Source organism: Nicotiana sylvestris, chromosome 1 (assembly GCF_000393655.2).
Source record: "Nicotiana sylvestris chromosome 1, ASM39365v2, whole genome shotgun sequence".
Lineage (NCBI taxonomy): Eukaryota > Viridiplantae > Streptophyta > Magnoliopsida > Solanales > Solanaceae > Nicotiana > Nicotiana sylvestris.
Window position 1 is genome coordinate 517,309 of NC_091057.1, and position 72,030 is coordinate 589,338.

Below are 72,030 nucleotides of genomic sequence, written 5' to 3' on the forward strand. Positions count from 1 at the left end.
TAATTCATCAAATATGGCACCATAACCCTCCTATACTCCAAGCAATAAAAGATTTTACATCTTTAATCCAAACCTGGAACTACCAATCTTTTGGGAATATTTTTCAAAAGAAAAACAATCTTCATGCTAGACTGGTAGGAATACAAAAATCAGCCACTATCTCACTAGTAATTTCCTATAAAATTTAGAAATGGATTTAATTGCCCAGTATAATTAAATACTCACTCTAAAAGAGGAGTTTTGAAAATTAAAATCCCGTGTTAATTGGATTAACCACGGGGATGCAAATACGATATTTTTCCCCTTGTCTACTTTAAAACGAAGGGCCGTAATAGAATAACTGCTTTAAAAAATTCTACCGATAACTGGATTACGGACATTGCATCACTACAACATATAGCTATAAATTACGACCAATATCTTTATACCACCACTCACATAACTTCTTACAAAAATTATCCTACCAATAATTATAATGCTCTCTCATCAATTGAAGCCAATATGCTATCAAACCCACCGAATGATCATGAAATATATCAAGCAGTGCACTCCTTCCAACATCTTAAATCATCCGGGCCAGATGGACTTCATCCCCTATTTTAACAAAAATTCTGGCATCAAATAAAATAATCCTTAATCACCTTCTCTAAAACTATTTTCCAACAAGGTTATATCCCTGTAGAGTTAAACACAACTTACATCTGCTTGATCCCAAAAGTCAAGAGTCCATCATCTATGACTCAATTTAGACTGATTAGTTTATGTAACACTCTGTACAAAATCATCACAAAAATAATCAGTAATCGTATCAAACCTTTTCTTCAAAAATTGATCAACTCTACTCAATTTGCTTTCCAAAAAACAAAACGGCAGCAGATAATGCTATCATTGTTCAAGAATTACTCATTCATTTTAGAAACTCTAAATCAAAATGCCCCAACATGCTTCTAAAAATAGACCTAGAAAAAGTATTTGATAGAATAGAATGGAGATTCATAAGAAGATCTTTGATATTCTTTAATTTTCCTCCACAATTAATATCTCTCATTATGTCATGTGTGTCCACAACATCCATCTCTATACTTTTCAATGGATCACCAACAAATTTATTCACCCCATCTCGTGGTATTAGGCAAGGTGATCCACTCTCCCCTTATTTCTTTATTTTATGTATAAAAATGATGTCTAGACAAATAAACATTGTTGTTGACTACAATCTTTGGAAGCCCATTTCATTGAATGCCAATGGACCTCACATTTCCCATCTATTTTTTGCACACGATATTATATTGGCGTCCAAAATAACTACAACTAGTTGTCATAAAATTATATACATTCTCAACCAATTTACTGAACATTCGAGGCAAAAAATAAATTATGAAAAATCAAAAATCTTCTTCTCTAAATATTGCCCTGTAGCTGATAAAATTTTTATCTTGTCATGCTTTAACATGATAGAAGGGACTTCATTTGGTAAATATCTGGAGTTCCCTATTTTCAACTCTAAGCCAACCAAAAGTGATGTGATTCTTCGAGTTAACAAAGAACCAACCGACCAGGATCAAGATCTTGAAATGAAAACGTGATTTGTGGGTCGATTTCAAGAAATAACGTATCTCAAGTTTTAAGACTCGGAATCTGATGATTCAAAAATGAGGTGAAAGATGACGATCTGAACTATAAGAAAGATTATTTACTCATTCAAAACAAGTAAATATCGATGATGTACTGGTTCAAGGAAAGTTATGATCCTATGATAACAAAAAAATGAATTCAGATCAATGAACATGTTCTTGAATGATCAAGAACTATAAGATTCCTAAAGTCACCATGAATTACAAAGATAAAGACTATCACCACCCTTCCTTGAACCAAAAACAAGGATAAAGAAGACAAAATAGAGAAAAACACTCTATTGCAAATTAGGGTAAAGCTCAAAAACGTGAATTCTACTCTACAAAGGCATGAGAACCCTTTATTGTGATGACCCGACCAGTCGTCTCATGAATTACTGCTCTGTTATCCCCATTTCTGCTTCTTTATGCTTCGTTATCCGTGTTTTATGTGGTCGAGTTGATTGGTTTGCATTTGGTGTGATTTTGGTAAGAAATGAGACATTAGTATCTTTTAAAAAGGCTTAAGTTGGAAAAAAAGGTCAACTGGATGTTGACTTATGAGTTAGAGGACTCGGATGTGAGTTCCGATGGTTCGGTTAGCTTTGAGAGGTGATTTGTGACTTAGGAGTGTGATCGGAAGTGGTTTTGGAGGTCCGGTGTAGAATTAGGCTTGAATTAGCGAAGTTAGTATTTTGGGGATTTTCGGTTGATAGGTGAGATTTTGATCCGGGGTCGGAATGGAATTCTGAGGGTTGCTGTAGCTTCGTTATGTCATTTTGGATGTATGCGCAAAATTTCAGGTCATTCGGACGTGGTTTGGTTGGGTTTTTGATCGAAAACGTATTTCGGAAGTTTTTAGAAAACTTAGGCTTGAATTCGATGTGAATTGATGGAATTGGCGTTGTTTGAGGTGTTTTCATGATTGGAACAAGTTTGAATGAGGTATTGGGTTGTGTTGGTGCCTTTGGTTGAGGTCCCGAGGATCTCGGGGTGATTTCGGATGGCTAACGGGAAGTTTTGGAACTTGGGAGATAGCAGATTTTTTGCTGCTGCTGCTGCTGCTGGTGTTTTCGCACCTGCGGTTTGGGAACCGCAGGTGCGGTATCGCAGATGCGTGATTTGGGTCGCAGAAGCGGAAAGGCCGGGGAATGCCTGGAACTGCAGATATGGAAGGGGGATTGCACCTGCAGAGCCGCAGAAGCAATGAGAGGACCACAGATGCGGTGATGGCCCTGTAAGTGAAATTCCGCAAATGCGGTACCGCAGAAGCGGCTATTGGACCGCAGATGCGGTTATGTCTAGGTAGTGAGTTTATTAAACATTTCATCCGCGATTTTCATCCATTTTTCCACCATAGATGAGTATTTTGAGAGTTCTTTGAGGGAAATTGAAGAGGGATACGAGGAGAAGTGATTGGAGGGAAGATTTATGAGCGTAAAATGTGATTCTATTGTGAAATTAACCTAGAAATTCATGGAAATTTAGCTAAAAATGGAAGAACTAGGGCTTGGGATTTTGAGATTTTTAAATTGGGATTTGAAGGGCCATTTAAGGTCGGATTTGAGAACTCTTGACATGTATGGACTCGTGGAAGGATAAGGAACCCGATGATGTGAAAATTTCTGAGTTTCGAGAAGTGGGCTCGGGGCTCGGGTTTTGCTAATTTCTGGATTTTTGATATTTTTCGATTGTTTTCGCTTGAGCTTTGTTTCATTAGCATATTCTGACGTATTCATTCTAATTTTGAATAGATTCGAGGGGCAAAGGCGTAGCGAGCTAGAGTTTTTGCCGGTTCAAGGGGAGTAATGAATGTAAATGATGTCGTGAGGGTTTGAAACCCCGGATTTGCACATCGTAGTGCTATATTGAGGTGAGATACGCACTTGATGATGAGCATGGGGTCGTTTACTATTGGGGATTGTGACTTGGTCCGTCCCGAGTGATGCTTTTACCGCGTATTTGATTAAAGATTATTTGTTATCATCATTATTTGGACCGATTGCCATATTTGGGCTTCGTGCCAACTATTTAAACCCTCTAGGGAGTTTTATCACTATTTCCTCACTGTTTTGATTTACCACTTGAACTCAGTCGTACCGTTTTCCATGGTTCTACAACTCAGACACTTTTATTCAGTTTTGAAACTAAAATGATATATTAATTGATGTTTTGGGTTGAGAACTACTGTTTTACTAATGCCCGAGGGGCTTATATGATTTCTGGACTGAGTACGGCCAAGGGACAGATGTGAGGATACTATGGGATCGGGCTGCGCGCCGCAGCAGTGTTATACTGATATTGATATGAGGTCGAGGGCCCAAATTTGATACCACTAGATGGCTTGATATTGCGCTTGGGTTGTAAGGGGCCCCTTCCAGAGTCTGCACACCCCTAGTGAGGGTACCGTTCTATGTGTTGAATTTCTTTATATGTCTGTCACTTAACTGCTTATTTGTTGTAGCATTACCATATTTCATTTCCATTGGTTTATTGCTTTCATATTACTTGTTTAAACTGCCGCATTATAGATTACTTTGTGTTTTTTGTGATTTCTTATTCTCAGTGATTATTTATGCTTATTACTCACTGGGTCGGAGTACTCACATTACTCCCTGCACCTTGCGTGCAGATCCAGTTGTTCAATAGGCTGAGTGAGGAGTTTCAGTCGATCAATTCATATCCAGGAGCATCGAGGTAGCTGCACGGCGTCCGCAGCCTGGATCTCTCCCTTCTATCCTCTCGTTTTATCCGCATTTCCTAGACTGATTATGTATTAGGCTGTTAAACTTGTACTAGAGGCTCGAGACTTGTGACACCAGATCTGTATGGGCTATGTAGTAGTATTATCATCTGAATTTCTGCATATTTAACTCGTTGTCTTAAATTCTTATTAGGATAATTTAGCAATTTAACTGTGTTAGCTGATAATGATTTTTTTATAAGAAAACGGATTGAGGTTATTAGTTGGTCAGGCTTGCCTAGCAGGGTGTTGGGTGCCATCACGACCGGGGTTGGGGTCGTGACAAGTTGGTATCAGAGCCTAGGTTACATAGGTCTCGCAAGTCAAGAGCCGGTTTAGTAGAGTCTCGTGGATCGGTACGGAGACGTCTGTATTTATCCTCGAGAGGCTGCAGAACCATTAGGAAAAACTTCATATTCTTGAAATCCTGCTCGTACGAACTTGTTGGTCCAGGTACTAAAACTTCTGTTATTCCATTCTCTCACAGATGGTGAGGACGCGAGCTACCGGACGAGGTGGACGAACACTAGTGCCACCAGCTGAAACCACCAGAGGCCGTGGGCGCGGTCGTGGTCGTGGCAGAGGCAGAGCAGCGAGGGCAGCACCTGCAGATCCATCAGCTGCCCTAGCTCCAGATCAGGCTCCAGCTACGGATGCTCTAGCAGCACCAGTTTAGACGCCAGCTGTACCCATCGTGATTCCGGGTCTTCAGGAGGCCTTGGCACAGATCTTATCAGTTTGCACTAGCCTGGCTTAGGCAGTTTCAGCCACTACCGTAGCAGCTACTTCACAGGCCGGGGGAGGCAATCAGACCCCCACTGCTCGCACACCTGAGCAGGTAGTGCAGGGACTACAGACGCCGGGGGCACCTCCAGTTCAACCGGTTGCGCCAGTTCAGGAGTTCGTAGTACCAGCCATGCCGAATGATGAGCAGCGTCATTTTGAGAGGTTTGGTAGGCTCCAGCCTCCGTCGTTCAGTGGTGCTGAGGGCGAGGATGCTCAGGGTTTTCTTGACAAGTGTTAGCGGATGCTCCGTACAACAGGGATTCTTGAGTCTAGTGGTGTGGCATTTACCACCTTTTAGTTCTCGGGGGCTGCCTTTACTTGGTGGGAGGATTTTGAAAGGCGTAGGCCTGTCGGTGCAGCACCCTTTTCTTGGCAGCAGTTCTCCACTCTCTTCTTGGAGAAGTATATACCGTAGTCCCGCCGAGAGGAGCTGGTAGGTAGTTGGAGTGGTTGACGCAAGGGGGTATGAACGTGACCTAGTATGAGATGAGGTTTTCTGAGTTGGCTCGTCATGCCATTTGGATGATTCCATCAAATCGTGAGAGGATCAGGAGATTTGTGGATGGCCTTAACTACCATCTCCGAATTCTGATGACTAGAGAGAGAGTATTGGGTGCTACGTTCGAGGAGGCAGTTGATATCGCTCGTGATATTGAGACGGTTCACTTTCGGGAGCGAGAGGAAAGGGAGGCCAAGAAGCCTCGAGGATCGGGCAGTTATAGCGGTGCTCCTTCGAGGGGCCAGTTCCAACATGGTAGAGGTCGTTCTTTCAGGCCTGCTCAGTCGTCCCATCCAAAGTATCGTGGGGCATCTTCAGGTCGTGGTCATCATGGGTCTCAGCAAGGCCAACCTTCATTCAGCGCCCTCCCAGCTTAGAGTTCATCTCGTGCCCCATCAGCTCAGAGTTCTTCTGTGCTGAGTGCATCTGCTAGTCACTTCGGTACGAGGGGTTCCCTTCAGTCCCCATCTCCAGCACCGGGTAGTTGTTATGAGTGCGGAGAGTTTGGACATATGAGGAGGCAGTGCCCTCGACTTCATTATGGTCAATTTTAGCAGAGGGGTCAGCCCTCGACTTCTTCTCCAGTTACTTCACCACCCGCCCAGCCAGCTAGGGGTGGAGGTCAGGAAGCCAGGGGTCGCCCCAGAGGGGAAGGTCGATCAGGCGGTGGCCAGGCTCGTTTCTATGCTATTCCAGGCAGAGCAGATGCTATTGCTTCAGATGCTGTCATTACAGGTATTGTTTCAGTCTGCCACAGAGATTCCTCTATATTATTTGATCCCGGTTCCACCTATTCTTATGTGTCCTCATATTTTACTCATTATTTGGGCACACCCCGGGAGTTTCTTGCTTTACCTGTTCATGTGTCTACCCCGATGAGCGATACTATTGTTATGGACCGTGTGTACCGGTCATGTGTCATGACTATTGGGGGTCTGGAGACCCGAGTTGATCTATTGCTATTGAGCATGGTAGACTTTGATGTTATTTTGGGTATAGATTGGTTATATCCATGTCATGCTATTCTAGATTGTCATGCTAAGACCGTCACTTTGGCTATGTCGGGTGTACCGCGGATCGAGTGGCGTGGCATGACTGATTATGTTCCTAGTAGAGTGATCTCTTTATTGAAGGCCCAGTTTATGATTGGGAAGGGTTGTCTGTCATATCTAGCGTTTGTGAGGGATGTTGGTGTTGAGACTCCTAGCATTGATTCTGTTCCAGTCGTGAGGGATTTTCCCGATGTTTTTCCTGCAGACCTGTCAGGCATGCCACCGGATAGGGATATTGATTTTGGTATTGACCTGGTGCCAAGCACTCAGCCCATTTCTATTCTGTCGTATCGTATGACACCAGCAGAGTTGAAAGAATTGAAGGAACAACTTCAGGAACTCCTAGATAAGGGGTTCATTCGGCCTAGTGTGTCACATTGGGGTGCGCCGGTTCTGTTTGTGAAGAAGAAGGATGGCACAATGAGAATGTGCATTAATTACAGGCAATTGAATAAGGTAACAATTAAGAACAAGTATCCTTTGACTCGCATTGATGATTTATTTGACCAGCTTCAGGGAGTGAGGGTGTTCTCTAAGATTGATCTCTGTTTTGGCCATCACTAGTTGAAGATCAGGGATTCAGATATTCTTAAGACTGCTTTCAGGACTAGATATGGTCACTATGAGTTTCTTGTCATGTCTTTCGGGTTGACCAACGCCCCAGCAGCATTCATGAATTTGATGAACAATGTATTTCGACCTTATTTGGATTCGTTCGTTATTGTATTCGTTGATGATATTCTGGTGTACTCGCATAGTCAGGAGGAGCATGCGGAGCATTTGCGATTTGTATTGCAGAGACTGAGGGAGGAGAAACTTTATGCAAAGTTCTCCAAGTGTGAGTTTTGGCTCGTTTCAGTGGCTTTCTTGGGACACGTGGTGTCTAGCGAGGGTATTCAGGTTGATCCAAAGAAGATAGAGGCGGTTCAGAGTTGGCCTAGACCGTCCTTAGCCACAGAGATTCGTAGCTTTCTTGGGTTGGCAGGCTATTATCGCTGGTTTGTTCAGGGATTCTCATCCATTGCATCGCCCTTGACCAAGTTGACTCAGAAGGGTGCTCCATTTGTATGGTCGGGCAAGTGTGAGGAGAGCTTTCGGAAGCTCAAGACAGCATTGACCACAGCTCCAGTATTGGTTTTGCCATCAGCTTCAGGTTCATATACCATATATTGTAATGCTTCGAGAGTTGGTATTGGTTGTGTATTGATGCAGGAAGGTAGAGTTATTGCTTATGCTTCTCGTCAGTTGAAGCCCCATGAGAAGAACTACAATGTTCATGATTTGGAGTTGGCTGCCATAGTTCATGTATTGAATATTTGGAGGCATTACTTGTATGGCATATCTTGTGAGGTATTCACCGATCATCGCAGTCTTCAGCATTTGTTCAAGCAAAAGGATCTTAATTTGAGGCAGCAGAGATGGCTAGAGTTGCTTAAGGATTATGATATTACTATTCTGTATCATCCAGGAAAGGCCAATGTAGTGGCCGATGCTTTGAGCCGAAAGGCAGTGAGTATGGGGAGTTTGGCATACATTCCAGTTGGAGAGACCCCTTGCAGTTGATGTTCAGTCCTTGGCCAATCGGTTTGTGAGACTAGATATTTCGGAGCCCAGTCGGGTATTAGCTTGTGTGGTTTCTCGATTTTCCTTATATGATCACATCAGAGAGCGCCAGTATGATGATCCACATTTGCTTGTCCTTAAGGACAAGGTTTAGCATGATGATGCCAGAGATGTTACCATCGGTGATGATGGTGTATTGAGGATGCAGGGCCGGACCTGTATGTCCAATGTGGATGGGCTTAGAGAGTTGATTCTGGAGGAGGCCCGGAGCTCGCGGTATTCCATTCATCCGGGTGCCACAAAGATGTATCAGGATTTGAGGCAGCACTATTGGTGGAGAAGAATGAAGAAAGATATGGGATTTGTAGCTCGGTGTCTCAATTGTCAGCAAGTGAAATATGAGCATCAGAGATCGGGTGGCTTGCTTCAGCAGATTTTTATTCCCGAGTGGAAGTGGGAGAGGGTCACTATGGACTTTGTGGTTATACTTCCTCGGACTTTGAAGAAGTTCGATGTTATTTGGGTGATTAAGGATCGGCTGACCAAGTCCGCGCACTTCATTCCTGTGTGTACTACCTATTCTTCAGAGCGGTTGACAGGGATTTATATCTAGGAGGTTGTTCGGTTGCATGGTGTTCCGATTTCCATCATCTCAGATAGAGGTACTCAGTCTACTTTGTAGTTTTGGAGAGCCGTGCAGAGAGAGTTGGGTACTCATGTGGAGTTAAGCACAACATTTCATCCTCAGACGGACGGACAGTCCGAGCGTACTATTCAGATATTGGAGGACATGTTGCGTTCTTGTGTTATTGATTTTGGAGGTTCATGGGATGAGTTTTTACCGCTTGCAGAGTTTGCCTACAACAACAGCTACCAATCGAGTATTCAGATGGCTCCGTATGAGGCTTTGTATGGGAGGCGATGTAGATCTCCAGTTGGTTGGTTCGAGCCCGGCGAGGCTAGGCTATTGGGGACAGATTTGGTTCAGGATGCCTTAGAGAAGGTGAAGGTGATTCAGGAGAGACTTCGTACAGCACAATTGCGTCAGAAGAGTTATGCAGACCGAAAGGTTCGGGATATGTTCTATATGGTGGGTGAGAAGGTTTTGGTAAAGGTTTCGCCCATGAAGGGTGTTATGAGATTTGGAAAGAAAGGGAAGTTGAGTCCGCGGTTCATTGGGCCTTTTGAGGTACTTCGGAGGATTGGGGAGGTGGCTTATGAGCTTGCGTTGCCACCCAGCTTGTCTAGCGTGCATCCGGTATTTCATGTTTCTATGCTCTAGAAGTATATTGGAGATCCGTCTCATGTTTTGGAATTCAGCACGGTTCAGTTGGATGATGATTTGACCTCTGATGTGGAGCCAGTAGCTATTTTAGGTCGCCAGGTTCGGAAGTTGAGGTCAAAAAGTATAGCTTCAGTGAAAGTGCAGTGGAGAGGTCAGCCCGTGGAGGAGGTACCAGGGAGACCGAGCGGGAGATGCAGAGCAGATATCCTCACCTATTTAAGGCTTCAGGTACGTTTCTTGACTTGTTCGAGGACGAACGTTTATTTAAGTTGGGTAGGATGTGACGACCCGGCCAGTTGTCTCATGAAGTACCGCTCTATTTTCCCCATTTCTGCTTCTTTATGCTTCGTTATTCGTGTTTTATGTGGTCGAGTTGATTGGTTTGCGTTTGGTGTGGTTTTTGGTAAGAAATGAGACACTTAGTCTCTTTTAAAAGGCTTAAGTTGAAAAAAAAATCAATCGGATGTTGACTTATGAGTTAGATGACTCAGATGTGAGTTCCGATGGTTCGGTTAGCTTCGAGAGGTGATTTGTGACTTAGGAGTGTGATCGGAAGTGGTTTTAGAGGTCCGGTGTAGAATTAGGCTTGAATTAGCGAAGTTATTATTTTGGTGATTTCCGGTTGATAGGTGAGATTTTGATCCGGGGGTTGGAATGGAATTTCGAGGGTTGCTGTAGCTTCGTTATGTCATTTGGGATGCGTGTGCAAAATTTCAGGTCATTCGGACGTGGTTTGGTTGGGCTTTTGATCGAAAAGTATTTTGGAAGTTTTTAGAAAACTTAGGCCTGAATTCGATGTGAATTGATGGAATTGGCATTGTTTGAGGTGTTTTGATGATTGAAACAAGTTTGAATGAGGTATTAGGTTGTGTTGGTGCCTTTGGTTGAGGTCCCGGGAGCCTCGGGGTAATTTCGGATGGCTAATGGGAAATTTTGGAACTTGGGAGATAGCAGATTTTCTGCTGCTGCTAGTGTTTTCGCACCTGTGGTTTGGGGACCGCAGGTGCGGTATCGCAGATGCGTGATTTCGATCGCAGAAGCGGAAAGGTTGGGGAATGCCTGGAACCACAGATGCGGAAGGGGGACTGCACCTGCGGAGCCGCAGAAGCGGCGAGAGGAACGCAGATGCTGTGATGGCCCTGTAATTGAAATTCCGCAGATGCGGAAAAATGACCGCAGATGCGGTTAAGTCTGGGCAGTGAGTTTATTAAACATTTCATCCGCGATTTTGAGCCATTTTTCCACCGTAAATGAGTATTTTGAGAGCTCTTTGAGGGAAATTGAAGAGGGATTCGAGGAGAAGTGATTGGAGGTAAGATTTATGAGCGTAAAACGTGATTCTATTGTGAAATTAACCTAGAAATTCATGGAAATTTAGCTAAAAATGGAAGAACTAGGGCTTGGGATTTTGAGATTTTTAAATTGGGTTTTGAAGGGCCATTTAAGGTCGGATTTGAGAACTCTTGACATGTATGGACTCGTGGAAGGATAAGAACCCGATAATGTGAAAGTTTCTGAGTTTCGAGAAGTGGGCCCGGGGCTCGGGTTTTGCTGATTTTGGAATTTTTGATATTTTTTGATTGTTTTCACTTGGGCTTTGTTTCCTTAGCATATTGTGACGTATGCGTTCTGATTTTGAATATATTTGACGCGCGTGGAGGCCGATTCGAGGGGCAAAGGCATAGCGAGCTAGAGTTTTGCCGGTTCGAGGGGAGTAATAAATGTAAATGATGTCCTGAGGGTTTGAAACCCCGGATTTGCACATCGTAATGCTATATTGAGGTGAGACACGCGCTTGATGATGAGCGTGAGGATATTTACTATTGGGGATTGTGATTTGTTCCGTCCTGAGTGATGCTTTTACCGCGTATTTGATTAAAGCTTATTTGTTATCATCATTATTTGGACTGATTGTCATATTTGGGCTTCGTGCCAACTATTTGAACCCTCCGGGGAGTTTTATCACTATTTCCTCACTGTTTTGATTTACTACTTGAACTCAGTCGTACCGTTTTCCACGGTTCTACAACTCAGCCACTTTTACTCAGTTTTGAAACTAAAATGATATATTAATTGATGTTTTGGGCTGAGAACTACTGTTTTACTAATGCCCGAGAGGTTTATATGATTTCTGGACCGAGTACGGCCAAGGGCCAGATGTGAGGATACTATGGGATCGGGTTGCGCGCCGCAGCAGTGTTATACTGATATTGATATGAGGCCGAGGGCCCAGATTTGATACCACTAGATGGCTTGATATTGCGCTTGAGCCGTAAGGGGGCCCTCCCGGAGTCTGCACACCCCTAGTGAGCACCGTCAGCGAAATATATGGATCAGGCTGCACGCCGCAGCGGGTACTATAGGGTACCGTTCTATGTGTTGATTTTCTTTATATGTCTGTCACTTAACTGCTTATTTGTTGTAGCATTACCATATTTCGTTTCCATTGGTTTATTGCTTTCATATTACTTGTTTAAACTGCCGCATTATAGATTACTCTGTGTTTTCCGTGATTTCTTATTCTCAATCATTATTTATGCTTATTACTCACTGGGTTAGAGTACTCACATTACTCCCTGCACCTTGTATGCAGATCCAATTGTTCCAGAGGCTGAGTGACTAGTTTCAGTCGATCAGTTCATATCCGGGAGCATCGAGGTAGCTACACGGCGTACGCAGCCCGGATCTCTCCCTTTTATCCTCTCATTTTATCCGCATTTCCTAGACTGATTATGTACTAGGCTGTTAAATTTGTACTAAAGGCTCGAGACTTGTGACACCAGATCTGTATGGGCTATGTAGTAGTATTATCATCTGAATTTCCGCATATTTAACTCGTTGTCTTAAACTCTTATTAGGGTAATTTAGCAATTTAACTGTGTTAGCTGATAATGATTTTTTTTAATAAGAAAACGGATTGAGGTTGTTAGTTGGTCAGGCTTGCCTAACAGTGTGTTGGGCACCATCACGACCGGAGTTGGGGTCGTGACATTTATATAGGCCTAGGGTCTCTTCTTTGATGACTACAATTCCTATTCTAATAAGGAAATAAAATAACTAAAGACAAGAAAAGTAAAATCCATATTCTACAAGGAAAAGAAACTAGAATCCTACTAAAAAGGAAAATCCTTATTCTAAAAGGAATAAAATAAATCTTATTTTTAAGAAAGAAAGAATCTTGGCTTCTTGAAATTAATCTTTAGCTTCATGGACTTCTTGCGCTTCTTGAAATTAAGTCCATCTATTTGGACTTGAGCTCTAAAACATGATCTTGGCTAAATTTTAATGAAATTTAACATAGATTCTTCTTTTACATTATTCTCCCCTTGTTGAGAAAGACTCGTCCTCGAATGAGGATTAATGCAATTTGTTGCCTCGTTTGGAAGGATAAAGTCAACAATCAAATCAATATTATGTTGATAATCTCTACTAGGTGAAACGTTAATCTCATATGTGGGATGCTCCAATGGATCATCATCAAACTTCGGAAGTAAATCTTCAACTTGCAGATCTACTTCATGCTCCTCCTTCTTGATTGGACCAACGTTCAAAGGCTTTTCTCCATTGATTGGACCAATTATTTGTAATTTGGTCAGAAAAGAATCATCATTGAGCTTAAGATTTTTAGCAATTTCTTCTGGATTCAATGGTACTAAAATAATCTTACGTTTATCCTTTATAAAAGAATAGGTATTAAGGTATTCATCATATTTAGAACACCTATCACACACCCATGGTCTTCCAATTAATAAGTGACAAGCATCCATCTTCACTATGTCACACCAAATCTGATATTTATAGATCTTACCAATATAAAAAGATACTAGGCATTGACGAGTTACCTCTAAAACATCGATGCGGTAAGGATATGGAAGAAATTTGATTGACAAACCAAGTTTAATAATCATCTCCTCAGAAACAATATTTATGTGACTCCCACGATCAATAATCAACGAATAAACTTTTCTATGGGAGGTACATCCAGTGTGGAAAAGAGATTCATGTTGTCTTGTTTCTTCTATCTTCTTGAACCAAGAATCTTCCTCTTGGTTGAATCTTAGACATTATGATTTCTCAACCTTTTGACATGTGAGTTATAGCTCTGATACCAAATTGATGTAATAAATTCATCAACCTAGGACTAAGATCTCTTCTTTGATGACTACAATTACTATTCCAATAAGGAAATAAAATAACTAAAAGACAAGGAAAGTAAAATCCATATTCTACAAGGAAAAAAAACTAGAATCCTACTAAAAAGGAAAATCCTTATTCTAAAAGGAATAAAATAAGTCTCATTTTAAGAAGGAAAGAATCTTGGCTTCTTGAAATCAATCTTGAGCTTCATGGACTTCTTGCACTTCTTGAAATTAAGTCCATCTATTTGGAGTTGAGCTCTAAAACATGATCTTAGCCAAATTTAATGAAATTTAACATAGATTCTTCTTTTACATTAAAAAGGGATTATCAATTCATCTTAGATAATTCAAAAATAGGTTTGTGGGTTGGAAAACAAACCATCTTACAATGAATGGTCGTACTACTTTGATCAAAGCTACTCTAAATACCATTCCCAATCATGTAATGCAAATTATATCCCTACCTACTCATATCAATAATAGACTAGAAAGCTATTAGACTTTTTTCTTATGGGGATCTACCTCACAAAAAAGAAAGTTCCACCTCTTAAATTGGAAAACAGTTACTTCCTCTAAAGAAAATTGTGGATTGAGTATCCAAAAACTTAGGCAAAAAAACGATGTCTTACTAGCAAGTACGACTTGGAGGTTGTTTCATCAAACATACCCACCTTAGACATCCTTATTACTCTCTAAATATCTTATTAACACTAGAACAATACCTACAAGGACCTCCACCCTATGGAAACATATGATACATGGTTGGCAAATATACCAAATAGGATTAAAATGGCGTGTCACGCGGGGTACTCATGTCAATTTTTGGACTGATAATTGGCTTGCTCCGAACAAGAATATTTGAAGCCTTATTTATGGCCCTTTAAATAATAAGGAACACACTCTCACAGTAGCCAATGTACTCTAAATTAACAGTGGTCCTAGTCAACTACTATCCTTCTAATTACCTCAACAGATAATCCACTTAATTAATAACACTTACATCACGAATTATAACACTAATCTAGATCATATATTATGAGGGTTAACACAAACGGGTCAAGTCACTGTCAACTCCTGTTATAAAGAGCTCACTAAATCACCTAACAATATAATCATCGTGGTTGGATTTGGCAATTACAAACGATTCCAAAAATTAAGCACTTCCTTTGGCTCACTAGTCATAATAGACTCCATGCAAAAGATTACTTACATAAATTAGGAATTATCCAATTTAATATTTGTCCACACTGTCCCATGGAAGAAGAGACTATTGCACACATCTTATTAAAATGTGTGCATGCAGCACATTGTTGGCAAAATCTAAAACTCCAATATCTTATTTCAATCAGTCACCACACACGACATTCCTAACCACAACTGGCTTAGATATCTTATTAATCAAAAGGGTAATTTTCACACACTCAACTTTTCTCTAAAACATCTGATCCCTTTTGCATTATGACATTTGTGGAATACTCGAAACAAAAACTATTTTGAACACATTGGGACCCTCCCATCACCCAACTTAATCCTTCAACAAACAGCGGAACATCTTTTTTTAACTAACACCCATGCTCATAAACACCTTAAAATACCTATGTATGTAAAGTGGAAACCGCCCAACAATCGTATCATCACCTTAAATACGGATGAGGCCTTTCATATAATCACTTCATAAGCAAGCTTTGGGGGGCTATTTCGAAATCACAAAGGCGATTGGATAATGGGCTATGCGGGAAACTATCAAGCATCCAATGTAATAGATATAGAATTAATGGCATTACTATGTGGTTTACAATTAGCAGTCCACCACAACCTAACACCCTTGGAAATCCAGATGGATGCCCAACATGCAATATCTATGTTAAATAAACACACTGTACACTACTCATTCTTGTTAACTGATTGCAGGTTCCTGATCCGCCAGCTGAGTAATCCAACAGTAACCCACATATATAGGAAGCAAAATATGGTAGCAGATAGACTTGCACTTTTTGGACTACAATTATCGAGCAGTAACATCACTTTTTTGGCAGATCCTCCACCGTTCATCAGCAACCTCCTCATGCAAGACCAACAGGGCCATGTAACACAAAGAATGAGATATATATCACATGTTGCATTATATGAACAATTACCCACTTTTTGTAATATGTGGGACATGCCATCTACGAGCAATGTCCCAAACAGAATCTCCTCATACCATTCACCCACTAGTATTAGTAGTACCAATAGTCATAGTGTAACTAAACACAATAGTGCGAGTAGTTTTAGTTTTACAACTTCTTGTAATATTGCCCATGAGCCGCAGCTCCCTGTAATACCTTTTTTATTATAATATAAATTAGTCTTTAAAACCCCAAAAAAAAAATGTATGTGATGGTGGATCATGGGTGTCTCCTACTAATATTGTTAGAAAATATCTTTTAGCATAATGTCCCATAAAAGTAGTAATTTGATTAGGGAGTTTATTATTTTAATCAATATTAAATATATCTTTTTAAAACTGCTATTCTATACTCTACTTGTCGGAAGCATCGATATTCTTATAATTAATAATATGATGCTGAGTCTCATAAGATTTGTGCATTTTTGTAGGTAGTACTTACATTTGAAAATAATGTAGAAGTATTACTGTTTGCTGTGTGTTTCTTTTATCTTATGTTTGATAAATTATCCTTTTTTTTTTAAATTTATTTTCTGTTTGATAAATTATTCTTATGATTAATAAAGAAGTAAAATTAAACAAGAAAATGCTTTGCAAGTTGGAGCTGAAAAGTAAAAGCCAAAAAATAGAAGTAAGAGAAATCGTTGCTTTGGACATACTAACATCGGGGAAACCGTCGAAAATCGCAACCGTCCCACCTCGCATTAGATTTTCAAAAAACAATTTCAACCTGCCTCGCACCCGCAACCACCCTGCATAAGGTCAAACCCACCCTGCTCTGTATAAGATCAAACACTCCCCCCTCCCCCATTACCATCCCTACTTATAATGACCTATAAATTTTAAGGTGAAAACAGAATATTTAATTTTTGCAAATTCATATTATTTGCACTGTATTAATGTAGAATATTCTACATTTAGATTAGAGACTTGTATTATTACTAATAAAATTAGCCACAAAATACTTTACCTAGTACTATATTCATTTAAAAAAATACCTAAAGCAGAAGATGAAATTTAGTTTGTGTTTTGGTAAATGATTGGATACAGAGACAATTAATGTAAAAATTGCACGGGGTGCCCTATTTGGTCGCCCCCATTTAAGATGTATCTATTTTTTAAAAAAAATTTAATTTGTACTCACTTGTTAAACAATTTCAGCCTTTTTCTCCTCCTCCTTCTCCTCCAACGTTTTTTTTTTCTTCTTCTTCCTCAAATTCTTCGAAGAGAGGCCAACTTCTTCTCAAGTTCCTCAACATCCGCAGAGTCAGAACTGCATTAAAACGGGAAGAATTGTTAAGTATTCTAAGTAGTTCATAATTCAACTCGTATTGCCACAAAATTAAACAGAAAGAACATAACAAAACATTTGACAAAGAGAAGATAAAAAATCCATCTGTATTAACTTCATGTTCCAAAAGAAAAAATTATTTTCTGATTGTTCTGACCACGCCAAAAACATATTATAGAAGGAAGAACTAAAAAGAACGTTTAGAACTTCAAGTGATAGAAAGATGCAAGTTCCTTTCTTAATCGGAAAGTACACAAGCAAATATAGAACAAAACTTCAGCTAAACCATGCTGAAGTTCAGCAATTACAAACAAAAACTTCAGCAAATAGAGAACAAAAGTTCAGCTACTAGAATGCTTAAGTTCAGCAATTTACAAACAAAAACTTTAGCCAACGCTAAGTTTACATAAAAAACTTCAGCTAAAACGTGCTAAAGTTCAGCAATTACAAACAAAAACTTCAGCAAATAGAGAACAAAATTTCAGCTACTAGAATGCTTAAGTTCAGCAATTTACAAACAAAAACTTTAGCCAACGCTAAGTTTACGTAAAAAACTTCAGCTAAAACGTGCTGAAGTTCAGCAATTACAAACAAAAACTTCAGCAAATAGAGAACAAAATTTCAGCTACTAGAATGCTTAAGTTCAGCAATTTACAAACAAAAACTTTAGCCAACGCTAAGTTTACGTAAAAAACTTCAGCTAAAACGTGCTGAAGTTCAGCAATTACAAACAAAAATTTCAGCAAATAGAGAACAAAATTTCAGCTACTAGAATGCTTAAGTTCAGTAATTTACAAACAAAAACTTTAGCCAACGCTAAGTTTACGTAAAAAACTTCAGCTAAAACGTGCTGAAGTTCAGCAATTACAAACAAAAACTTCAGCAAATAGAGAACAAAATTTCAGCTACTAGAATGCTTAAGTTCAGCAATTTACAAACAAAAACTTTAGCCAACGCTAAGTTTACGTAAAAAACTTCAGCTAAAACGTGCTGAAGTTCAGCAATTACAAACAAAAACTTCAGCAAATAGAGAACAAAATTTCAGCTACTAGAATGCTTAAGTTCAGCAATTTACAAACAAAAACTTTAGCCAACGCTAAGTTTACGTAAAAAACTTCAGCTAAAACGTGCTGAAGTTCAGCAATTACAAACAAAAACTTCAGCAAATAGAGAACAAAATTTCAGCTACTAGAATGCTTAAGTTCAGCAATTTACAAACAAAAACTTTAGCCAACGCTAAGTTTACGTAAAAAACTTCAGCTAAAACGTGCTGAAAGTTCAGCAATTACAAACAAAAACTTCAGCAAATAGAGAACAAAATTTCAGCTACTAGAATGCTTAAGTTCAGCAATTTACAAACAAAAACTTTAGCCAACGCTAAGTTTACGTAAAAAACTTCAGCTAAAACGTGCTGAAGTTCAGCAATTACAAACAAAAACTTCAGCAAATAGAGAACAAAATTTCAGCTACTAGAATGCTTAAGTTCAGCAATTTACAAACAAAAACTTTAGCCAACGCTAAGTTTACGTAAAAAACTTCAGCTAAAACGTGCTGAAGTTCAGCAATTACAAACAAAAACTTCAGCAAATAGAGAACAAAATTTCAGCTACTAGAATGCTTAAGTTCAGCAATTTACAAACAAAAACTTTAGCCAACGCTAAGTTTACGTAAAAAACTTCAGCTAAAACGTGCTGAAGTTCAGCAATTACAAACAAAAACTTCAGCAAATAGAGAACAAAACTTCAGCTACTAGAATGCTTAAGTTCAATAATTACAAACAAAAACTTAAGCACGTCTGGTTCAACAATTTTTGCTACTTTAGGCCCGTCTACTAGAATGTTGAAGTTTTGCGTGATTGCCTTTGCTACTTCAGGCCCGTATGCCGAAGTTACGTAAAAAAAATTGGGTACGCCTGCAATTTTTTTTTGTAAAGCGGGTACAAGTTAAAACGTGATCCAAAAAATGAGTATAGATGCAAATGCCCCACAATTAATCTGTAATGCAATATAAAGTTTATATATTGTGACCCGTGACCCCTAAAGTTTATATATTGTGACCCATGACCCCTTAAGTTTTAGTTTAGGCTTGGTTCAAAAGTGTTCCTTTTTTGCAAACATATAGAATTTGTTGCGTGCAAGGTAATAAACTAATACATAGAGGACCAAACTGCACTTGAGCATACATTTGTGATTCTCACAAAAGTTTCTACGCCATCGCGGGTAGAAAATGCTACAAAACTCCTCCAAATGCCAAAAAACCCCAAACCCCTTGGCTCCAATTTACCGCTTTCTCTCCCTCTCCTGAATGTGAATAATCATCATCATGGCTGACGGTTTCGAATCTCATGCTGTTTTTGCTTCCAAAGAAACCCTTTCTTTCACTGAGAAGGCCAACTCTGTAAAGATGACAGGCATTTCTGAGAAGCTCAATGTGGATACTCAAGAATTTGAAGTCAAAGACAATACCCATGTGCCGCCCAAAGATACAACAGATGATGGGTCTGTTAGGTGTTCTCTAAAGATTGAAGTAATTGATGATACAGCAATGATTGATATCTCTCAAGGTGGAAAAAGTCGCACAGTTGATAAAAGATACAAATCAAGAACAAATAAGAAGAAAAAGAATGCAAACCATCAAGTAGAAAAAGAGAATGGAGAGAAAATGGTGGCAAGAAAAGCAAAAGAAAAAAATGTGCTCATTTCTGATGGCTGTAAAAGGAAAGGAGGAGAAGAGAAAATGGTTTATCGTAGAAAGGAGTTGGAAAATTTGAGGTTTGTTGGAATCGAAGAACAGAGGAAAAAGTGGGTTGAGGTGTACTGTGGGCTTGATGATACTGTGAAAAAGGAGTACGATGGCCTCCTTCAGTCTAATACTCAAAAGCACATTCGTGGACACCTTGGAAAAGAAAATACCCCTGTGATTTCTGGTGCGTGATTCCCTGACAACTCGTATTATCTGAATTTTCTTTTTCTGCGTTGTTTGAATAGTTGAATGGCTAATGTTGTTTGTTCTTTGATACCTGGCGTTTCTAAGAGTATAATTTACTATATTTCCGAAACTGGCAGTAAAGATTACATGATAATTTGTTGGGCCTGATAAAAATAATTATGCTGTGAAGTTTACCTAGTCAATTAATTTGAAGGTTTAATATTTAAACCTCTCAATCTTTGTGAAATAGTGTTCATTATCTGTTGGCATGGTGGTATCATTTTAAGAGATTGACTTGTTGGATTATTGCTTCTGGATGTTTCTTTCTAAAGTTGTTCAAATGTTAAGCGGGAGGTCATTCTATTTAAATCAATGTACGAGCATGCAGGCCAGCCAAATTCAAGTTGTATTGTATTTTCTCTTTTCGTTTTTGATCGGTAAATAAGAAAGCTATATAAAATAAAAGCATCAAAGAGATGTAAAAATATGTATGGTGATCCAGTAGTACATGAGAAAAAGACAAGAGAATGCCATACCCAAATTTGTATCAAGTCAAAATCAAGATACTGGAAGAATTATACAATATCGTCGTTTGTCTAAGAGAATACAAAAACTTCTTTGGCTACATAAAATATCTTTTTACTCTTTATTGATTTGCTTTTCTAAAAATTCTGATATTTCATTAACTGAATCTGTAAAAGTTGCTCAGCAGAGTGCTCTATGGCCTGTTATGCAGTGGTTCTATGCTGTAAGAGTTCTAGGTAATACATTGATTAAAAAGATTAAGAAAATCAGCATATCCATGTGTGCCTTGTATCTTGGAGGGTGCATTGTTTCCCAGTTAGTTCTATGAAGTGCACAAGCAATTAACTAAAGTTTTGTTTTCGAAGGGAAAGGAATCTTAGAATATTTGAAGGCAAATTTGAAAATGTAATTAGTAGTAGCCTAAGCATAGTTGCATAACTTGGGTAGCTTTTTGGTGCAAGATGGCAATTGTAAATGAAGTTGAAGGCATACTTGATTTCATCAGCAAACTGCAATTCATGTAAATCCTTGACTGTATTTTGGACCGGCGTTTTCTTAATGCTGGTTTTCATCAGTGAAACTTCGCTTATTTATTTTAAAAAAACTAACAGTTATTTTTTACTTTTCACCCTTCCTTTTTAGTTTTTGTGGTTGATGCTTGACTTCTTTATACATATACATATAATATATATGCACACACCCATACATGGTCGCTATCAGAAACGACCTCTCACTCTCTCTGTCTGCTAAACATATAAGCCTGTGTGCAAAGTGAATATTAGTTTCAGAAGCTGTTTGATCTTCACCTTCTAAAATTGTTAGTTGCTTATTGTTTAAGGTCAGGGTTTTATCTTTTCTATCATTCCTTGCTGGCACTATTACTGGATATATCTGAGAACGCCAAAGAATAAAAAGTAAAATCTCAAATGCCTCTCTTTACATTAAGTTTTTTTTTTTGTTAAATCTGTTTAACACTTTTGGTAAAAGAGGATTCAAAGAGTGCTTCTTTCACCCAAAAATAGGGGGGGGGAGGGGGGGAGGAGGAGGAGGACACAACTATTGTAGTGGAGAATTGTGTTCCAACAGCGGACCCTATCATTGACCTTCCCCATTTTCATGCAAATGAAAGTTTAGATGTAACTTGGGTTATATTGTAGATTATAACTCTTGGCATTTTGACAAGCTACACATTTCATGTCAAAGTTTTTACTCTATATCTTGCCTTTATGTATTGTTTTCTTCTCTACACATTCTGTTGTGGTTGTGTCAGTTTGATGGGTTTCCAAATTTCTGTTGGCACAGGTGTTTTGGCTGCAAAAGAACGAGGAAAACATATGAAAGTTTATACTCAAAGAGGCATGGCATATATGAATCTGCAAAACACTTTGTGTTTACCTAGGCATTAGGTCTTTACTATTGTACCCTGTTCGAGATGAAGGGCTGTCGGGAAGAGCATTTCTAACCATTGTCCAATACCTCTGCTGTACAGAAAAGTGTTTGGGATGAGCATTGATTTCTTATTTGCTCATATCTTACCACAATGATGAATCTGATTGTAGATAGATAGCTCTTGTAAATGAAACACTGATACAGTGTTAGAGAGAGAGATGATGTGTTTACGTATACTGTTCATGTAATAGAATGTAGTACACTGGATGGATTGCTGATGTAATTGTATGGTCTACTTGCAGTAGTAAAGTGACTGAATTGATAAATTTCATTTGCATTTGAAGTGAATAAACATCTCAACCTGAAATTTGCTTGAGGATGATATATTAGTTGATTTTCTGGATTTGCTCAGACATCTGTATTAGACGTTGCTAAGTGTACGTGAGTAATCATTTACACCTTTCAGGTAATGACCATTCAGGGCACTTGGATGTTCAAGAAGGGAGTATAGACACTAGAAATTCTCCTTCGGCGTTTCCTCTCAGTAGGGATGATGGCATCTCTTATGAGGGAGAAAGCAATGCTTATGAAGAAAGTGATGATAGCAATGATGATTATAGCAGCATCCAAAGACCTGCCTTTATACTTACAGGCGAGCCTGACTTTGATTCTGGTCCTCCTGAAGATGGGCTTGAGTATCTTAGGCGTGTCAGGTACCACTTTTCTATTCGTGTCTAAAAGGGTTGCTCTTAAACTATCCATGTTATTATGGATGCTACAAAAATAAAATAAAGGCTTTATAGTAGTTCTGGGATGATAACTTGTGCTTGAAGCCTCTACCCTTCTCATAAAAAAATGTAGAGGAATAACTTGGTATAGCATTAAATAACATGGTAATCCATCCTACTCAAACCTCTCCAAGATACTTCCAACCCTCTATAAGGATACTGTTTGGAGACTTTTCTAATGCTCATTTTTTTCATGGCATCCTTTACATTTGACGGCCTAATTCTAAGAGTGTAGCTAAAGGGTGATGTATGGAGATTTGTAATTCTCATTGTTCGAGTTGAATAATTGACAAAAATAGCCTAATCAATTTCTCCTTGATCTCATTATCTCCTGTCAACACTAGTTGAGCATCGTCCTTGATACACTTCAGCCGGTTTAAATCCTTACTCCTTTTCTCTCTTAATCTTACTATTTTAAACATTTCTTTCTCCCTTTCTCATGTCCCTAGTTTTGGTACAAGCCATTTAGGGCTTCCTCTCGAGCTTTACTAATAGTTTTTGCAGCTTCGCTCTTAGCTCTCTTATATTGCTGTTACTTTGTTATTTTATGGTATTTATGTTATGTTATGGATTTTATGATATTTTATGTTGTTTTATTATGAGTCTATTGATAGTACTAATATAGTGTCTCTTGTTGCCTCTTTGAGCCGAGGGTCTCCTGGAAACAGCCTCTCTGCCCCTCGGGGTAGAGGTAAGGTCTGCGTACATATTACCCCAGACCTCACTTGTGGGATTGCACTGGGTTATTGTTGTTGTTGTTGTTGTTGCTCTTAGCTCTCTTATACTCTTCAAATGCTTCTCGGTCTTCTGCTTTTGTTAAGTTCCTATTGATCTTTTAGCTCTAATAACAAATTGATCCATAAAAATTTACAAAGAAAAATAAGTTATTTTGGGTTTGATCTGTTTGATATAGTCAAAGTAAATAAAAGAAACAACATCTATTAGTTTAGTTTGGTAATTAAATAAATTATAAAAGAAGAAATAAATTAATGAAAAATGATTTTGAGTTGGGTGGGTTGGGTTGTGATCTATGTTTAGGCAAATTGACCTTCCCATCTTTGACCTAAGCAAACTGTGTCCGGGTTATGACTCAACCTGTTTATTGATTCAACCTATTTTAACCCCACCCAAGTATAGCACAGGCCGCTACTTGACACACCTACTCAATAACATTGTTGATGTACTGAAGTTCTAACAAATCGAGTCATAACTTTGGAATCACTTATAAAAGTAAGTTGATTTCTTTTGAGATGGTGGTGATAAATCAATTTTATTTCAAATGGTAAAGTGTCATTGATATAAGCATTTTCTTTTTTAAAAAGGTAACATGAAATTGGTATTAAATAAGTTTGGTACCACATATACAAGGATATACAAGTGCTATTAACAAAAACACCTTTAATTGAATAATCGCATATAGAAGGTTTTTTTTTTTTGGCAATCCGCTAGGCAAGTGCCTAGGGCTAGTTTTTTATTAATAAAAGAAAAGAAAAATACAACAATTAGGAAGAGTACAAATAAGGGGTACAATAGCACCTGTATTGTTACCCATATGTCTTGGCTATATAATCACTCTTCTGCGCCTCACAATGCCTTATGATGGCAGCCTCATGTAAAGGATTCATGGGGTAGCTGCTGGCAAAGTCTCACGAGGGCGTATAATCTCATAGCCGTGTGGATATTTTCCAAAGGCATAGGACCAAGGCAACATTAACCGGGCTAAACCTTACCTTACTAATCCTATTGAGGCAAAGTAGCCCTTAGCCCTTAGCATGTAAAAAGATGTACTGAATTTGTCACTAACTCTGTTTAGAGCGAATTGAACCAATGCACATTTAGACAAGTCCAAACTCGATGATGAAGTTATTATGCTTAATATGTTGGTCACAATATCTGGCAGATATTTTGGACAGTCGGAACAATGAATATTTCTTTTTATTTAATCAAAGAACCCTGTTGGGGACTTGAACAAAATGTACTTTCCAGTTTTCTTTGGTCATGGTGTTCCCATGATAATTTATACTACTAAAAAAGGTAGAGTTAGATTCCGGAATTAGTTATTCCATCTTTCTACGGGGATAAAAAAATACTACAATCCTGGGATGCTAATACCGCAATTTTCTCTCAATCAAACATGAGATAAATTCTTCTTAAATTTAATTCTGGGATTAATTATTTCTTATCCCTCATACCAAACGAGCAATTATGAGTCTACCAAGTCCTGCAAATTAATTGAGATTACACTATTAGGGGTTGTTTATGGTCTACCTAAGTGGAGATTACACTATTAATGATAATGCAGTTACAGATGACCGCGAATAAAACTGCATTAATTATTATGTGGTGAATTGTAATACATCAATTGTTATGTAGGAATTGCCTAATTTAAGGTAGTTATCTTATACCGAATCAATGGTGAAATAACAAATAATTTTACTAAGTCGATGTATACCAACTCACAGAATGTTGGAGGCTAAATTAAAAAGCGGTTTGTCATGAAGCTTGCCTTACAACTTGTTTGGATGGTTGTTACTCGTTATATCGTATTGTATTTTTATTCTAAAACAACGTTTGTTTTGATTGTTTATTTAAAATAGATTGTATTGTAGTGTTAAAATCACATAAATGATATAAATTTAAATGGAATTGTTGTGTTTATCTATTTATTGATTATTGATAAATGATACAATGCAATATGAACTGTTGGTGTTATCTTATCGCTTGTTTGGATGGTTGTTACATATTGTAATGTATCGTATTGTTAATTTAAATGCGATGTTTGTTTTGACTGTTAATCCATTGTTACGTAATGTCGAAATGTGTCACTTTATGTAACGATCGATTTGATATGGTCGCGTTGTTACCTTGTCCTTTTCTCTCAATCTCACCCTTCATTATTATTAAATAATTTCATTTTATCATTTACCTTACCTTTTTATAGTAATTTTACACCGTATCATATATTTTTTTTTATAATATTGCAAGTTTATTTTTCATATTGCTGGTGCGTGATATCATGAAACGATGCCAAACGACACAATCTATCCAAATGTTATATTCATTGATCACGCCTAACTATGCCTTATAAAAAGGACTAAGCGGTCGTTGCAAATATAATATGGTTTACAAGTCCGGAGTCGAATCCCACAGAGAACTAAGGCCTAGCTACAATTGTTCAGTATCACCAAGAAGACAAGCTTGAACAGTTCCTAACTTATAGATATTAAGATTCTTGTGTTTAACTAATTAACTAACAAATTAAAATAATAAATTAACAACTACATATACTAAGGGTTAGAGACAAGATTAAGGAGGTCTAGAGTTATGATTTCCCCAGTTGTCGGAATCCTTCCTGCTATGTCTTCTATAATTTCGCCTAAGTATTCTCTACCGATCATGAGCGCTCTGCGTGTTGTAATTCTCTCCCGAGTAATTACGACAATTTACTAGACATACTCTCTCGAGTTACGCTAGCTGGCTTTGATTACAACTCACTTAGATCGCACCCAAGGTTTCGTTATCCCTAATCCCACCTTTAAACCCTTGGTTATTGATTGCTCACATACGTTGGGAGTGATGTTGTTCAACAACTACCTAAATATGCACTCTCTCCCGAGTAATACATACTAAATAGGCACAGCTAATTGAGGGCCCTTCAATCAACCACAAGAATAATATAGTTGAACAAATAGAGAAAATACTACGGCTCAATTATATATAAACATAACAAGATTTTATCCTACAACAGGTTCCATCAAAATCCTAGATAACAAATTAGCTATTCATAATAGTATGTAAAACTACAATACTAAAAGTCATAACCAACAATGAAAAATAGGAAGAGGAAGGAAAAACTCGTAGAAGAATTCTCCGCCTTGCTCCTATTGTATCTCTGCTTCCTTAGGTCGAATCTGCGTCAAAAGTATGTCCTACCCCTTTAAAATACCGTTTTTTCATGTATATATACCAAGTAGGGTCGGGCCCAAACAATTATACCTTCTCCTACGCGAAAAAGGACAATATTTCACGTCTGGACTGCCGCGGCCGCGGTCCGACCGCGGTATATGGCAGGTATACTGCCTCAGCCCGCCTCAGGTCCGCGGTTGCGGTTTCGACCAAGTTTTTCACCCTGTTCCGTTTGGAATTTGGGAAAACGTAAAACATGAAAGTTGTAGCCCTTTGAGTTAGTTTTCCAACCATATATTGTGGATCCCAAATGGAGTTCTGAGAAAAAAGTTATATGCATTTTACTAGACAGTGCGCAATATGCCTACTCGATTCTTCGTTTTGTTGCTCTATCATCCGTTGATCCCTGAATACGATCCCGACTTAATTCCTTGGGATTTTACTCAGACTTTAAAGTTCCAAATCACTTGAATTCATTCCATAACATCTATATAGCTCGGAATCACTCCTACAAGGCATAAAACACACCGTTAGTGCAAAACACTAGCGATTCAAGCGCAAACTCAATTAAAGTGCAGTAAATTTGAGTGTAATAAGCGACTAAAATACGTAATTATAGCCTATCATCATTCATTAAACAACACAATACAATATAGTATGATACGATACATTATGAAACGATATGTAACAACCATCCAAACAAACTGTTAAGCGTCTCAAATTTATCACTAGATTAAATAAACATATTAGTGGCATAAAGATGCTCCTTTCTGGGAATACTATTAGTGTTGGTTTCTCAAATAGTTCTTTCTCGAGTTACTTGAATATTTTTATTAAACCAGTTATTTGTCGTTAGTTCATCTTTGCATATTATCTCATGTATAAAAATATCACAAAATATTAGATAAAATAGATTTTCATTAAAGTGATAATTTACATTCATCAAATAAAAGTATGTGTCTGTAATTACAAGAAATTTTAATGCTTCAAAACAAACATGTCATTCATCCTTTTTTTTTTTAAACGTTACTTCTAAAAGACTTTTCTTAAGCCAGGAAGAAAAGAGAAGTTTCTGTGTATCATTCCTTTGAAGGACTATTTAATGTAGGCGAAAGAAAGAAATAAAGAAACTATAGTTTACGACAAGGAGAAGAAGGTTTATCTATAAAGTTGTACAAAAGCTGTATACGGATGAGCCCCATTTTACTGATTTATCGAGACCAGTGTAAAGGATCGAATATCGATCCCGTAATAGATTGGACCGAGGCAAGGACAAAGTACCGAGTTCGAGATTTGGGGTACCTATCAAGATCGAGGCTGGTGGTGATTGAGATCAAATGAGACAGACGTCGAGCGAGATCGAAGGTAGCGTAATAACGGAAAGGCGAGATATCCGTGACTGGTCGAAGATCATGGCGAAAATCTCGGAACGGATCAAATCAAGGACGGTTAATTAGCTAATCGTGGGATTTCCTTCTGTAATTAGAATTATACCACAATTAGGATTCTTCTACTATATAAAGAGGAGTTCCAATTATTTGTAGGACATTGTTCACACATATCAAAGCAATATAACACTTTCTCTCTCGCTTATATTCTTGTTCATCAGCTTGCTTATATTTTTAACTGCTCTTGCACCAATCGGGTATTCAAGCTCGAGGGCTGAATTCCATTTAAACACTAGTTTGCTTTATCTTATTGTCAATTTCCATTATTAATCTTCATATTCATCAATTGGTATTTGGTGAAATCATGTATCCTTAAAACCACATTATAAGTTAATTGTTATCCAATTTTTAGGGTAAACAGTTTGGCGCCCACGGTGGGGTTAAGGATAATAGTGATTGCCTGGTATTAATTCGCATAACACACATTGTTTTACACATGTTCTCGTAAATGTCTTTGATTTTAGGAATCAACATGTCAAACTCTCAAGTAGCACCCACTCACACAGACAACGGCCTTGATCTTCATGCCGAGAACGAAAATATAGCTGCCCCGAGAAACGGAGTACCTCCAGTCAACCCCGATGGACCACCGGCCGTAGACCCAGTCGATGTCAGCTCCCACATTGCCATTAATGGGAATTTGGGCGTCGACCCTGAAAATAGCGTCCGCAGAGATGCTCGAGCAGCCGATCAGAACACACAAAGCGGTGAAGAAGGCGGAATTAGTGTCACGACCCAAACCGATGGGCCGCGACGGGTGCCTGAGTCCTGCCTGTCAAACACCCCTAAACATGCGTCTAAGATATGAACCTGAATAATATTTGCTGAATTACGAAAATAACATACATGAAGGAGACCTACCAATAAGGCATATGTACGTATACATGTAGAATACAGTGGGCGAGCCGGCAAGGCTGCTATAGACAACTATACATCCAAAACTGAAAGCCGACAAGGCCATATACAACCCAACTAGACATACTGTCTACAGACCTCTAATGGAAATATAACTGTATAATGACGGGACTGAGCCACGTCATACCCATATATATAAACATATCGTATCAAAATCAAAAGCAGCTCCAGATCGAGTGGAGCACGCCAACTCTCGCTGATCAGGGATCCTAGAAAGGGGAACCGTCAGCTTGCCTACCTGCACCTGCGGGCATGAAACGCAGACTCCGTGAAATAGGGTGTCAGTACGAAAAATGTACTGAGTATGTAAGGCATGAAAATTTGTACATAAAAGACATAGATGAAACATGAAATATAGAAACACGTCTTTAAATCTGAATAACTTTGTAAATTCTAAAACATTTATAATGTCATGCACGTGCGAATAAATGTCGTGCCATGCATAGGTATGAGTGTACATTATATCATCAAGCCACTAAGGGCATCCTGTCACACCTCCTTTTTCCGCGCCCCAGGGGGCGCAAGAGAGTTTTTTCCAATTAAAGGACAATCGAAACAGGATTTGTTTATTTATTTCAGAGTCGCCACTTGGGAGATTTAGGGTGTCCCAAGTCACCAATTTTAATCCCGAATCGAGGAAATGAATGACTCCATATTACAGTCTGCGTACCAGAAATCCGGATAAGGAATTCTGTTAACCCGGGAGAAGGTGTTAGGCATTCCCGAGTTCCGTGGTTCTAGCACGGTCGCTCAATTGTTATATTCGGCTTGATTATCTGATTTTATACAAGTATGAACTTATGTGCAAATTTTAACTTTTAACCGCTTTATTATTATTGTTTTTACAAGAATGTGAACATCGCTTAAAACACGTCTTTGGACTGCGTCACATGAAATGCACCCACAATCCGGAACGCATTTTATTTGATGTTTTGAGATTTGGATTTGGGTCGCATGAAATGCGCACCCGAGCTTAAGAAAGTAAATTATTAAACACGCGCCTAAAGAGACTATCGCGTTATTATTTCGCGGAGGTCGTGAAATTCGCTACACGAACCTCCTGAATTCTAAGTAATTTTAAACAAGTATTTACTGAGGGCTCCGCAATTTGTGTTTTTATTCGGCGAGGCTCATCTCATTCTTATTTTTTAAAAGGAATTTGCAACGTCATGGAAATGCATCTCATACCACGTCACAGTCAATGTACCCGTGATTAGAGACACATTTCGATTTCGTTGAGATTTGGATTTGGGTCACATAAATGTGCACCCGAGTTTAGGGAGATAACATTATTAAAGGCGCGCCTAAAGCAACTAGCGCATTATTATTTTTGGGTAGGGCCGTGAAATTTGCTAAACGACCCATCCCGGAATCTAAGTATTTAATACATATATTTTGCGAGGGCTCCGCAATTTGTACATTTTTATTTAGCGAAGCTCGTCTCTTTTTTATTTTTATTTTTATTATTATTTATTATTTTTTTTATATATTTTTAAAGGGATGCCATTTTTACGCTTTTAACCATACTAAACCTTACAGCTTCTTTACAACTAAAATCTCATAACTTGTTAGAAGTTTAATAAAAAGAGTTTTAGCGAATGAGTATTTCGGGAGTAGTAATAACATGTACTAATAATAAAAAAAATTTGAATGAACTAAGCGAAGTAAAGGACGAGCAAATTAACGTCAAACTTGTGTCATAGAACAACTAGTCAAACTTAATTACATGACATCAAACAAACAAGAATCACATAACGCAAAATGAGCAAAAATGCATACAATGAAACATAGGCAAAAAATTTCCATACCAATTTTTATATTGCATCTCAAACATTCAACGTAAAGTTTATTTATCTAATACATCGAGGTTTACTAACCTTTGCACCTCGACAAACTCAGAACGACAAACACGATTCCGACGGAACTCAAGCCGGACCTCTCTGACCGAAGAACAACGACGGAACCTCGGACAGCACCTCGACGTACCGGACCTCGACGAACCAAAGTCGACCTCTACGGAAAACAGAAAACTCGGCCAAGCAGGATCGAAGCAACCTACCGTTGCTCGGAAACGCAGCTACGACTGCTTGGAGGTTGACGACGTTGGACTGAAAATGGCGGACTGGTTCTGGAGGTTGACGACGTTGGACTGAAAATGGCGGACTGGTTCTGGAGGTTGACGACGGGGGGGAAACTGTTGGTCGTGGTGTTGGGTGGTGACGGGAGGCAGTGGTCGACGGAGGGAGCTCGCAACGGCAACAATGGCGGATTCAAGGAGGAGGAAGGCGATGGTCGTCACTGTCGCGACTGGTTTTAGTTACGACGGGGTGAGGGACTGACTTGTCGTGCTTTCCGGCGTTCGTTTGGACGGTGGTGGTTATGGGCGATGGAGGAGTTGGTCCGTGAGGGTGTCGGAAGGGATGGAGGGAACTCGTTTGGTCCCGTTTTTTGTTGGTTTTACAGTAGGGTTTGTTAGGCGTTGAGGAGGATGATGGGGTGGTGTTTGGTGATGGTTTTGTGGTGGTCGTGAGGCCGTTAATGGTGTTTGGGCGATGGTCTTTGGACGGTGGTGAGCCAGAGAGTTTGGACTGGTTTTTCCGTAGGTTTTTTTCGCTGGGTATTTGCTTCTTCTTCTTCTTGAAGAAGAAGCCTCCACAGTAGTCTCCTTTCCAAAATTTTTAAAGTCCGTTCTTTTTTCTAATTTTTTCCCAAGTCCCTTTTCGTTGGTCCCCCCTCTTTTCAAATTCTGTCCGTGTTTTTGTAATGGGTTTGCCCCAAAAAATGAGCCCACGCGTGGTGGGGTTCAAGGCATATGTTCCCCACGCGTGGTGGGGTTCCCCATGTGTCCTGGACACGGTTTATTATGGGTTAGGTCCGAAATTAGGCCTAAAACCGGGTAGTTTGAACCCGAATATTATTCTTTTGCCCGGACCCGAGAAATAGGAACACGTTGCTTAACTAGTCCTATGTAAGCAAAATAACTACCAAAAATAAGACTAGTATTCAAACAAAACTATATCTTTTTAAATATTTTTTCAAGATTTAAAATAGCTACAAAATATTAATAAAACTATTTTTGTAATTTTCGTTTTTTAAATATTAAGATAAAATATGAAGCAATATTTTTTGTATTTTCAAAGTTAAAATGACTATAGAATATTAATAAAACTATTTTTTTGTAATTTTCGTAAATATTAAGATAAAATATGAAGTAATATTTTTTGTATTTTTCAAAGTTAAAAATAACTATAAAATATTAATAAAACTATTTTTTTGTAATTTTCGTTTTTTAATAAAGACAAAAATATGAAGTAATATTTTTTGTATTTTTCAAAATTATAATGACTGCAAACATTAATAGAACTATATTTTTTGTAATTTTCGAATTTATATAAAGTACCAAAATAAAGTACAATTTTTTTGTATTTTTCAAGTTTATGAGAAATACATAAACTAAAATTATATATATATTTTTTGTGATTTTTCTTTTTGCAACGAAATAAAGTAAAATAGTTAAAATGACTATATTGGACCCAATTTCACATATTCACGCTAAAAATGTGAAAATTCTCGGGGAGGGTCAAAAATCACGTGCTTACAGCTGCCCCTCTTTGACTGGAAACACGAAGAGTTTTCCGACAAAGAACGACTAGACGTGTTTTTGACCCGACCATTACTTGGACGGACTACACTTAAGGAAAGGGAGGGAATGTGACCGAGCCCTGGTATCTGAGCTGCCTACATATAAATGGGTGAAATGCATGAAAAATACGTAAAAATCTCAATATTCCTTCAGGATAAAAAAATTTCAACTGCGTATTATTCTGGGACCCATGAACAGAAGATAATAATAATTCTCATGGGGAATCAGGAATATAGACACCCCTAGTATCTCTATAAATAGAGTAATTTATGGAAACTATGCGTTTGCTCGTTTTTTCAGTATAATTTGGACCATGCCAAAAGGAAGAAGGTATAGCCTTAACATACCTGAAGTAGGGAAAACTCCGTAAAATATTCCGTTGGAGAATCTTCGTTGATTGAACTTAGAACACAAAAAATCGGCTTTCTGAATCCTTGAACGAAATTGTTCTTGCTTCTTAAAAAATTATAAACAAAATTTGGCTTTGAATTCGTTGAAATTCTGGACGAAATTGCTTTTGAACGAAGCTTTTCTTTTGAAACGAAATTTGCTTCTGCTTCAACGTTTCCTTTGAGCTAAAGACATGGCTTCTGAACTTTAACTAAGGAATTGACTGATATAATAGCCCATGGATAATGCTTATAAGCAAGCATTATTTTGGTGAGACTTATCTTTAAGTCTTGCTTTTTAGTTACACTTCCATAACTAGCCACATGGCAATAATGACTAATGAGTCATTTTTTGTCACGGTGACTTTGTGCAACATTTTTTATGGGTATATTTTATAAATTTTTATCCTCTTATTAGTTAACTGGGTAATATCATGTTACCCGGTAATTAATCAATTACACGCATAATTTAAAAATTATCTCAAATTACTCAAAATTTTACTTATTTTTAATATACTTTATACATACTACTATGGTCATATGGTACCTTGCATGGTACTAGTTTATAATCATCGGGTATTATCGCTCGACCCATATTTTATCTCAAATTGGCCACTTTCAACGAAACTCGTTTTCTTTAATTCATGTACCCATTTATCCTTCATGACACTTCTTTATCGCTTGTTATAAATAATGTAAATACGTTAACCTCAAGATAATCTCATCCCCGAGTCTACGTCAATTAACTGAAGACGAAGATTTTAACGTACGAAAACACGAGATGTAACAATTAGCCTTCGAATGATATTTGAGATGTTGCAGACTCAACAAGCTGCGATAGCGCAACTTCAAAATCAGAAGCGAGCACCGAGCAGAATTGAGCTCCAAATATCACAAGAAGTTGTTCATAGAGCCGAACATGTACCTGAGAAATTGAACGCCAATGAATCGGGGAATGACCCCGCCATTATGAATATGCTCGAGGAGCTCACTAAACGGATAGAATTAGGAGAATAGAAAATCGAGGCAAATGATAAAAAAGGTAGAAACATACAACTCCCGGTTTGACCAAATACCAGGGGCACCACCGATTCTAAAGGGTTTGGATTCGAAGAAGTTCGTGCAGAAGCCTCTCCCTCCAAGTGCGGCTCCGAAGACCATCCCAATAATATTCCACATGCCATAAATTCCCAAATACAATGGGACCACTGACCCTAATGAGCATTTTACTTCTTATACATGCGTAATAAAGAGGAATGACTTAGAAGACAATGAGATTGAATCTGTTCTATTGAAAAAGTTTGGAGAGACTTTATCGAAAGGGGCGATAATATGGTACCACAATTTGCTGCCCAATTCCATAGATTCCTTCGCCATGCTTGCAGATTCGTTTGTAAAAGCACACGCTGGAGCAATAAAGGTTGTGACTAGGAAGTCGGACCTCTTCAAAGTGAGACAAAAGGACAACAAAATGCTAAGGGAATTCGTATCTCGGTTCTAGATGGAATGCATGGACCTACCCCCGATCACAGATGAATGGATTGTTCAAGCTTTTACTCAAGGTATGAACGAACGAAGTTTGATAGCATCACGACAACTAAAGCAGAGTTTAATTGAATACCAGTTGTATCCTAGGCCGATGTACATAATAGATACCAATCGAAGATCAGGGTCGAGGATGATCAATTGGGAACCCCTTCCGGTTCCGTTTACCCACATAGGCCCATCAGCCGAATTTAAAGGGACATCGACAGAGGACCCCGATCGAGCAGATATCAGTATCAACCATACAGCGCAGATCGTAGAAACAGCGGCCCAGATTGTAAACTCGTTCGAAATGATCGAAGGAATGATTGAGGACAGAGCTCCCGAGGGCTCATGAGTAAAATGGCTTCGATAAACATGTTGAGCCCACGGAAGCACCGCGACTATCAGAATACAACTTCAGCATCGATGCATCGGGTATTGTATCAGCCATTGGATGGATCAAGGATACTAGATGGACCAAGCCCCTATAGACAGACCCAACTCAAAGGAAACCTAATCAGATATGCAAATACCATGGTACCCAAGGTCACAAAACCAAAGATTGCAGACAGCTAAGGGAGGAGGTAGCTCGTTTATTCAACGAGGGTCACCTTCGAGAATTCTTAAGTGATCGAGCTAAGAATCACTTCAAAAATAGAGATCCAAACAGATAGAATGAGCAGGAAGAGCCGCAGCATGTGATTCACATGATCGTTGGTGGGTTCGATATTCCTCAAGGACCGATATTTAAACTCACCAAGGTGATATCACGAGGGATAGCGAACTCGGGACTACCTACTAGAAGAAACTTTGTCTTTCAACGATGAGGATGCAGAAGGGATCGAACAACCTCACAACGATGTACTGGTAATATCTATCCTTATGAATAAAATTCAAGTTAAATGTGTGTTGATTGATCCAGGTAGCTCGGCAAATATTATTCGATCAAGGGTCATAGGGCAACTCGGCCTCCAAGATCAAATCGTGCCCATAGCTCGGGTACTTAACGGCTTCATTATGGCAAGTGAAACCACCAAAGAGGAAATTATTTTGCTAGTAAATGTGGCCGGTACCATCCAAGAAACGAAGTTCCATGTGATCGAAGGTGACATGAGGTACAACACATTACTCGGGAGGCCCTGGATTCATAACATGAGGGTAGTACCCTTGACACATCATCAAGTCCTGAAGTTTCCAACATTCCGAAGGAATCAAAACGGTTTACGGTGAACAACCCGCCTCCAGAGAAATGTTTGCAATCAACGAAGTGGTACCGGTATCGGTGCTTTCATTAATAAAGGGGTCGGAGTCAAAGGGAAAGCAACAAGTCAAATAGCAATCACAGTCGCTGGCCTCGTCCCGATCGGGGGAGTAGGAAATTTTTTAGGATAATGATTATATGTTACCTCGAACATTCATAATCCCCGATGATTCTGATGCAACAAAATCAACGGCCAAAGAGCTTGAACAAATCATATTGATCGAACATCTGCCCGATCGAAAGGTACACCTGTGCACGGGGTTAACCCCTAAGCTCAAGGAAAAACTCATTAAATTCCTTATAAAAAAAATATGGATTGTTTTGCTTGGTCCCACCTTGACATGACAGGGATCCTACCAGAGATTACTACCCATCGATTGAGCTTGGACCCAAAGTTCCGACCGGTAAAGCAAAAGAGAAGGCCCCAGTCCGAGGTTAAGCATGCATTCATCAAGGACGAGGTAACCAAACTTCTCAAAATAGGGTCTATTCGGGAGGTAAAATATCTCGAATGGCTAGCAAACATAGTCATAGTCCCTAAAAGGGGGAATAAACTTAGAATGTGCGTAGACTATAACGATTTAAACAAAGCATGCCCTAAAGATTTCTTTCCTTTGCCGAATATCGATCGCATGATCGATGCCACAGTTGGTCATGAGATCCTTAACTTTCTCGACGCCTAATCCGGGTACAATCAAATACAAATGAACTCGGAGGATCAGGAAAAGACTTCGTTCATCACTAAATACGGCACCTATTGTTATAACGTGATGCCGTTTGGACTAAAAAATGTTGGTGCTACTTATCAATGCCTAGTAAATCGAATGTTCGAAGAACAAATAGGTAAATCAATGGAGGTTTATATTGACAATAAGTTAGTTAAGTCCTGGAGCAGAGGACCATTTAAAACATTTGCAGGAAACCTTCGACATACTGAGAAAATATAACATGAATCTCAACCCAGAAAAATGTGCATTCGAGGTCCGTTCAGGCAAGTTCCTTGGCTTTATGGTATCAAATCGAGGAATTGAAATCAACCTCAATAAAATCAAGGCAATCGAAGACATCATAGTTGTTGATAATGTCAAGGCTGTACAAAGGTTAACAGGACGTATAGACGCCCTAGGTTGATTTATTTCGAGGTCCTCAGATAGGAGCCACCGTTTTTTCTCACTACTTAAGAAGAAGAGCAATTTTTCATGGTCCCCTGAATGTCAACAACCCTTGGAGGAACTCAAACGATACATGTCGAGCCCGTCATTGTTTCACACCCCGAAAGCGACGAGCAACTCTACTTATACTTAGCAGTCTCGAAGATAGCAGTAAGTGGGGTCTTAGTTCGAGAAGAACAAGGTACGCAATTTCCTATTTACTATGTTAGTCGGACCTTAGGTGAGGCCGAGACCTGGTACCCATACTTGGAAAAATTAGCATTCGCTTTAATAAGCGCCTCTAGGAAATTAAAATCATATTTTCAATGTCATCCAATTTGTGTTGTAACCACCTATCCCCTTCCCAACATTTTGCACAAGCCCGAACTCTCGGGTCGATTAGCCAAATGGCCCATCGAGATCAGCGGGTATGATATCGAGTATCAATCCCGAATGGCCATCAAGTCTCAAATCTTGGCAGATTTCGTGGCCGACTTCATGCCAGCTCTCGTACCCGAGGTTGAAAAGGAACTATTATTAAAATCGGTTACATTATCGTAGGTGTGGACCGTCTTCACAGACGGCACTTCAAACGTGAAAGGGTCCAGGCTAGGCATCGTTTTGAAGCCGCCCACAGGTAATATTATTAGACAATCTATCAAAACTTCAAAATTAACTAACAATGAGGCCAAGTATGAGGCCATTATTGCATATCTCGAGCTAGCTAAGAGCTTGGGAGTGGAGGTCATCAAGGCCAAGTGTGACTCCCAACTTGTGGTAAATCAAGTCAACAGAACTTTCGAGGTTCGAGAAGATCTAATGTAGAGGTACTTGGACAAATTACAAGTTCCTATACATCTATTTAAAGAAAGGACCCTACAGCATGTACCTCGAGAACAAAATAGCGAGGCCGATGCCCTTGCAAATTTGGGATCATCGATTGAAGACGACGAACTTAGCTCGGGGACTGTCGTACAAATTTTGAGGATAGTAATCGAAGAAGGACACGCCAAAATAAACTCCACAAGTCTAACCTGGGATTGGAGGAATAAGTACATCGAATACCTAAAGAACAAGAAGCTTCCATCGAATCCTAAAGAATCGAGGACTCTACGTACGAAGGTCGCACGGTTCATATTAGCCGAGATGGAACAATGTACAAGAGAATGTTTGATGGACCGTTGGCAAAATGTTTGGGACTAGGAGACACCGACTACGCTCTAGGGGAAATTCACAAGGGCACTTGCGGAAATCATTCCGGTGTCGGGTCATTGATTCACAAAGGCATCAGAGCAGGCTACTATTGGGCCAATATGGAAAAAGATACAAAAGAATTCGTTCGAAAGTGCGACAAATGCCAAAGGTATGCGTCGATGATTCACCTACCCCGAGAGCAACTCCACGCAGTCCTATCCCCATGGTCGTTCATGAAATGGGGAATGGATATCATCACCCCCTATTATCAGCCCAAGTAAAGCTTAATTCATTTTGTTTATGACTGATTATTTTTCTAAGTGGGTTGAAGCACAGGCCTTCGAGAAAGTTAGAGAAAAAGAAGTCATATACTTCATCTGGACCACATTATATGCCGATTCAGGATGCCTGCCGAGATCATATGCGACAATGGAAAAAATTCATCGGCAGCAAAGTGACAAAGTTTCTTGAAGACCATAAAATAAAAAGGATCATGTCAACGCCGTATCATCCTAGTTGGAACGGATAGTCTGAATCGACAATCAAGACCATCATACAAAATCTAAAGAAAAGATTAAACGACGCTAAAGGAAAATGGAGAGAAATATTGCCTAAGGTCTTTTGGGCATATCGAACAATGTCGAAATCCAGTACGGGGGCAACACCATTCTCTTTAGTCTATGGTGTCGAGGCTCTAATCCCGGTCAAAGTCGGGGAACCTAGCTTCAGGTTTTGGTATGCAAAGGAAGAGTCAAATCATGAGGCTATGAATACGAGTCTCATTCGAATGGCCGCACAGAAACGGCGGATCGAAAGGTATTACAATCGAAGATCCAATCTTCGACACTTTAAAACCGGGGACTTAATTCTGAGAAAGGTCACCCTCAATACTCGAGACCCAAATGAAGGAAAACTTGGCCCGAACTGGGAAGGTCCATATCAGGTCCTCGATATCGTCGGAAAAGGATATTACAAACTTGGCATGATGGACGACGATCAATTACCAAACAATTGGAACTTATCATTCCTCAAACGATATTACTATTAAGGTATGGTCTTTTCCATTTTTGATTATATTTTATGCTATCCAATTGCAAGTGTTCAATTAAAGACGTCGATGGATTCTTCATCACAAAGTCCTTAGGTTTGAAAGCACGCGTTGCACTCTTTTTCCCTTAGACCGATTTTTGTCCCAAATGGGTTTTTACGGCGAGGTTTTTAATGAGGCAACCATTGCTCGTGCTAACTTAGAACAATTCAACAGTATCCGAGGCTCATTTACAATCAACCTCGAATACTGGGGGGCATCACCCTCGGATGTCTACTTTGTTGCAAGAAAGATACTTCGTGTCAACTGGGTCTCGATAGATAAAATTTTGTAAGGGCCAAACGGTCAAACGAACCATGCCCATGTAGATTACTCGAGCCCTAAAGGAAAACATGTACACATGTATAATCTATTGAGAGAAAGATTTTTCCTTTCTAAATATTTCATGCCTTAGAGAAATTTTTACTTTACAATTTCATACTTCTGGTCTATTGTGGAAAAAGGCTAAGGGCTGATCACAACTGAAGTTCAAACAACTTACCCCATACTCGGGGACTACCATCCAAAAAGTCGACGTAATTGAATTATTAGAGTCTCGAGATCATAAGATCTTAAAAAGGCGACCCTCGGTTTTTTAGGCCACGGCCACCCGACTTGGGGACTGACACTTCAACAAGTTCGAAGTATGATCGAGAAATAATCCCAAGAGGCAAATTTCAAGTTAAAGGCTACGGCGAAACTGAAATGGTTCAAAAATGTCCGAATTCCATTATAAAACAGGCCTTTGAATATTTTCATAAAACCGATTTAAAAAAGTTTACCCTCGGCAAAATTGCAAAGAGTTTCAATCACATCAACCCTTGAAAACCCTAAGGGGTACCGAATTGTTCGAACTCTCGAACCATTTCCTCTGTTTCATACTAAAGGCATTACAAAACAAAGGGTTTCGACATCATCAGCCCTCGAAAACAGTGGAATATGAATACAATTTTATCTCATGCTAAGGCATAACAAACTTTTATGTGATTAACTTTTTAAGCCAAAAGGGGTAGAAAGCCTTATATATATTAAAACGATCGTTCTACAAAGGCCACATCGGCCTAATACAAGATCCTAAGGGCAATCTTTTACTTTGAGCTCGAAGGATCATCCTCACTCAATAAAAACCTAAGGGTTACCTTACTTCAAGTTCGAGTAAATACTCACTCGAAACCAGTTCGGTCTCGGTCCAAAATTGCCTAGACCTCGAATCTATGAATGCAACCTCGTAAGGCATCAATAAAAAGAAGACAAAGCAAGGGAAATAGGAAAAACGACAGATTCAGAAAAGAAAGGAAAATTTTTATATACCAAAGTTTTTCTTACAAGGGCCATATGGCCCGATCAAAAACTCTTTACAAAGGACAAAACAGCCTTAAAAAGAAACACTATTGATCCTAAAGACTTAATCTTCACCAGGAGCAACACCTTCACCCTCGGGATCCTCTCCGCTCCCGGATCCACTCATGCTCCCGAAATCATCATCATTAGAAGAGACCAACGTTTTGGCTTTAGCTTCAAGCTCTTTTGCATCTTTGATCTCGGCAGTAAGATTGAAGCTATGAGCATGGATCTACTCGAGAGTTTCCCTTCGAGACTGGCACTTGGCAAGTTCGGCGGCCCGGTATACTTGAGTCTGAGCAATATCAGCAACATCCTTTGCTCGAGCTTAAGCAGCTTTGGCGTCGGATCGGTAAACGGCCACGATTGCCTCAGCATCAGCCTTAGCCGTTTTAGCTTTAGATTTTGCCACTACAAGTTCTGTGACCAACCGAGCCTGGAGCTCTTCGATTTTCTTGGCTTGCACCAAGTTCTTCTCTTTCATACCTTGGAGCTAGCTTTCAACCGAGGATAACTGAGCTCGAATAGTCTCTTTCTCTGAGGCAAGGCGGTCCATATTTTGCTTTCACTCTATGGTTTCCGCCTTCACCACATCTACCTCTCCACGGAGTTCCATGATAGTTTTGTGAAATTGCTGGACCTTTGAGATCGAATTGTTAGCCACCTTTAACGAACTGAGGCCATGAGCTTCTAAGACTTTATTTACCTGCTCGGTCAGTTCGTTCTGTTCTTTCTGAGCCGTAGCCAGTTCAGCTCGGAGGCCCTTGATTTCTTCTTCTTTTCGCCCACTGGAAAGTTTAAAGGCTTCTCCTCGGTAAGCCCCTGGATATCAGCCTCATAACGGCTCAGTTCCTCTCAGAATCGGAGGAAAGCTTCATGATGAAGCACCGAAGCTTGCAAAACATGGAAGGGAAAAATTATACTAAGGGAGAAAAACTTAAGTACAAAAATGGATAGAAGAATCAGAGTTTACCTGGCTTAAAGCTTGTTGGACTTCGTTGAAAAGACAGGGAACTCCTACCACGTCCATTGGGGACCGATCCTCCTCTATGACCAAACCTAGGAGGTAACTGGCCATCCCTACGGGGGCGCCAAGTACACAAGCATCTTCCGCGATCGAGATCACAATAGTTATTTTGCACCCAGGATCGATACTGGGAGTCGGGAATTGGTCGGTCAGTTTAAAACTCGAGGAAGCCTCACCCGAACTTTTTCTCGGAATCTCCGGCTTGCCCGAACTGGAGACGTTTTCTATCCCGACAAATAAACCACAGAAGAGATGCTCCTCTCCATGAGTTCCTTCTCCGTGATAAGTTTCCACGACTTGAGCATCGCATATCAAAGAATCGGATACTGGAGGGAACACAGGGGAATCCCCAATCTCTATTGCCCTCCGAGGATCTTTTGAAGCACTGCCTCCATTTTGGGGAGCCTCAAGCTCGTTCTCTGTACCAGCATCTATCGCCTCTTCAATGTCCTCTTTGCCCCGAGGCAAAACACCTTCGATTCCTTCCGGGTTGGGGATTTGGTGCAAAGTCTCCTTCCTGACCTCATTAGGGCCACGTCGATCAACGTCAATCTCCACTGGCTTCAAAGCCCTCCGAGCCTTGGTACTAGTGCGTGCACGGGCTATAAGCCCGGAATCATCTTCATCTTCTCCTTCTTGCTCACCCTCTTTGGGCTCCTCTCGTAGCGTGAGGACTAAGTCCATAGTCAAAGGGATGACATTCCCCCTACGGGATCGCCTCTTTTTTGGCTTTTGCTCGTCCAATGTCGTAGAGCTCGAAGCCTCCTTCCTTTTCGCTCTTTCTTCTATTTTGGAACAGATGGCTGGGGAATATTTTCTACATCACCTAATGTGGGCCTCATCGGCACATCCTTCCCGAGACCTACGAAAAAAAAAGTAAAATCCAGGGAAAATTTGGATAACGATCAGAATTGTCAAGACAAGCGAAAACTTACCATGATTTCGGGCCTCCGATGGACCCATCGACAACTCGCACCATGCGCGTTCAGCTTGTTTCAATGTCGATACTAGACTCATGACCCATTCTTAAGATGGGAAATTGCACCTTGCATCCAGGCAACGGCTGCACCAAATGAAACATCAGTAAGGGAGGAAGAAAAAAAAGAAGATAATAAGCAAGAGTTAAGAAATAGAGTTATACTCGCATTTCATGTTCCATTTCTCTGGAAATGGCATGCTTTTGGCTGGGATCGGGTACGAGGTTTTTACTCGGACAAATCACCCATCCAACCTCGGTCCTTGTCCTCATCCATGCTAGAGAAAACTGACTTGGAGGACCAGCGTTGAAGCTTTATGAGCCCCCCTCGATAAAGATGGGGGTCGTATAAGCGTATGAGATGGTTGAGGGTAAAGGGAAGCCCATCGACTTGGCCCACAACGAAGCGGAGCACTGTTACTATCCTCTCCTTGAAGAAGTCCACGATAATCGGATCCAGAGGACCCAATGTGAAAGGGTAAGTGTAAACACTCAGAAACCCCTCCACATGCGTAGTGATTGACTCTTCGGGCGAGGGCACCACCACGTGCTTATCTACCCAGTTGCAATCCTTTTTAACTTGCTTTAAAAGGCCACTGGTGATTGTGCATGTGTACCTTGACATTGGCTAACATCGTCCCGGAACCAAGAGGTCTTTTCAACTTTGAAATCAGAGTTAAGGACACACGGCGGAGCAAAGAATTCTTCAGGGAGTGGCTCTGTCGCTGGTTGCTCGCCGGCCAGTTTGGACGAGGAAGCTTTTTATTTCTGCGGCACATTTTTGACGTTTTTGCCATTTTGGGTTTGAGTTTGAAGAAAGAAGAAGAATATAAGACTTGGTGTTTTGAGAAAAGGTTGACACAAAACCAGAAGATTTTATAGAACGGAAAAATTTGAAAGATATAAAAAGCTTTAAAGATTAGAAGAAATTGAAAGTAAAGTTTGAATCAATGAGAAAAAGGCCTATTTATGGGTTTTACGGTGACAGTTAGAAACCACTAGTGGCTGACCATCAATTGGCACACATTTAATGCCTGGGGAACTGCATCGATGGGACGTTTCGGTCACATCTACCGCTTACGTTACGGAAATGAAGTCATGACAAGTCGAGGATCGAAGACTCAATTTGTTTTTTGTCGTTACTCTCTAATAAAACGAGGGGACTATCTGTGTATGGATAAAATCGGGCTCACTCGATTTTACTGATTTATCGAGACCAATGTGAAGGATCAAAAATCGATCCCGTAATAGATCGAACCGAGGCACGAGGACAAAGTACCGAGTTCGAGATTTGGGGTACCTATCAAGATCGAGGCCGGTGGTGATTGAGATAAAATGAGATAGAGGTATAACAGAAAGGTGAGATATCCGTGACTGGTCAAAGATCATGGCGGAAATCTCGAAACGGATCAAATTAAGGACAGTTAATTAGCTAATCGTGGGATTTCCTTCTGTAATTAGAATTATACCATAATTAGGATTCCTCTACTATATAAAGAGGATTTCCAATTATTTGTAGGACATTGTTCACACATAGCAAAGCAATATAACACTCTCACTCGCTTATATTCTTGTTCATCAGCTTGCTTATATTTTTAACTGTTCTTGCACCAATCAGTTCGAGGGTATTCAAGCTCGAGGGCTGAATTCCATTCAAACACTGGTTTGCTTTATCTTATTGTCAATTTCTATTATTAGTCTTCATATTCATCAATTTGTATTAGGGGAAATCACGTATCCTTAAAACCATATTATAAGTTAATTGTTATCTGTTATAAAACAATAAAAAAAGAAGAAGAGTATTGCAGAGAAAAGTAGTGAGAGAGAATTCTTATTGATTTTGAGATGAGTTACAATAGAATATGACCCTTCTATTTATAGGGAAAGAGTGACTTAGACACCAAGTAAAATCCCTAAAATCTCTCTAAAATATAGACATTCACCATAAATAAAATTCTATTTATAACACTCCCCCTTGAGTGTCTATTCAACAGATAATGTACCTCGTTAAAACCTTAACTAAATAAAACCCAGTGGGGAAAAAATTCTAGAGAAGGAAAAAGAGTACACATATCTAACAATACGCCTTTTTGGTTGCCTCGTTAAAAACCTTGCAAGGGAAACCTAGTAGGACAAAACCTTGTAAGGGAAAAAGAGTACAACATGTATTAACTCCCCCTGATGAGAGCATCAATTCACATCTTTAAGCATTTGCATTCTAATCTTGTGCACCATCTTCAAAAGATCTTTGGTAGAGATTTGATTAACAAATCAGCCATATTAACTTGAACGAATTTGTTTCACCTTGAAATCAGCATCCCTAATAGATGTATTGTCTTCATATGATCTTGTTGGAATCGTCAGTTCAATATCTTCACATAGAGGTGATAAATCTTGCTATCATATTATCATGCCTATAGTTATAGCAAGATACATTTGTGCACAAATTGCACTGAGGAAGTAGTACTTCAAGATCAAGAATTGTATATGCTTCAAGCAACTTAAATCCTTCATAGATTGTCATATAAGTTAAGTTATATAAGCCATATAATAGACTTTAGATGCATATCAAGTTTTCGTGTCATGCTAGACATATAAGATATCGAAAACTGATTGCACATACCATTGACTTTATACTTTCAAGTGTTTGAACTACATGTCCAAAACCACATGTCTTTCATATTAAACCAATTCTATTTGAATTGTGTATCGTCTATTTGGCCAATATTTTTGTATCTGTCTCGACAGTCTTAAGATCCTCATCTATACTTAGCACTATGATAGATGTCGTTGACGAATATTTTATATCGATTCCAACATTTTTTCATAGAGACATAACATATAGATCTCTTCATTCATATATTCAGGTACCTGAACCTCTCCTAAGATTTTATGAAGTATTATGTCATGTGATTTTCTAGATCACTTGCCTCCTTTATTATGATCATTTGCTCATCTTCTTTATCAAGAAGTTATTTGAAATCGATATGTCTATACGCTTTAAGCACACCATACACTTTGTCCTTCTAGGACTTATTCTAATAGGAACATTCAGTGAGAATATAATTACTTTCTTTGGGTCAGCAAATGCGTCTGGCATGCTTTGCAATATATTGCACATGAATTATATTTTATGAACTTCAAGTTCATATTATTTTATTCAAGGATCTAGATGTACAAATGATAATTCATTCTACGTAACTTTTTCTCAACTGTTTATCATGTCTCTCCCTCATGTTAGAAAAACTAACTTGTTTCCTCAACTTTGAGAACCTATCTTTGTGTGTTATAGTGTTAATCAAAATGTACACTGCACATCAATAATAATAAGATGGGATTATTTGGTTCCTGACCCTGAACCACTTGTGAGGGGAGAATGTAATATACTTTCGTATATAACCTATATCAAACTGATATAGATAACTTTGTTCTCATAAGCAATAGTTTAGCTATTAAGTGGAGGCACTCAATAAATTATTTTGATAAGCCAATTGTGATGTAAACCAACTTATCAAGATGAACTTCTTGAATAGAAAATCTGGAAATTATGCTCGAAATTAAATTATTGAGCAAGTTACCTCGCAAAATACCATGTTGTGGGTTAATAATAATTGCATATGTAACCATCTCACAGATGCATCTTATGTGGTATACATGCAAGGTGAACGGTCTCATATTCACTTTTGATATTTCCAGCATTCACGGGATTCAATCCCAATTTTAGTTGGTCTATTAATTAATAAGAACAAGCAATGTAAGAGCATTCGTAAAGAACTTTCTAGTTCTTTAATATTTACCCATGTGAATTCTCTATTATTTTTGCACATCATACTTAAATTGATATGGCTAAACCAATTATGCCATCTGAATAAATTATCAATATTAATAAGCTTCAGGTTTACACCATGACGTGTGCAATTATCAATAAACTCCAAGTTTATTATGATATGGGTTTTTATATTAATAAACATCCACTTTAGTGTGGTATTCTTTTATTTGTATAGTACAAAGTGGAAAATAAAGTGGGTAGCTTTTCACATGCATATTATCCCGCTACAAGTTGTACTAATAGAAGATATTATCTCTTTCCTTTATTTATAGTCTCAATATAATCAACCGCTTTCGCATATACTTTGGAAACTGAATAAGTTTCTTTGAGACTTACTACAACACAATACCTTATTAGTAATTAATTGTGTTTCTCCAAAATAGTATAATTGGTCTTGCAGAGTTCTCAATTAGTTTTGTAGTACCACATATTCATCAACATCGATATAGTGAATATCTCTTTTAAAGAGAAAGTTATACCATTATGGTTATGGTTAAAATTATATGCAAGATCTGTTTTTTGCATTACCGTTATCTTTTAATAATCACAATGCAAAAATATTTTGGCGTACAATAAGTACGTGACCAATGACCATTTATGTCATAATAATGACATTATTTTCTTATATCATCTCAAACCTCCTTGTAGAGGTGAGTGTGGTATATTCACTACCACTAGCACGTTCATATTCTTCCAAAAATGAATATGTATTAATAAATCACATGTTGTCACATTCACATCATGAATGGACCATAATCATTTATATGTGCTTTACAAAATCTCATGTCAAATCGATGACAAACATTACTTTTACAGAGTGAAGAATTATTTTGAGAATCCTAATGTTTTCATTATCACAATGATGATTATTATAATTTCGTATATTACCACGTCCACATCCGTTGATACCTTCATGGTAATAATTTTGTCTTCTTTCAGACTTATCACATATTGCTACCACATTCTCTTAAGAGAATGAGAATGAAGCAAATTCAATAGGACGGGTTTCCACTTCTTGTGCTCACGATCATGCATGACTTTAATCATGGAAAGACATAGAAATTTTACCACTTTGAGTGGTTATAATTTCTTATTAACTCCATTAGAGTTATAATCAAATTTATTTTCTATTCTTGTATTTAAAATCAAATTATAGAATAAAAGAGAAAAATATGGTAAAATACATACCTTAAATCCAGAATTTAATCATGAAGGAAGTTCATGGAACAATTGACAATCATTATGCCCAATCTCAAAGCTTCTACTCAATTGGTTAGAGTTTCGTGTTGATAACGTGTTATAAAACAATAAAGAAAAAGAAGAGTATTGCAAAGAAAAGTAGGGAAAGAGAATTCTTATTGATTTTGAGATGAATTACAATAGAATATGACCCCTCTATTTATAGAGAAAGAGTGACTTAGCCACCAAGTAAAATCACTAAAATCTCTCTAAAATATAGAAATTCACCATAAATAAAATTCTATTTATAACATGTGATGACCCAAAGGGTTATCTTTTGTTTTAGAATCCGAATTCAGGTTCCGAGGCCTTGAAAACCTCATTTTCTTTTTTCTCGATTTGTGTGCGTAGTCTGGGCGCATTTCTGGAAAGCCCTCATGTGAAATTTAAGAAGAATATTGAATTTTGCTTTTAAAATTAATTAAAGTTGACTTTGATTAACGTTTTTGATAAACAGATCTGACCCGTGATTTGACGGTCCAGTAGGGTCCGTAATAAAATATGGGACTTGGGAATATGCCCGGAATCGAAGTCCGAGACCCCTAGCCCGAGAAATGAATTTTTGAATAAAATTGTTTGTTGGAAAATATAAGGAATTTTAGAAATGGAATAGTGTGTGATCTCGTTGGTATCGATCCCGTATCTTGATTTCGGAGAGTACAAGTTTGATATGGTATTTTAGCCGTGTCATTGAAATTTGGTGAGAAACGGAAGAGATTTGATGTGATTCGGACCCTTGGCTGAGAAAATAGAAATTCCGAACTATCTTGAGAATTTCATGAGTTTTGGTGTTAAATTCATTGTTTAAAATGTTATATTGGCGATTTGATCGCACGAGCAAGTCTGTATAATATTTTTAGACTTTGTGCATGTTTGGTTTGGAGTCCTGAGGGCTCGGGTGAGTTTTGGATCGGCCACGGGGAATTTTGGACTTAGAAAATTTATTGCTGGTACGCTTCAACTGTTGCAGGCCTCTGATTTCGCAATTGCGAGATCAGGTTTCGCAATTGCAACCTTCACAGGCTTGGCAATTGCGAGCCTTTCATCGCAAATGCGATCAAAAGGCTGGGCCAGCATATTTCGCAAATGCGAAGGGAGTCTGGGGAGGGAAAGGAATGCAAATGAGATCATTTGTTCGCAATTGCGAGGTCTGTGATAGCAAATGCGGCACTTTCCTCGCATTTGCGAAGGCAGCAGGAATTGTGAAGGCTTCACAATTGTGATATCCCTTTAGCAATTGCGAGCTTCGCAAATACGACATCTGCAGCTGTGTAAAACATAATTTAGACGGGATTTTGAACTCATTTCTCAAATTTTCAAACCCTAAGCTTCCATAGGCGATTTTCCAAAGAAGAGTTCTTCCCCAAATCATAGATAAACAATTTCTAACTCATTTCTTTCAATGTATTCCGTCTTTTTACAAGATTCCATTACAAAATCTAGGGTTTTTCATGGGAAATTGGGTGTTTTTGGGCAAAATTTAGGAATTTTGAAATTTGGGGATTTAGATTTCAAAACCAATTGCATATTTGGGCTCGTGGGTGAATGGGTAATCGGGTTTTGGCCCGAACATCGAGTTTTGACCCAGCGGGCCCGGGGTCAGTTTTTGACTTTTTGGGAAAAATGTTGAGAAATTTATAATTGAGCATGGGGATTAAGTTCTTTAGTATTTATTGATGTTATTAAGTTTATTATGACTAAATACAAGCGTATTGGAAGTGGAATCGAGAGGTAAAGTGGTAATTGAGGCTTGACTTTTGGCTGTGGAATCGAGGTAAGTGTTTAGTCTAACCTTAGCTTGGGGAATAGGTGTAGTTGTCTTATTTTCTATGTGTTAGTATTGAGTACGACGTATAGGTGTGGTGAAGAGTATCTATATGTTGGTGTCGAGTATGTAAGTGAGTCTTATACTGTGACTATGGTGTCTCTTATTACGTACTGTTTGTGCTTAAATTGATGATTATCCATGTTGAACAAGTTTTATGATATTTTCTTGGTATTGGATCATTGTTGAGTATTGACTCAAGTTGAGACTTATTTTGTGAAGTTAACTGTTGAAATGGGATTTGTTATTGTTGATTCCCTTGCCGGGATGTTATTGTTTCTATTGTTTGGGTGAGGAAGAGTGTAAAGCACGAAGGGTGATGTCGTGCACGATATTGTGAGTGAGTGTTAATGCACGAAGGGTGATGCATACCATATTCTGTAAGTGTTAATGCATGAAGGGTGATGTTGTGCCATGATTTGAGAGAGTTAAAGCACGAAGGGTGATGCCATGCCATTTTCTGTTGATTCTTAGGGTGAGGACGAGAGTAAAAGCACGAAGGGTGATGTCGTGCACATGTTACTATGTTATTGTTTCTGTTGGCTCAGAGTATGATGGTATTTTGCTTCTTTAGTGTTTACTGTCAGAATTTGATATTCCCCTCAGTATGTTTCCCCTTCCCGTTATATTTGTTAAATTCTTGTTATTATTGTTTTTCTCGTATATGATTTAATTGCACGGGTTTATATTATTGTCGTGTCTTAGCCTCGTTACTACTTCACTGAGGTTAGGCTCGACACTTAACAATACATGGGGTCGGTTGTACTTATACTGCACTCTGCATTTTCTGTGCAGATTTCGGTGCCAGACCTCGTGAGTAGAGTTTGGGTTGCTGCCTTCAGTCTACGGGAGACCCAAGGTAGATTTGTTGGCGTTTGCAGACCCTAGAGTCCCCTTTTTCCCCATTTTGGATTTCCTGTCTCTTTCTATTTTGAGAACAGATGTATTTCTTTTAAACCTATGTTTGCAGAATCTCTTAGATGTTCGTGGATTGTGACACCAGATCATTGGGGTAGTCGTGTATAAGAGTTGTTGAACTTTTATAATATTTCCGCACTTTATCTATGTTTTGATTTAGCTATTATTTATTTATGTTCTGTTTAATAATTAATGTGGTAAAACGGTATATATCGGCTTGCCTAGCTTTCAAGAGTAGGCGTCATCACGATCCCAACGGTGGGAAATTCGGGTCGTGACAAGTTGGTATAAGAGCACTAGGTTTTCTAGGTCTCACAATTCACGAACAAGCTAGGTAGAGTCTGAGGGATCGGTACGGAGACGCCTGTGCTTATCCCCCAAAGGTTATAGAGTTTAGGAATAACTTCACATTTATTCTTCTCTGTCGTGCGATTTGACTTTTCAATGCTAATTGAACTTCTACTCTATTGTTTCGCAGATAGCGAGAACACGTACCGCTTTATCCGCTGATCAGCAGCCCGAGCCCCCAGTGGCAACATTTATGAGGGGAAGAGGACGAGGCTGAGGCTATGCTAAAGGCTGATGTAGGGGCAGGGGCAGGGCTCAGCCTAGAGTTCGAGCAGCAGCACCTGCAGCAGAGCCACAGGTGGAGTTTGATGATGAGGTTCTGGCTCAGACCGTTCCGGCAGGGCTAGCTCAGGTTCCCGAGGGGTTCATCGCTACCTCGATACTTTAGGATACTTTGGTCCGTCAAGTGGGCCTTATGGAGAGTGTCACTCAGGCAGGCATACTTCCTGTTGCACCAACCGTCTCTCAGGCTGGGGGAGGAGCACAGACTTCTGCTACTAGCACTCCGGAGCAGATGGCTCCCCAGTTCCAGACTCCAGCAGCTCAGCTAGAAGTGGCTTAGCCAGTTGTTGCGGCTCAGGCCGCTGATGGATCATCTATGTCTTCTGAGGCTTTGTTGTGGTTGGATAAGTGCACCAAGCTTTTCCCGGTTCATTGCAGTGGGGAAGCTTCTAAGGACCCCCAGGATTATCTTGATCATTGCCATGAGGTGTTGTGGAACATGGGGATAGAGACCAATGGAGTCGACTTCACTGTATTCTATATGATAGGGTCCACCAAGAGATGGCGGAATGATTTTGCATTGACTAGACCAGCTGGGTCGCCTGCCTTGACTTAGGACCAGTTCTCACAGCTATTTCTCGAGAAGTTCCTTCCTATCACTCAAAGAGAGGATACCGCAGACGGTTCAAGCATCTTCAGTAGGGTTCTATGATTGTCACCCAGTACGAGACTAGGTTTGTTGATTTGACTCGCTATGCTCTTCTTATACTCCCCATCGAGAGAGAGAGAGAGAGAGAGAGAGAGAGAGAGGAGGTTCATTGAAGGACTCACTCAGTCCATTAGATTGCAGATGGCTAAGGAGACGGGTAGCAAGATTTTTTTTCAGGATGCGGCCAATGTGGATCGGTGAGTTGAGGCAATTCTAGCTCAAGGGAGTAGTCAGGGGTCTGACAAGATGCCTCATCATTCTGGTAGGTTCAGTGGTACCTCATCTGGAGGCAGGGATTCTTTTGGTAGGGGTCATCCTCCCAGGTCATTTCATTCAGCATTTCAGGCTTTTCACGGTGTTTCAAGTAGTCGTGGTTCTCATATGCAGTATTCTGATCAACTACCCTACAGTGCACTACCAGCTCCTATCAGTGCACCTCCACTCCAAAGTTTTTAGGGTGGTTACTCAGGTCGTCAAGGTCAGTTTCAGGGTGAGCAATCCCAACAGCCGAAGACTTGTTATACTTGTGGTGATCCGAGGCACGTTATTAGATTTTTCCCTCGAACATCGAGCAATTCTCAGTATCAGGGTTCTCGTGTCGTGGTTCCAGCATCGGGTATTCCACCACCTGCTCAGCCAGCTAGAGGTAGGGGTCAGGTAGCTAGAGGTGGAGGTCGAGGTATTAGAGGTGGAGGTTAGGCCGCTAGAGGTAGAGGCCAGCCAGTAGGAGGCCATCCTAAGGATGTAGTTCAGAGTGGTAGGGCCCAGCCCTGATGTTATGCTTTCCCAGTAGGCCTGAGGTTGAGGAATCCGATGTTGTTATCATAGGTACGGTTTCAGTTTGCAGTTGAGATGCTTCAGTTCTATTTGATCCAGGGTCTACATACTCTTATGTGTCATCTTATTTTGCTATGTATTTGGTTGTGCCTCGTGATTCTTTGAGGGCTCCTGTATATGTGTCCACACTGATAGGTGATTCTATTATCGTAGATCGTATCTATCGCTCGTGTGTGGTTATTATTGGGGGTCTTAAGACCTGTGTAGATCTCCTACTTCTTGATATGGTCGATTTTGATGTCATTTTGGGGATGGATTGGTTGTCACCTTATCATGCCATATTGGACTACCATGCCAAGACCGTGACCTTAGCCTTGCCAGGGTTGCCTCGATTGGAGTGGAGAGGGACTCCTGATCATTCTACTAGTAGGGTCATTTCTTATATGAAAGCTTGGCGTATAGTCGAGAAGGGGTGTTTGGCTTATTTGGCTTATGTTCGCGATTCCAGTACAGAGGTTCCTTTTATGGATTCCGTACCAGTTGTTCGTGAGTTTCTAGAGGTATTTAATGCAGACCTGCCAGGGATGCCACCCGACAGGGATATTGACTTTTGCATTTATGTGGCTTTGGTCACTTAGCCTATTTCCATTCCGCCATACCGCATGGCCTGCCAGATTTGAAGGAATTAAAGGAACAGTTGCAAGATTTTCTTGACAAGGGCTTTATTAGACCTAGTGTCTCGCCCTGGGGTGCGCCGGTGTTGTTTGTTAAGAAGAAGGATGGGTCGATGATGATGTATATAGACTATCGGTAGTTGAACAAAGTCACCATCAAGAACAAGTATCCATTGCCGAGGTTTGATGATTTATTTGATCAGCTTTAGGGGCCAAGGTGTTTTTGAAGATTGATTTAAGGTCTGGCTACCATTAGTTGAGGATTAGGGCATCTGATGTCCCTAAGATAGCTTTTCGCGCTCGGTACAGACATTATGAGTTTTTAGTGATGTCATTTGGGTTGACAAATGCCCCAGTAACATTCATGGATTTGATGAACCGAGTGTTCAAGCCATATCTGGATTCCTTTGTGATTGTTTTCATTGATGATATCTTGATCTACTCCAACAGCCGAGAGGAGCATGAGCAGCATCTTCGAGTCGTTCTTCAGACTCTGAGAGATAGCCAATTATATGCTAAGTTTTCAAAATGTGAGTTCTGGTTGAGTTCAGTTGCATTCTTGGGTCACATTGTATCGGCAGATGGTATTTAGGTAGATCCTAAGAAGATTGAGATAGTCAAGGACTGGCCTAGGCCCACATTAGCTATAAAGATTCGGAGTTTCTTGGGTTTAGCAGGCTACTATCGTCAGTTTGTGGAGGGGTTTTCATCCATAGCAGCCCCGATGACTAGATTGACCTAGAAGGGTGCCCCGTTCAGATGGTCGGACGAGTGTGAGGCAAGTTTTCAGAAGCTCAAGACTGCTTTGACCACGATGTCGGTGTTGGTATTGCCCATAGGTTCAGGGCCATATACAGTGTATTATGGCGCATCTCGTATTGGACTTGATGCAGTGTCGATGCAGAATGGCGAGGTCATTGTATATGTTTTGCTGCAGTTGAAGATTTACGAGAAGAATTATCCAATTCATGATTTGGAGCTAGCAGCTATTGTTCACGCACTGACGATTTGGAGGCATTATTTATATGGCGTGTCATGTGAGATGTTCATGGATCACAAGAGTTTGCAATACTTGTTCAAGCAGAAGGAGCTAAACTTGAGGCAGAGGAGGTGGTTGGAGCTACTGAAGGACTATGATATCACCATCTTGTATCATCCGGGTAAGGCCAATATAGTGGCCGATGCTTTGAGTAGGAAGTTAGCCAGTATGGGCAGCCTTGCGTATATTCCCGTCGGTGAGAGACTGCTTGCTTTGGATGTTCAGGCTTTGGCCAATCATTTCGTGAGGTTGGATGTTTCTAAGCCTAGTCATGTTTTAGCTTGTACAGTCACTCGTTCTTCATTATTTGAGTGTATTATAGATCGGCAGTATGATGATCCTCATTTGCTCGTCCTTAGGAACACAGTGCAGCATAGAGGTGCCAAGCAGGTTACAATTGGGGATGATGGAGTTTTGAGGATGAAGGGCCGAGTTTGCGTGCCTAATGTGGATGGACTTCGTGAGTTGATTCTAGAGGTGGCCCATAGTTCCCGGTATTCTATCCATCTGGGATCTGCTAAGATGTATCAGGACTTGCGGCACCATTATTGGTGGAGGATGATGAAGATGAATATTTTTCCATATGTAGCTCGGTGTTTGAATTGTCAGCAGGTAAAGTACGAGCATTATAGACCTGGTGGTTTGCTTCAGAAGATTGAGATTCCTGAGTGGAAGTGGGAGCGTATCACTATATACTTCGTTGTTGGACTCCCATAGACTCAGAGGAAGTTCGACGCAGTATGGGTCATTGTGGATAGGCTGACTAAATCAGCGCATTTCATTCCTGTAGCAGTTTCCTATTCTTCGGAGCGATTGGCAGAGATTTATATTCGTGAGACTGTTCGTCTCCATGGTGTGCCCGTGTCTATCATTTCTGATCAAGGTACGCAGTTTACCTCGCATTTCTTGAGGGCAGTTCAACATTAGTTGGGTACGCGGGTCGAGTTGAGCACATCATTTCATCCCCAGACAAATGGACAGTCCGAGCGTCCTATTCAGATTTTGGAGGATATGCTCCGAGCATGTGTTATTGACTTTGGAGGTTATTGGGATCAATTCTTACCGTTAGTGGAGTTTACCTACAACAACAGTTATCAGTCGAGCATCTAGATGGCTCCCTATGAGGCATTATATGGTAGATGGTGTCGGTCGCCGGTTGGAATGTTTGAGCCTGGAGAGGCTCAGTTGTTGGGTACGGATTTAGTTCAGGATGCCTTGGATAAGGTTAAGATTATTCAAAATAGGCTTCGTACAGGTCAGTCCAAGCAAAAGAGTTATGCCAACTGTAAGGTTCGTGATGTGGCGTTCATGGTCGGAGAGCGAGTATTGCTTCAGGTGTCACCCGTGAAGGTCGTGATGAGATTTGGGAAGAAGGGAAAGCTAAGCCCTAGGTTCATCGGGCCTTTTGAGATCCTTGATCGAGTGGGAGAGGTGTCTTACAGACTTGCGTTGCCAACCGGGCTTATCAGCGGTGCATCCAGTATTTCATGTGTCAATGCTTTGGAAGTATCACGGCGATCCATCCCACATGTTAGATTTTAGCACCGTCCAGCTGGATAAGGATTTGACCTACGAGGAGGAGCCGGTGGCCATTTTAGACCGGCAGGTTCGTCAGTTGAGATCGAAGAGTTACCTTTCGGTTCATGTGCAGTGGAGGGGTCAGCCTGTTGAAGCATCTACCTGGGAGTCCGAGTCCGATATGCGGAGCCGATATCCCCATCTTTTCACCGATTCAAGTACTTTTCTATGTCCATTCGAGGACGAACAATTGATTTAGAGGTGGAGAATGTGATGACCCAAAGGGTCATCATTTGTTTTAGAATTCGAATCCGGGTTCCGAGGACTTGAAAACCTCATTTTCTTTCTCCTTGATTTATGTGCGCAGTCCGGGCGCGTTTTCGGGAAGCCTTCATGTGAAATTTAAGAAGAGTATTGAATTTTGCCTTTAAAATTAATTAAAGTTAACTTCGGTCAACGTTTTTGGTTAACGGACCCAGACCCGTGATTTGACGGTCCCGTAGTATCTGTAGTAAAACATGGGACTTGGGCGTATGCCCGGAATCGAATTCTGAGGTCCCTAGCCCGAGAAATGAATTTTTGAAGAAAATTATTTGCTCGAAAAATATAAGGATTTTTAGAAAAAGGGAATAGTGTGTGATCTCATTGGTATCGGGCCCGTATCTTGGTTTCGAAGCACGGTACAGGTTTGATATGGTATTTTAGTTGTGTCTGTGAAATTTTGTGAGAAACGGAAGAGATTTGATGTGATTCGAACCATTGGTTGAGAAAATAGAAATTTTAAACTATCTTGATAATTTCATGAGTTTTGGTACTAAATTCGTTGTTTAAGATGTTATTTTTGCGATTTGATCGCACGAGCAAGTCTGTATGATATTTTTGACTTGTGTGCATGTTTGGTTTGGAGACCCGAGGGCTCAGGTGAGTTTTGGATAGGCCACGGGGTGTTTTGGACTTAAGAAAAATATTGCTGGTATGTTTCAGTTGTTCAGGCCTCTGATCTCGCAATTGCGAGATCTGGCTTCGCAATTGCGAGCATCACAGGCTTGGCAATTGCGAGCCTTTCATCGCAAATGCGATCAAAAGGCTGGGCCAGCATAGTTCGCAAATGCGAACAAACCTTCACAAATGCGAAGGGAGTCTGGGGAGGGAAAGGATCGCAAATGAGATCATTTGTTCGCAATTGCGAGGTCTGTGATCGCAAATGCGACACTTTCCTCGCATTTGCGAAGGCAGCAGGAATTGTGAAGGCTTCGCAATTGCAATATCCCTTTCGCAATTACGAGCTTCGCATTTGCGAAGCTTTGGTCGCAAATGCGACATCTGCAGCCGTGTAAAACATAATTTAGACGGGATTTTGAACTCATTTCTCAAATTTTCAAACCCTAAGCTTCCATAGGCGATTTCAAAGAAGAGTTCTTCCTCAAATCATAGGTAAATAATTTCTAACTCATTTCTTTCAATCTATTCCATCTTTTTACTAGATTTCATCACAAAATCTAGGGTTATTCATGGGAAATTGGGTGTTTTTGGGTAGAATTTAGGAATTTCGAAATTTAGGGATTTAAACCTCAAATTAAGGTCAGATTTCAAAACCAATTGCATATTTGGGCTCGTGGGTGAATGGGTAATCGGATTTTGGTCCGAACTTCGAGTTTTGACCAAGCGGGCCCGGGGTCAGTTTTTGACTTTTTGGGAAAAATGTTGGGAAATCTATAATTGAGCATGGGGATTGAGTTCTTTAGTATTTATTGATGTTCTTAAGTTTATTATGACTAGATACAAGTGTATTGGAAGTGGAATCGAGAGGTAAAGCGGTAATTGAGGCTTGATTTTTGGCCGTAGAATCTAGATAAGTGTTTAGTCTAACCTTAGCTTGGGGTAATAGGTGTAGTTGTCTTATTTGCTACGTGTTAATATTGAGTACGACATATAGGTGTGGTGACGAGTATCTATATGTTGGTGTCGAGTATGTAAGTGAGTCTTATATTGTGACTGTGGTGTCTCTTATTACGTACTGTTCATGCTTAAATTGATGATTATCCATGTTGAACAAGTCTTATGATATTTTCTTGGTATTGGATTATTGTTGAGTATTGACTCAAGTTGAGACTTATTTTGTGAAGTTAACTGTTGAAATGGGATTTGTTATTGTTGATTCTCTTGCCAGGATGTTATTATTTCTACTATTTGGGTGAGGAAGAGTGTAAAGCACGAAGGGTGATGTCGTGCACGATATTGTGAGTGAGTGTTAATGCACGAAGGGTGATGTCGTGCCATATTCTGTGAGTGTTAATGCACGAAAGGTGATGTTGTGCCATATTCTGTGAGTGTTAATACACGAAGGGTGATGTTGTGCCATGATTTGAGAGAGTTAAAGCACGAAGGGTGATGCCGTGCCATTTTCTGTCGATTCTTATAGTGAGGACGAGAGTAAAAGCAGAAGGATGGTGTCGTGCACATGTTACTATGTTATTGTTTCTATTGGCTCAGAGTATGATGTTATTTTGCTTCTTTACTGTTTACTGTCAGAATTTAATATTCCCCTCAGCATGTTTTCCCTTCCCGTTATGTTGTTAAATTCTTGTTATTATTGTTTTTCTCGTATATGATTTAATTGCACAAGTTTATATTACTGTCGTGTCCTAGCCTCGTTACTACTTCGCCGAGGTTAGGCTCGACACTTAACAATACATGGGGTCGGTTGTACTTATACTGCACTCTGCATTTTCTGTGCAGATTTTGGTGCTGGACCTCGTGAGTAGAATTTGGGTTGCTGCCTTTAGTCCACGGGAGACCCAAGGTAGATCTGCTGGCGTTCGCAGACCCTGGAGTCCCCTTCTTCCCCATTTTGGATTTCTTGTCTCTTTCTATTTTGAGAACATGCGTATTTCTTTTAAACCTATATTTGTAGAATCTCTTAGACGTTCGTGGATTGTGACACCAGATCATTGGGGTAGTCATGTATTAGAGTTGTTGAACTGTTATAATACTTCGGCACTTTACCTATGTTTGGCTTTAGCTATTGTTTATTTTTGTTCTGTTTAATAATGTGGTAAAACTGTATTTGTCGGCTTGCCTAGCTTTCATCAAGAGTAGGCGATCACGATTCCGACGGTGGAAAAATCTGGGTCGTGACATAACATTATCCAATTTTTAGGGTAAACAAAAGCTATTTTATTTGGATTGTCAACTCCATTAAATATATCATTTTTTTAGTAACTATATATGTAATCCTTTATTTTGTTACACAGTTTTAACAAGAACGTCAAATGACATTTAAAATATATTGTTTAACAAAAACATATTTTGAGAAAAGCAAAATAAAATACAAATTCTAAATTTTACGTAATTTTGTTATGTGCTGAAGTGTTGGATTGTGGAATTGTATTATTTGATTTTTTTCTCAATAAAAAAAAAGTGAAAGTTTGCTTTATGTTCATACACATTGATTTCAATACTCTCTAGGTGAAATTTTAATCGTTTTCCTTTTCTTACTTATTTGATTGTCTTTTTGCACGCATGATGCTCGTTATGAATTTTCTCAAAATAATTTTCATTTCAACTTAGAATGTTTACCTTACTATTCGTAGGAATCATATATTTATTGAAGAGATTTCATTTTAGAATTACATTTTTATAATTGAAGTTTACTAATACAATCATAAATTATGTGAAATTACATATTAAAAATATGATTATGATTTACTAAATTAGTCATATAAGGAAGGATTTCTAATCTGGATATTTGAAATGCATTACATAAAATATAGATTTGAGTTTTACATTTTTATTACGTGCAATACTATTGCTATCTTGGAATCGTTAAGAAATAACGTGTTTTATTTATATTTTTGTGAAAAAATTAAACTAGAAATAATCATTATTATAATTTCATCTAATTAACAAATATTGAATGAATTTGATAGCTAAGACAACAATTCTTATTAAAACTAAGAATTTTTGTTCTTCCATGATTTTTTAGAAACTTCAAAGTCATATTTTTTGTTTTTTTTTCGATGAATTCTTCGCGCTCAGGTATATATAGCTTTCGTAAAATACTTATGTAAAGTCTAATAAACAATTATAAAAATAAACTTATGTAACATTTTGATATTTTCTCAATTATTGACATAGTTTTTAAAATTGTAGCATTCATGTTATGACCCAGAATTTCTATTGTCGGGACCGTGATGGCGCCTAACATCGCACTTGCTAGGCAAGCCAACGATAGAGTATTATTAATCAATTTCCTTTACATTTCAATGATTAAAAGTAAACAAGCTAAAACAAGTAGAAATAATTGCGGGAGTAAGTAAACAGCCTCTTTGTTTATATACTATTACCAATATTGTTGCCATATTACCCAGAATCTGAGGTAGCGACGAGGCTACGGCGGGGCAATTACAATATAACCTGCATACAGTGTATAATAAAAGCAGAAAGAAGAACGGAACAAAATAAAATAGTAACTTGCAAGGAATGAATACAGAACTCAAGCATCTCATCACTACCCAGCTATAACCAATCCTTAAGTGAAACGCAAAACTACATAATAACTTACACAGTAGAAGAAAGATACATAAACACATAAACTGATGCGACGCGCATCCCGATCCCACCATATAATCAATATCAATATGAATATTCACTCTTATTATTTCATATAAATCCACCCTTATTCCTCTTGTTGCAGCGTGCAACCCGATCCCATCGTATAATAGCAATTCACCCTTATTCCTCCTCAATATATTATCCCTATTCCTCCTCAATATATCACCCTTATTCCTCATGTTGCGGCAATTCGATCCCACCATATAATAGCATTTCACCCTTATTCCTCCTCAATATATCACCCTTATTCCTCCTGTTGCGGCGCGCAACCCGATCCCACCATATCAGGATCAATTATTCAATAAACACAAAATTTCACAATTTAACTCAAACTTCTTCACGATATTTAAACCTCAAACGAAAGCAAACATAAAGTTTGTACATTATGAAACTTCACTCAAATAATACTACTTTGCGAAACCAATCCAAAATATACCATAAAATACCGATAACCAGCTTAAGCCAATAATATGAGACAATGAAACTACGGGGTAGCTAATACCTTTAACAATGAATAACAATGTCTGACAAGTGGCAAGTAAGCATGGAAATACTAGTAAAGCATGTAGCAGTTAAGGCACGGAAGACAATATAATAAGAACGGAAAGAAAACAGGCAAAACAGATAAATTGGCGGTGCATAGGTACTCATCACCTCACCTATACGCCACTCACATGGATTTACACATAGTAATTAAGTCAAGGATTCCTAATCCCTCGAGTCAAAGTTAGACACAACACTTACCTCGCTCCATCGGCCAACTCAAAGATCAATCATCTCTTTTCCCTTCACACAAGCCTCCGGGCCAATAGAATCTAGCAAATTACCAATCAAACAATTCAATCTAATCCTCAAAAGCTACCCATGATTGTAAGGAATTCAATTTAGGCCATTTTTTAAAAAGCCAACTCCCGGGTCCGCTTGGTCCAAACCCGAAATTCGGACCAAAATACGATTATCCATTCACTCCCGAGCCCAGATATATAATTTGTTTTGGAATCCGACCTCAATTTGAGGTTTAAATCTCCAAATTTTGAAATCCCTAGTTTCTACCCAAAAATTCTCAATTTCACCATGAAAATCTTAGATTCTAGGTTAAAATCTTGTAAAATGAAGTGAAAGATTGAAAGAAATGAGTTAAGAATCACTTACCTATGATTTGGGGAAGAAATGGTCTTTGGAAAATCGCCTCTTGTGTTTTAGGTTTTGAAAATTTGAAGAATGAATGAAAAATTCCGTCTAAGTCCCTTTTACACAGCTGCAAATGTCACATTTGCGACCTGAGTTTCGCAATTGTGAAGCTAACAAATACGAGAAAACCATTGCATTTGCGAGGTCTCTCACACTCCTGCTTCCTTCGCAAAAGCGAAGAAATGCTCGCAATTGCGAGCTGAGCTGATCACAAATGCGATTAAATGGTCGCAAATGCGAAGGCAGCCTCCCCCTTGACTCCATCGCGAATGTGAAGGTTTTTTCGCATTTGCGAAGAGAAGCTCGCAAATGCGACCTCAACAGTAGTCGCAAATGCGAAGCTGGACCTCGCATTTGCGAGGTCTGTGGCATGCAACACAACTGAAGAACACCAGCAAAATTTCTTAAGTTCAAATCACTCCTTAGCACATCCGAAACTCACCTGAGCCCTCGGGGCTCCAAACCGAACATGCACACAAGTCTTAAAACATCATATGAACTTGCTCATGTGATCAAATCGCCAAAATAACACCTAGAACTACGAATTTAGCACCAAATCACATGAAATTCTTAAGAACACTTTGAAATTCCTATTTTCACAACCAGACGTCCGAATCACGTCAAAATCACTTCCGTTTCTCACTAAATTTCACAGATAAGGTATAAACATTATCTTGGACCTGTATGGAGCTCCCGAACCAAAATACGAGCCTGATACTAACAAAATCAAACATTAACTAAATTCTTAAAACCATTTAATTTTCAGTTTTTCAATTTTCATCAAAAATTCATTTCTCGAGTTAGGGACCTCGGAATTCGATTCCGGGCATACGTCTAGGTACCATATTTCGATACGGACCCACTGAAACTGTCAAAACACAAGTCCGGGTCCATTTACTTAAAACATTGACCGAAGTCAACTAAATTAACTTTACAACAACAACAACGAACCCAATGTATTCCCATAAATAGGATCTGGGGAGGGTAGTGTGTACGGAGACCTTACCCCTACCTTATAAAGATAGGGAGGTTGTTTCAGATAGACCATCGGCTTTCAACTTTTAAAGACAAAAATTATATTATTATCAACTTTCAACATAAAAGCTTTTCGAAAATACGTCCGGACTGTGCACGCAAATTTAGGAGGGATAAAATGAGATTTCCAAAGATCAAGGAAACTGCAGAAGAAACCATCAGTGGAGGTAGGTATAGACGTTAAATTATTTAATACATCTACGAGTAAGTATATCAATATTCAGAAACTAAAGTTTGTTAACAAAGACACTGCTTCTTTGGCAACTAGCCAAGGCAATAGGAAATTTGCCCAGAAATCCTATACCACTATTACCACCAAACATGAAAAAACTAACGATTTTCAATTAGAAAACCGTTTCTCTAAGTTGTATTATGAGTCCACGGTTTTACCAAATCATACTAATAAAATAACTCTTCATTAAAAAAGAAAAACAACTTGCATGACATTAGTAGGGATTTTGACATGTTAAGTGAGGAAGCTCCTAGTGATATTACTAAGTCATTTGTCACGCCTACTAGTACTACCACTAATACAGCTCCTAAGGCAAACCAAGTTTTAAACCTATCTAATACCCCTACTACTAATGATATAATTAGTACTACAAATCTCATCATTACCATTACAAACCCTCCAATAGCAGAATACACTTGTCTTCAAACCCTTCTTATTAGCTAAATGTTGGACGACATGCACCACGTGCCAAATTCCATGCATGCAAAATCTTGCAATATATCCCCTACGCTAAACCACTCAAATTGCATGCAATTAGATGCAATCATTCCTTACTCCCGAATCCCTCCTATTTTAATCTACGATAATTCCACTAAAAATTCCCAGAATTCCTTTAAACAATCGGAGGAGATATTGTCTCATCCAAATCCTCCGTCACCAACGTCCCTCCAACATGGAAAACCTTCATCCACTCCCCCAATAACTCTAAAATCCTCCGATAATATATGTCCAACTTCCACTACCACAAGAACATCTCCCAATGTCTTGGATAGAAATAGGGCTAATGAGGAGGGTCTAGTATTTAATGCTACAATCAATGGCCAAGAGAGTGTGATCCTTATTCAAAACCCACGATACCTAGCACAACTTGTGGCCGAGGGTCTTCACCTGGTAATGAGCAATTACATAAATCATGTGTGGGTGAAGAATATCCTACATCATTAGCTCCACAGCTAAATCCAAACCTAGTGCAAGATATGAGAGCACAATGGAATCTACCCCCCCCCCAATCCAGTCCCCATACTTCCACAAAACCTAGGCTTGGATCTTCCCTTCTTGGCCCTTGAAGCCCTAATTTCTCTAAACCCTAGCCTAATGCAATGTGAGGCACCGCACCCAGCACCACCACCCAACCACAACCACAGAACCCAAACATACAAATGCATACGGGGAAAATGAACCTCAACCCTCCAGTAGTTCCAAATGTAGGAAACCTAATGGAAGAAGAATTGATCGAGCAAAAAAGACTTAGTAGGAGAATCAGTGGTAGAATTATCAAACCTAAACGAGGTAAAAGTGTTCTTATTCAAGGAAACTCAAGAGAAGAGGTGTATACTTGCATGCCCTCAGAATTTTCACAATTGCTCGATGTACATACGTCCTCCACAAGATCCAACGGTGGGCAACAGGGCAATGATTCTAGTTCCTTCTCTAAGGAAAAACTCAACTACCCCCAAGGATATGATGGAAAATGGACACACACATGCACAAGATTTTAACATGGTTAGTCCCATTAATATCATTATATGGAATATTTGGGGGGAAATAATGAGGATTTTAGGAGGAACTTTAGAGAGCTAATGATGCAACATAAGCCATATGTGGTCACACTTCTTGAAACCAGAATGTTATCCCATGTTACTCTTCTAAATGAATTTGGGTTCTCTGATATGATTGAAGTCTCATCAGATGGTCAAGCTGGTGGTATGGTGGTTCTATGGGACCATGCTAAGGTCAATGTTCACAAGTTTGTTCGTAGAAATCATGAAATTCATGCAAGCATTGAGGTACGTACTACTAAATCCATATGGTTATTTTCATCCATATATGCTAGCACTAATTCTTCTTCTAGAGATCAAATGAGAAAAAATATTGAAAACATAGATGATAATTATAAAGGGTCATTGCTAGGAGGAGGGTATTTTAATGATGTTTTTAGAACAAATGAAAAGCGAGGAGGCAGACCATTGAACCTTAGGCGTGTTTTTAAACTTTGGTCTAGTCTTAATTATTGTAATTTAATTGATCTTGGTTATAAAGGTAGCAAATACACTTGGCCAAATAATAGATTTAGTAATAATAGTCTAATTATGGAACGCCTTGACAAAGTCTTTGGAAATGATCAATGGATCCAAATCTTTCCAAATGCTTCTATAACTTACCTCCCAAAAACATATTTGGATCATAATCCGTTACTCATAAATCTTATAACTAAGCAGTACCACAATTTTCCTAAATCATTCTGTCTTGAACTATTTTGGTGCAAGCACCCATAATTTAAGGATTTAGTAACTACTGCTTGGTCTAACAATCTCTACATAATGGCTTCATTGACCTTTAGAGATCATGTCATTAATTGGAAAAACAAAATCTTTGGTGATATATTTAGGAATAAAAAGCGAATTTTAGCGAGGCTCAATAGTATTCAAACTTCTACTGCTTATCATTTGAGCTATTTTCTCCAAAAAAAAATGGAAGCTGCCTTAAAACTTGAATTTAATAACATCCTAAAAATTGAGGAACACTACTGAAAACTCCGCTCTAGAATTCAGTGGTTCAATGAGGGGGATGCAAATATAAAATTTTTAAGGATTGTTTTCTTTAAGGATGAAAATAACAATTGGATCGATGATCCTGGGCCATCCTCAATCATACTAGAGAGTATTTTAGTAACATTTTCACAATAACACACACCTCCAGTGATTGGAATGTTATAACATATGATCAAGAAAGTTGTAACAACACTGACCTATCCTCACTGGATAATCCTCTCACAAACGGTGAGATTATTAAAGCTTGCTTCTCTTTTAAACCATACAAAGCTCCAGGACCGGATGGACTTCATCTTTTTTTCTTCCAAAATTACTGAAACATAATTGGAAACTCAGTAATTAATCTCTGTAAAGAAGCCTTCAGTAGTGAAAAAATTCCCAGTGGTATAAATGACACCCTCCTATGTTTTATCCCCAAAATTCTCAATGCAAATAACTTAAATTTTTTTAGGCCTATAGGACTTTGTAACACTATACAAAATCACTACCAAGGTCATCTCAAATCGATTAAAGCAATTTTTAAATAGCCTCATTAGCCCCTATCAATCAAGCTTTACAAAAAATAGGAAGGTTAGTAACAATGCTGTCATTATTCAAGAACTCATACTCAAAATGAATAAATACCATGGTAAAAAACACAATATGTTCTTAAAATCCGACCTAGAAAAGGCTTTTGATTGTCTTGAATGGTCCTACATCTATAGAGCCCTCACCTTCTTTAATTTTTCTCCAAACATTACTAAGCTTATTATGAACTGTATTTTTTCATCAAAAATTGCTATCCTAGTTAACGGCTCTAGAATTGATTATTTTGCCCCTACAAGAGGTATTGTCACGACCCGAATTTCCCACCCTCGGGAGTCGTGATGGCGGCTACTAATGGGAGCTAGGCAAGCCAAACTTTAACTACTTGATGCACTTTCATTTTTGCTTCTTTTAACAACACAAGTCGATAATATGATAAAAACGGAATTTTAAATAAATAAGCGGAAGTCAACAATTATATATCTTATGGCTACGTCTATTACAACTTTTTAAAACCTCAAATACCCCAAAACCTGGTGTCACTGTGTCACAGACTGTCTAAGAGTTACTACATACAAGGTCTGAAGAAAATACAGTACACTGTTTCTGAACAAAGGAAATGAAACAGAAAATAGAGATAGAGGGAGACGCCAGGGCCTGCGGACGCCTGCAGGTCTACCTTGGGTCTCCAAGGAGACTGAAGGAAGCCCTCCAACTACTGTCTGAAAGTTGTTCCTGGATCTTCACATAGTGCAGAGTGTAGTATCAGCACAACCGACTCCATGTGCTGGTAAGTGTCTAGCCTAACCTCGACGAAGTAGTGACGAGGCTAGGACCAGACTACCAATTAAACCTGTGCAGTTCAAATATATATATATACAGCGAAAAAGAAATACAGAAAATAACTAGTCAATGTGGGAGGGGGAAACATGCTATGGGGGAGATAATAGTTTCGAATAGAAAGGCATCAAGTAAGGAAAGAAACAACATAACTAGAATATCAACAAGGAAGCAGAAATCAACAATTTGCACGGCATCACCCTTCGTGCTTTTACTCTCGTTCTCACCAAAATAATACACGGTATCACCTTTCGTGCTTTACGCTCTTCCTCACCCAAACAACGATCACAAGGCAAATAGGGTAAGGGGATCTATAACCGCGAAGTAAATCAAATAACAACAAGTAGTGAAAAAAACAACATAACTTGGATATCAACAAAGAATCAGAAATTAACAAATGCACGACATCACCTTTCGTGCTTTTACTCTCTTTCCTCACCATATAATCAATAAAATCGGCACGGAATGGTACATTGTGCGGCACGGCATCACCCTTCGTGTTTTACACTCTTTCCTCACAATGACAAATAATGCACGGCATCACCCTTCGTGCTTTAACTCTCTTCCTCACCCAAACAATAATCACAAACAATAGGGTAAGAAAATAAAGGAAATTTGCAATAAGAATCCCGGCAATGGAACAACAAGTCACCAATTAAATCCTGGCAAGAGAACAACAAATAAATCAACAATAGCCCGGTAATGGTGACAACATAAGGATCCCTTCTCTTTCTCAATTTTACTTCACAATTCACTTCACAACTCGAGCCAATGCTCTAGAGGTTCAATTATCACTTATACCTTCACAACTCATTTCACAACTCGAGCCAATGCTCTAAAAGTTCAATTGTCACTTACACTTTCACAATTCGTTATACAACCTGAGCCAATGCTCCTTAATGATCATGGTTCATAATTCTTTCCACAAACTTTATACAACAATTAGAAATATTCGCCAAGGCATGAATAATACAACGAAATCATGAAAATCACAATATAAGACTCACGGTCATGCTTGACACCAACGTATAGATACTCGTCACTATGCCTATACGTCGTACTCAACAATTACCACATAGAAAATAGGACTCAACTCCTAATCCCTCAAGTTAAGGTTAGACCAAACACTTACCTCGATGCAACGAACACAATTCAAGCCTCAATTACCGCTTTACCTTTTGTTTCCACCACCAAATCGCTTGTATCTAGCCGCAATTTGCTTAACGATATTAATAAATGTTAAATGAATCAATTCTAATGCATGAAAATAGGTTTTATAAAGATTTTCCCAAAAAGTCAAAAATTGACCCCGGGCCCGCTTGGTCCAAACCCAAAATTCGGACCAAAACCCGATTACCCATTCCCCCACGAACCCAAATATATGATTTGTTTTGAAATCGGACCTCAAATCGAGGTCCAAATCCCCAATTTTTTGAAAAATCTAGGTTCTACCCAAAATACCCAATTTCCCCCCTGAAAATCATTGATTTTAAGTTGAAATTATGTTAAAAGATGTTAATGATTGAAGAAAACTAGTTAAAAATGACTTACAATTGATTTGGAGAAGAAAGGTTATTTGAAAGAAATCGCCTCTTAGGTTTTTGGGGTTTTGAAAAGTGAAAAATAACTGAAAAGTCCAATTAAATATACTCCTCTCAGACCCTCTCCGCGGACCGCACAAAAAGGACTGCGGCCGCTGAGCTCCGGTCCCGCACAAAAAGGACTGCGATCGCGGAGCTCCACCGCGGACCACAAGAAATCGAGCGCGGTCGCGGAGGCTTGGCCTTGCTCACCGCGGACCGCACAAATCCCACCGCGGTCGCGGAGTCCCCACCGCAGTCACGAAGTTTCCACCGCGGACCGCGAGACCTGGTTTCAGAGACCTGCAACTTCTATGAATCTGCAACTTTTTCCTAAGTTCAAAACTTGCCGAAACACATCTGAAACGCACTCGAGCCATCGGGGCTCCTAACCAAACACGCGTACCAACTCAACAACATCATACGAACTTATCCGTGCGATCAAATCGCCAAAATAACCTCAATAACAAAGAATCAAATCTCAAAATCAGGAACTTTTTCTCCAACTTCATCAAGTATCAAAGTTAGCAATTTAGGTCCGAATCACGTCAAACGACGTCCGTTTTCAACCAAACTTTACAGAAATGACTTAAACCATATATAAGACCTGTACCGGACACCGAAACCAAAATACAGACTCGATACCATCATGTTCTAAGCAAATTTCATTTCAATTTTCCTTAAAACAATTTCAGAAAACAATTTCTTTTAAAAATTCATTTCTCGGGCTTGGGACCTCGGAATTCGATTCCGGGCATATGCCCAAGTCCCATATTTTCCTACGGACTTTCCGGGACTGTCTGATCACAGGTCCGGGTCCGTTTACCTAAAATATTGACTGAAGTCAAATTAACTCATCTTATAATCAAATTTTATCATTTTTTTCACAGAATTTCATATTTAAGCTTTCCGGCTATGCGCCCGGACTGCGCAAGCAAATCGAGGTAACTTTAAATGACGTTTTCAAGGCCTCAAAACACAGAATTTTGTTTTAAAATAAGTGATGACCTTTTGGGTCTTCACAGGTATTAGGTAAGAGGATCCGTTGTCCATATACCTATTTATTCTTTGTATGAAAATGTTGTCTACACTCATCAATCACAAAGTAGATATGAGCTGCTGGGATCCAATAACCATAGGGAAGAACAACTACCAATTATCACATTTGTTCTTCACGGATGATCTTACCTTAATGGCTAAGATTATTAATAAATCTATAAATACTATTAAACATTGCCTTGATCTATTTTGTTCCTTGTCGGGACAGTCCATCAATAGGGCCATATAAAAATTATTGTCTCTAAACACTACCCAAAACAAATCTGCAACAACCTATTTAGTGTCCTTAATATCAATATTAGTCAGACATTTGGAAAATACTTGGGCTTTTCCATTACAAACTCAAAAACTAGAGCGACTCACTTTCAATTTGTTATTGACGATATGCTAGCAAGATTAGCCATCTGGAAATCAAACTGCCTTACAATAGCAGGTAGGTGCACCCTAGCTACCTCGTGCCTTAATTCACTCCCTAATCACATTATGCAATATACCATCTTGCCCTCAAAGATTCTTAAAAATATTGACAAAATCCAACGAAACTTCTTATGGGGCGCAAATACTACCTCCAAAAAACTTTATCTTATAAAATGGGACACCATCACCAAGGACAAAAAAAAGGGTGGATTAGGGATTCATACGGCCAAGAGCAAAAATTTAGTAAACCTAGCCAACGTATCTTGGAGCTCCTCTCAAACACTTATTCCCCTTGGGTAAAAACTATTCACGAGCTTCATAGTAATAGAAAGAATATTAAGAATTCATTATTTATTTGGTATAGCATTATCCAGGGATGGGATATTTGTAGTAAAGGTATTACTTGAATACCCCATATGTATCATTTCTTGGTGCCTGGAATAATCGTTGGATATACCAATCCCTACTGTTACGTCAATACATCTATGGTCCCCTTACCCAGATTGATAATATGCTAACCATTAAGGATATATGGATTAACAATCAGTGGGACTTATCAAAAAATTCTATGGAGCTTCATCTATCCTTGATTAACAAAATAAAAGCCATCACTCCTAACTCTAATAATTGTGATACTCCTATTTGGTTACTAACCATAATGGTCACTTTACTAGCATGTCGTGCTATAATCTATTACACACCCAATCAAACAAAGCTCAGGACTTTTCTTGGATTTGGGAGCTGACTTGTCCCAACAAAATAAAATTCTTACTATGGAAATGCTACCATAACAGACTTCCTACTAGAACTTACTTAAATCACATTGGTATAAATATTGACCCTACTTACACCTTTTGTAAGAATGATAAGGAAATAATTACCCACATTTTCATGCACTGCACAACCGTAAAAGACTTTTGGCAAGACTTAGGCATACACATGGTCAGCTGGGATACAACTAGTAATTGGTTGACAAGCATATGTGATCATAATTGTTTACTAATAAAAGGAACCATTAACTGGAAAGAAATGTTTTCTTGTGTTGTATGGTCTATTTGGGTCAATAGAAATAATAACTTATTTAATAACACCACTAGCAATGCATTTAATGCAGTATGCTTACAAGCATGCAATAGAATATAAACTCCTCACAAAAAAAGAAACTATGCCACAACAAAAAATCCAATCTCAGTAAAATGGCTTAAACCTAATTATAACCATATTAAGCTTAACATTGATGGCTTCTTTAAAGAAGAAACATCTGGCTGTGGCTTTGGTGGCCTATTCTGGGATAATAATGGAAAATGGGTGCTTGGGTTCCAAAGGTCTCTACTTGGCCTATCACTCTTGCATGCTGAGTCGATGACATTAAATACAGGCCTACATCTTGCAATGAAAAAAGGTTTCACTAACTTAGAAGTGGAATCAAACTCTACGGATGTCATTAACTGCTTACAAAATAGTAACACATCCCTTAACAACATTATTCATGAATGCAGGTTATTGACGAACCAGGTGAGAGTTCAAACGATCGAGCACAACTTGAGAGAAGCCAACAAACCAGCACACAAGCTGGCTAAGCATACTTTTCATGTAAATAATGGCAAGCATATCGAAATTATGCACTATCCGCCATCTTTTGTAACCGCTGTCTTATCCTCTGACTATGAAGGTTCTATCTACCTAGTTAAAAATATTAGCAAAGATGCATGCACTAAGCTTGCATCCCTTGGAAATAAAAATATCATGCGAGACATTAGTATTATGTAATAGCCAAGTAGGTAATGTCCCTTTGGGCAATGTTAACTATGTAAACTCTATTTTATAATCTTTATATAATAGATCCGTGCTTATCAAAAAAAAAAAAAAGAGTCTACGAACAAAACAATATCGTTTTGATCTAGGAAAGAGGTGTGGCATTCTTCTCTTTTGTGATTAAGGAGAATATTCATTTTAGTCTTTTTTTTCTTTGGACAGAAAAAGTAGAGCATTCAATTTCAGTTTAATTTTTTCTTTGGGTAGAAAGAGTAGAGAATTCAATTAAATAAAAAGCTAGGGTACAAAATAATTACATTATAACGTGACTTATAAAATATTTTTGAGGAATGTAACTTGTAATCGCATTCGAGGAAGCGATTGCAAATAGCATTATTATTAATCGTATTAGTAGAATACAATATATAAAGAAGGAGGTCAAGGGGATTTCTACTTTTTTCATTAAATAATAGAAGGGGAGTAGGGATTGGATCCGATA

At 39.0% G+C, this 72,030-nt stretch overlaps 2 protein-coding genes across 4 annotated transcripts; one reads left to right on the top strand and one right to left on the bottom strand.

The window, feature by feature from the left end:
* Positions 1 to 12,816: 12,816 nt before the first annotated feature.
* LOC138881560 (uncharacterized) lies at positions 12,817 to 13,308 on the bottom strand. Its single transcript, XM_070161795.1, has one exon. It carries the CDS (start codon positions 13,306 to 13,308, stop codon positions 12,817 to 12,819), a length of 492 nt encoding a protein of 163 aa, XP_070017896.1.
* Positions 13,309 to 19,336: 6,028 nt separating this feature from the next.
* LOC104237263 (uncharacterized) lies at positions 19,337 to 50,399 on the top strand. Of its 3 annotated transcripts, none has more exons than XM_070161891.1 (3): positions 19,337 to 20,064; positions 22,447 to 22,693; positions 50,322 to 50,399. In XM_070161891.1, the coding sequence occupies exons 1-3, from the start codon at positions 19,461 to 19,463 to the stop codon at positions 50,341 to 50,343; spliced, it is 873 nt and encodes a 290-aa protein (XP_070017992.1). In that variant the 5' UTR covers positions 19,337 to 19,460; the 3' UTR covers positions 50,344 to 50,399. The 3 variants fall into 3 exon arrangements, with proteins under 3 accessions (XP_070017992.1, XP_009789667.2, XP_070017983.1); XM_009791365.2 differs by lacking the exon at positions 50,322 to 50,399 and adding an exon at positions 27,726 to 28,198 and having other exon boundaries at positions 22,462 to 22,693; XM_070161882.1 differs by lacking the exon at positions 50,322 to 50,399 and adding an exon at positions 27,726 to 28,197.
* The last annotated feature ends 21,631 nt before the right edge of the window (positions 50,400 to 72,030 follow it).

Bases quoted from the DNA above. Each gene is read 5' to 3' on its own strand.
- LOC104237263 (XM_070161882.1), top strand. From the start codon at position 19,461: ATGGCTGACGGTTTCGAATCTCATGCTGTTTTTGCTTCCAAAGAAACC. The intron at 20,065-22,446 runs GTGCGTGATTCC...TACACCTTTCAG, and splicing joins AAATACCCCTGTGATTTCTG to GTAATGACCATTCAGGGCAC. The intron at 22,694-27,725 runs GTACCACTTTTC...ACTTTTCTTAAG, and splicing joins GAGTATCTTAGGCGTGTCAG to CCAGGAAGAAAAGAGAAGTT.
- LOC138881560 (XM_070161795.1), bottom strand. From the start codon at position 13,308: ATGGATGCTTGTCACTTATTAATTGGAAGACCATGGGTGTGTGATAGG.